This window comes from Echinops telfairi, unplaced genomic scaffold (assembly GCF_000313985.2).
Source record: "Echinops telfairi isolate 266 unplaced genomic scaffold, ASM31398v2 ScPeMD7_7401;HRSCAF=8416, whole genome shotgun sequence".
In the NCBI taxonomy this organism is placed as follows: domain Eukaryota; kingdom Metazoa; phylum Chordata; class Mammalia; order Afrosoricida; family Tenrecidae; genus Echinops; species Echinops telfairi.
Window position 1 is genome coordinate 4,948,903 of NW_022111301.1, and position 72,089 is coordinate 5,020,991.

The window sequence follows — 72,089 nt, forward strand, 5'->3', positions numbered from 1 at the left end:
CTAATTTGGGCTATTACACATTCTTTTTGAGGAAGAATCTAATGATTGAATCTCCAAAAGTGTGTCTTTTTGTTGTTGTTCTTTCTATTGTTGATTTCCAGATTTGTGGCACTGTGGTCAAAGAATGTGTTTTGAAAAACCTCTATGTGTTTAAGTTTTCTCAAGCTTTGCCATGTCCCAACATGTGGTCTATTTTCAAGTATGAGCTGTGTGGATTGGGGAAAAAATGTTTGTTGTTTCTTTGCTGTTGGTTGGAGAGTTCTGAAATGTCTATTAGGCCACGTTGTTCAATTATGTTGCTCAGCTTTTCAGTTTGTTTTTTTTTTTTAACTGAGTTTCTGACCTGATGATCTCTCTTTATTTGAAATCACCCCCTACAATTGTTGATCTGGTGATTTCTCTTTTCATCTGGTGGGGATGTATTTGGTTAATGAATTCTGAGGGTCTTTGGTTGGGTACATATATGTTTACTATGTTTATGGGTTCCGGTTCTACTGGTTCTTTGAGCATTATGTAATGCCCTTTCTTATCTGTAATTTTGTTATATACTCTGAGATCTTTTTTGTCAGAGATTAGAATTGCTATCCCTGCTTTTTTTAAATGACCAATAGCTGGGTAACTTTTTTTACATCCTTTAATTCTCAGTCTATTTTTTTCCATGAGTTTGATATGTCTTTGGAAGGTATCAGATTGTTGGATTTTTTTTTTGTCTAATCCATTCTGCTACTCTTTGCCTTTTAACAAGTGCATTTAAATTGTTAACACTGATTGTGATTAAATCTAAGTGGAGAATAATTTCTGTAATCTTGTACTATTTGTGCTTGATCTTTTTCTTCCTTCCCCTTTTATAGGGTACAGTGTGTGTTCGTGTCTTAGTTTCTTCATTGGACCTGTAATTTGGGGGGTACTTGTTTCATAGTGTGGGTTTCTGGGTTGCGTTATATCCTGAGGTGGTCTCATATTTGTGTGCTGAGATTGTCCTCTGCACATATAGAACTAGAAAGTAATTTTTGTAAAGTTTGTTTTGTTTTCACGAATTTTCTAAATGCTTCCTTGTTTGAGGAAACTTTAATTTATCCCTCAACTTTGATTTAGAGCTCTACTGGAAAAAGGATTCATACATTGCAAGTGTTGTCTTTCAACTTTTGGGAACATGTTGCTCCAGTTTCTTCTTTCCTTCTTGGTCTCTATGGAGAGGTCTGAGCTTATATTTTATCTGTTTATCTTTATATGTTACTGCTTTTTTCTCATTAAATGCTCTCATGATTCTCTCCTTTTCTTTGAAATTGGATAATTTGACTACTATATGTCTTGATGTGTTTGTTTGTTTCCTTTGGGGAGGTGGGCTTAATCTAATTGGTGTTTTCTCAGCTTCCTGAATGGTTATGGTGTACTCCTTTGTGATACTGGGGAAATTTTTTCCCAAGAATTTCCTTACTATTTTAACTGTAGACTTATTTATTTCTGCCTGCTCAGGGACTCCAATAATCTGAGTATGATTCAAACATCATTCTCAGGCTTTCATCATACTTTTCTGCTTTTTTGTTTGGCTATTTCCCTCATTTGCTGAATTCTGCTTAGTTATCTTTAAGATCACTGACTCGGTTTCCCCCTCTTCCGTTTTATTGGTGACACCATTCACCTTTTCCTTCATTTGTGTAACATCAGTCTTTAACTTTTGGATTTCCCATCGATATGAGAATTCTAGTACCTCTAGCTTTTCATCAGTTTTCAGGATCGATGCCCTAATTTCTTGTATATCCCTAAAAAGCATTCCCATGACTTCTTCCTCTGGCAGTTCAGTGGCTGCTTATTCTGTATAAACCATTGGCTTTGGTTCATCTTCAGTAACTGACTTTTGTTTCTCTAAACATTGTATGGTAGATGCTGGTGTTGGCTGTTGTTTGCATCACAGTTTCATTGGGCTGAAGGAGATATGTAGTTCGGGATTTATAGGGGGAGAGGATGGCTCTTTAGGTTAGGGGAGGATCAACTTAAGTGCTGGAAAAAGTATTGTGTGTTTATGAAGAGAAAGTCTTGGTTGGGTGAGTAGGGAAATTTGGGTATAGGTGCTCTGAAGTAGGTTTTAGGTGGTGGTATTAATTATAGGAAGCCTTCCCATTAAATATAGTGATTTTCAATGTGTTGGAGAAGAGCGTTATGGGAGATGTGATTTTACATAGTAAGTTAAAGGACAGTGTGTGTTACTGGGGTGGAGGGAACAGGTTCCAGATGTTATAGTGTTTGGAATAAGTGAGGGCTATCCTGAATCTGCCAGTGTACTTTGATCACCCTGTGTATTGTGTAGGGAGATTGAAGTCCTTCAGGTTTTTGCTTACAACAATGGATTTCAGCACAACTCAAAATTGTCTGTTCATTACATGTGGTCGAAGGGTTGATATGTGTGGGAGGGGGAAAAATGGCAACCTGACAGGACTCACCCGTCTGGAGCTCCTGCTGCCAGACCAGAAAATTGGGAGGTAAGGTGAAGGAAATGGGGAGGTGGAGTCCAGAAATTACAACTAGGGTACTAGGGTCTCTCCTGATCCCCATTTTTGTGTGTGATTTCCATTCACAAAGCAAGCCAAGAACACTTTAAAGCACTCTAGCTTTGGTGAGCCAGCGGGCACCGGCTGTGCCATTGCCGGGAGCAGCGATTTCTCCAGGCTGACGCCTTAAAAGGGGACAGAATCCCAGACACGAGGAGAACCCCACGCAGGAGCTCTCTGCGCTGTTGGCTGTCTTGAGCTCACTGCCTGGGGAGTGGCGGTGGTGGGTAGCCATCATTTAGAGTAGAAGAAAAAGCAGAGTTTTGCCTCAGGTAGATCGCAGTGTGAGAGAAAATAGGCGGATAGTCGGAATCCAGGGAGCAAAATTAATTCCAATTGGCTGAGAAGGGTTGATATGGGCTATTGTAGTCAATGCCCCAAGGAAAAGGGGCTTGTGATCCGAGGGTGATCTGCCGCAGCCCTGGTTTTGCAGCCTCCCTAGCCAGAAAGGGGCAAGCTGCTGAGACAGGTGGAAATACTGAGTTCCATTTCCTCTGGCAGAATCAGGAGTTTTGTATTTCATATCCTAAAAGAAAATAGGAACACATCTAACAACCTCCTGGAGCGCACTGCTCTGTGGGGTCCAGCCCTGCCTCTTTCTTTGTCAAGCTGGTTCCCTCTCCAACTAGCTGTGGCTTTCTGTCTGTAGAGCCCAGTGGTGGCACGTTTGCCATCAGGGCAGGGAGCTGGGCCTCAATTGGGGATTCTCCCCAAGGGGAACTCTAATCCTCCAACTGCAGCGAGTTTCTGAACCTAAAGCCTCCAGGAGTCTGTGTGGGTGTCTGTGGGATGCCCGATGGATTGAAGGTCTTGGTTCACCTCCCCCTGCTTGGGGCTGCCAAATGGGATTGGGGGGCGGGAGGAAAGAGGCCGTGAGTTGTTGCCCCACCAACATAGGAAGTAAATTCTTTGAGTGCTTTGAGAAAGGGATACATGTATGTTGAGCAGAGCTGTGCTCCCCATTGGAAAACTGACAAGAAAACCCCCGGGTGCTGCGAAACCAGGTTTTACATCCAAGCCCTTCAACTTGGCCTCTTCACCCATAAATCTGGTGATGACACAGTGAGCTCTTCATGCAGGTGATCCCACTACCAGTGGCTTTATCTAAGCACAGACAAAATAAAACCAATTAATAACAGCAAAAATTCTCATGAACAAAGAGGTGACATACCAAAACACAGTTTTACAGCAGTAACTAGGCATATGTGGTCAAATAGGGCAGTGTTTCTTTACAATAAAGCCATAATAAGTTATTGCTATGAACAGAGACTAAATTAAAGTCGTTCTTTGGGTAGAATCCCATTCTTCTAATTCATACAATATATATTTCTTTGCCCAACTTTTACTAAAGCAGCATCTTTTGTTTCTATACACAAGGGAATCTGCTGGCATTGCTTGTTTCCAATTTGAAAGCTCAGTATTTAGTTTACATTTATAGTGTGGCTGTCCTATAGCTCACATTAACTGAAAATCCCTTAGGTTATTTTTTGCTTCTAGAGAGACTGCTTGACTTACAGTGCTTTTCCACAGGCAAACATCTGCTTGGGAAACACCTGAAGGTACCTGCCTTAGGGAAGTAATGTACTTTTGAACAGAAACCCTAGGGGTAAATATGTGCATTTCCAAATAGATGTATGAGTAATTAGAAGGGACTAGGGTTATAAAAATGTAACATCTACTGTATGTTTTATTTGTTTATCTAAATGTAGACTTTGGATTATGTGGTAAAATGCTAGAAATAAACCTGCAAATAAGTAGAGAAATAACAATATTCACAGTTTGTGGGTTTGTGTATGTCACAGCCATATTTGTGTGTTTGAGTATAGCATAGTTTGTAGTTATTTAACATGAAGTATAAAAATTGATACCTACAAGTAAGCTGAATATTTGAGTAAATGTTTAGGAAATCTGAAAACAAATGAAGTGTTTGAAAAACAATTATGTTAGGTCAATATCATTCCATCATAGATACCTATAATTTAGAACTATTTTATGCATTCACAAATCTCAGTTATATATTTGGGAGTAAGAAAATAAATTATGGTAATGAGTATAGGAAATTCTGATTTATATAAATATTTTTAAATACTCCAAATTCAGCTCACACATTCAGAAAAGAACATGCTACTTCTCGAGTTTTGTAGTGAAGAGTTAATTTTAAAACAGAAAAAAATGAATAATTTTTTTTAAATAGAAAAAAAAAATCCAAATCAAGTATTATTTTATTATATGTTGGTTAAATACCTCACTAATTTTGAGATATTAGGAACATCACTAATTAGAGCAATTGAACTCAATTGTCATAAGAATACAATTATGATTAATTTCAATATACTTGGCATGAAATTAGTTTCCGTACAATAGATGGCTACATAGAACTCACAGGGAATACTCACCATTAAGACGGTTTATTGGGGGAGACTAACAGGTTTAAAAACGCTAAGGACACAGTTCTTTTGTCCCAGGAGCCTTTTCTCAGACCTGCTGCCACACACGCATGTCTCGTCCTCAGTCATGTGGTTCCTTGACTTTAGGTCATGGTCTTGATGTGGCTCCTCTGCTGGGTCTCATGGCCTCTGCTACAGCCTCTGGCACCTTTCTTGACTCCATTTCAGGAAGCTATCTCACACATGATCCTCGGATGACCCTTCTTTTTGATCATAAAACATGATCTGTCTTCCTGTTTCTAAGATGTCTTACTTATAAATCCCAAGGATTACAAAATTGACCAATCCCTCTAGTAGTATTTCACACATCTTTTACATGGCGCTGCTCATCTGTTTGAGGGGAGATATAAAGACATGGTTAATACAGCCCTAATCCAAAGATGTCACTTCAGCACACCACTCCATATCATTTTTCTTTTAAAAATAAAACTATACTATGGAAACATATGGAACAATTTACTTGTCAATGCTATATAACATCGTTATGTCTGTGTGCGAAATATAACATATTTCTGACTGCATTTTTATGTGACCAGACCTTCCAGTGGTTCACACTTCACAACAGACCTTTTCTTGCTGCAGATCATGTCTGGTGCTCTCAGAGCAGCATTGAGATGAGAGATTTTTATTTCGTTTTGATTTTTCTATAATCCAAAAATTTCTATAATCCAGTAACTCTTGTTCCTCACTAATCGCTCTGACTCCTGATTTAGTGTGTCAGCCATTTCAAAGTCACACATTAATTTTAATAAGTTCTTAAGTCAAAATTGTGCATCTTCATAGTATTGCATTAAGTTGGCACATAGTTAATGGGTACAGTCACACCATAACATGCTTTAAAGTCTGTTTAAGTATAATTTCATTGGAACTTTCAAAAAGTGTGTTTTTTTATTGCTTTTATGACAGACTCATTTTTTCCCCTAACTATTCTCCTCAATGGTTGGTTATATCATGTGGCCAACAATTGAGGAATAAGACATGTTTGAAATCTATTCTCCATTTTCAGTCTATGTTGCTTATGTACCCTTTTGGCACACGTGTATGCAAGAGCAGGTTATTTTTGTCTATGAACATTTTTTATAAAACTATATCCTTAATATTAGTAATGTAGACAAATAATATATCTATGATAGCATGATAACAAACAACACACACATAACTGTGTTATATAGCATTTAAAGTAGTTATATAAATAACTAGCACATGTCATCAAGCAAACATTTGCTCTCAGTAATGTTTCTTCTCTCGGAGCATTTCATTTCCCTTTGAATACATGAATGATTCTTTCCCTGAGGTTTAATTTTGGTTCCTGATTTCATCAGACACATTTCTCAAAAAAAAAAAAAATGAAATAAGGAATTCTTCCTTTTACATTTACCATCACACAAAATGAAACAACTCATACTACTGAATGTATCTACCTCTTAAATGTCATATAACTTACCTATCTTGTATCTCTGCTGTGCTGCTCTACTAGGGTCTGCTCACCATTCCCTTGCGTTCTGGCATAGACCTTCGGTCCCTTCTTTAGCATGCAGTCACATACCATGCAGGAGGGTAAAGTTTCTGAAACTGAAAACGTAAGCCTCTCACTCCCTAAAGTTTAATCCATAGTACTTCTTTATTGTATGCTCTATCTTTTAAAATATAAAGTATCAGGCTATCTGAATGAAAATATCAAAATAATTTTAAGTGCAGGATAATATTATTTTTATCAAAAAGATATGCTCTCACTATTGGAAGGCAGCTAGGACACAGGCAGACTCTCATGTTGAAAATATTCTAAAATGGGTTTCATTCACTGTGAATGAATCTATTTCACATCTCTCCTTATTCTTAAGGAGTAGCTATCAGGGTACATTCTAAAATTTTGGAGAGTTTACCAAGTATATTTCCCTTTAATATATTCTAATTTTCAAATTTGAATCCTTCAAAGTGGAATTTATGAAAATGCTACATATTTCCTCATCCTCTGAGCCAGTGCTTGTCTTTTGGCACTGGGAATTGCCTTGAAGGAAAAGCAGCCAAACACATCATATTCGTCATATCCATCTCTGCCATTTCGTACAGCCACGGTGCTCTCAAAGCTTAGCAAAATGGATATTTCTGTAATTTTCACAGCTTTCCTCATAATTGACCATGCAAATTGTGGTCCGAGGAAAATATTCTGCCCATTCATTGCCAGAAGCTCATCTCTCTTTTGTTTAATTTTATTTGTAGTTTATCATCCAGATTAGTTACTAAATGGATTATTGATTTTATGACCTAAGTTTTAAATTGTCTCTATTGTTTTAGCTTATTATTAACAATGAAGAGGTGATTTATAACACAGTATTAATTAAAGTGCAATTAAATAAAAGTGATTTATTTTACAAGTTTGCTTTAATTAAAACTGTAAACAGGCCCATATTTCTTAGTTCTTTAAAAGGAATTCTTGCAAGCCCTCCCCCTCTCCCCCACTTCCTATCTATTTACAGAATTATTATCATGGTTAATTGTGATACACATCTACCACCAAATCCAAAACATATGTTAACTCTAAATATATTCATTGTAAGGGGTGGCTGTTGTTTCTATTTGTAGGCACCATCCAATCAGTTCTGATTCATAGAGACACTATGCACAATAGAATGAAACAATGCCCCATCCTGTATCATCTTAGTAATCATTGTATTTGAACCCATTGCTGCAGTCATTATGTCTACTCTTCGTTTTCTCTGACATGCTATTTTGCCAATCTTGATTACCTTTTCCAGGGACGGGTCCCTCCTGATAACATGTTCCAAGTATGTGAGGCAGAGAATCACTATTCTGGCTTCTGAGGGAAATTCTGGCTTTTCTTTCCCAAAATATGTCTGTTCATTTTTCTGGAAGGATATAGTAGACTTAACATACTTTGCCAACAGATGTTAAGTATTATATTATTTTTAACGCATTATGTTTTTAAGTATAATGGAAACCACTTATTAAGAATAGAACTTGCTTGCAGACTGCATTAATTATTTAACTAAAATTCATGTTGTTTGTTGTTAGGTGCAATCGAGTTGGTTGTGACACCACCCCATCCTGCGCCATACACACAATTGTTTTTATATTTGAACCCATTGTTGCATTCATGGTTTCCATCTATCTTGTTGAGAATTTTCAACTTTTTGGTTGCCTCGCTCCTTTACCAAGCATGATGTCCTTTCCAGGGACTGGTCTCTCCTGGTAATGTGCCCAAAGTCTCACCATCTTTGCTTCCAAGGAACATTCAGGCTATATTTCTTCAAGGTGAATTTGTTTGTTCTTTTGGTAGTCCAAGGTACTTTCAATATTTTTCTCCAGCAAATGTAATAATTTTCAAGTGCAATGATTCTTCTTTGGGCTTCCTGACTCAATGTCTAGTGTTCACATATACATGAGGCTTGAGTCAGGTACAACTTAGTCCTCAAACCAAAATCCATATTTATGGCAAAATGGATGTAAATTCATCTTCATTGCTCTTGTTGCTGCTGTTAAGTCAGTTTTGATGCAGTACCACAGAACTAAACAATAAACTATCTCAAGCTCATTGCCATTGATTGATTCTCACTTATAGTAACCCTATGTCCTGTCTCTGAAACTATAAGTCTTCGCAGGAGAAGACAGCCTCATATGTATCCTTTGGAATAGCTGGTGAGTTTGATCTGCCACCTGGGACTAGCAGTCCAATGCTTATTTCGCAGTGTCATCAGAGCCCACTAAGCATCAAAGTAGTGGATCATAATGATCAGAGGTAGTCTTGGGACTTTGCTACCCTTTGTTGAATTGGGAGAAAACTAACTGACTATTAGAAGTGAACTTGTTAAATATTATATGTATAAAATTCTTAATCTGAAGAAATACTTTTTCCCCAAGCCCTTGATTAAAACATGGCCAAAATAATGGCTTTTAAATTTATTCAATAAATTAATGACAATTCACTTTGGGTACCATCTTTCTGGAAGTCAGTCAATAAGCAACAGAAATAGCATTAAATATGCATCTACAGCTAAAATTCAGGCATTCCTAAAACATTGAACTATTGCACCAACCCTTGGACTTAGTCCTTTTTCAAACCTAAGATAAGCACACCTGCCTCAATGAGCTCTCTTTTAATAAGGCAGTAACAGCCTCTCTCTGCAACTGTAGAAGCATTTGTTGCAATAGCTCATGGAGCTTTCAGGCAAAAAGATGTTTATGAGTCCCTTTAATAAGCTGTAGACTGCTAACCATAATGTCAGTGATTCAACATTTCAAAGATTGCATTTCTGAAATGATTTTGTTTCCTAAAATTATAATCATACGCTTATAATGCTTTATGTACATTAATTTGATTTGTCTGTATTAGAAAAACACTAATTGTATATACTCTTGACATTAAAATGTACTATTATGTACTTTCTTTATGTTTGCTTTTGAAAAACTTAACCTTGTTACAAAAAATACTTTTAAATTCACAGGAAAATTAAAGACAATATACAAGGTTCCCAGCTCCAGTTAGCTATTATTAAAATCTTGCATCAGTGGGGCACCTTTATTGCAAGTAATGAAATTATACTGATATATTAACTAAAGTCCACAATGTATTAGGATTTCCTTAGCTTTTACTTAATATTTAATATTCTGTGTCTGTTCAGGAATGTTATCCCAAATTTAAAATTCTATGTAGTTTTTATATTTCCTTAGTCACTCTTGGTTGTTATGGTTGATGCTAATAAACTTTTGTTTTATTATTTTTATAAACTTTTATTTCATGAGTTTGCCTAGGATTTATTTTCAGGTCTCTGTGGAATGTGTGAGATATTGCTCCATACATAATGGATGTAAGAATAACCTACAGGTTAAAACCTAAGATAGTCCAAAGGACTTATACAAATCCACATACATGATGATTAATTTACACAAAGGTCATATTTTCTCAGAATATTACCTGAATGGTCAAATCACATATACAAAGGGGACACTTTGTTTGAACTGTATTCTGAAATTGTCTAGGTTCATTGTATAGGCAATTGGGAAATGGAGAACTCACTAAGTGTGCATTTTTAAACTGTAGTGGTTTCTTTCCTGCATAACATGGCTTCATCTACATAACAATTGGAATCTACTTCTGCCAAAAGTCCTTCTTCCTCTATGCACTCTCTTTAAAACATTAAGGACTCCACTTAAATTGATATGTAACAAATATGCATTTGAAGCCCATAAAGTCAAATATATTTCCTATTAAAACGATCTATTTTAAAGAAATATATTATTTTAATAACTCTTTAAGAAATGAGGACCTAATGCCGGGGGTTTAAGTGGAGAGGAAATGTTTTGAGAATGATGAGGGCAATGAATGTACAAATGCACTTTACACAATTGATGTGTGTATGGATTGTGATAAGAGTTGTATGAGCCCCTAATAAAATGATTAAAAAAAAAAAAGAAATGCCAAAGAAAGCCATTAATTCTCATTTAAACATTTTGATACATATCAATCTTGAACCCTGGCTCTTCCTCTTATCTATAACATCCAGCGTTTTCTTTTCCCTTGTGGTTCTTTGCCTCGTTTGTATAAATGAATTATACTTTCTGCCCGATCTCAAAGGGAAATAGAAAAAAAAGGGAAATAGAAATCTCATAGCACACATTCTATTAAGATGCTGGACCTGATGCTGAATCTATACAAGTTGCATTTACACCTTGGTCCAAATCCAAGTAGAGGTCAATAATTAAAGATTTTCTGAAACCTCAGGGAGACAGAGAGATATTTGATTACAAATTAAAGATTTTGTTAAATGCCTATTTAATCAAATAGTTCACTTAGTTGTTATCATCTTAGCGGAAAAGTTGTTAAAGGGAGCTGAATTCAAAACCTAGGAGAAAATTAAAATAACTTCTCGTCATAATTCAAACAAACGTTCTTATAAAGTCATGCATTTACTATATAAGAATATTTTTCAGATTTTTTCCTTTAGTAGACTGGACAGAAATTTTGAATAGTAAATAAAATAAAGGTGAATCAATAATCAATTTTAAAACATGATCAGAGAATTTTTATGCAACATTCTGAGCTATAAAACAGCAGGGAAAAAAGTTAAAACATTTTTCAATTATGGTATTACTACCACAGCAAAAAGAAAAAAAATAGTAGTAAAATAAAGTAGTAAGAAAAAATTGTAATGAGGATTCAAACTATATATCTGAACATTTTCAAGAGCAAGAGAAAGGAGAAATCAAAACAAATTTTTAATCACATGCACACACCAAAATACAACTAAGCCCCACCCATTAAAAACAAGCAAAAAAAACAACAAAGAAACAAAAATTTTAAAACTGTGTTCTGTATTCTCTAAGAATTGTGAACTTATGAATAATTATTCATAATAGTATGCAAATGAATTATGATTGAGCCTTCTAGCAGTGTAGATCTGATATCCTGGAGGTGATAAAGGAATTTTCATCTCCTAGGTGATGAAAGAAGCCTACTGGTACTAAGAATGAGGCACTGGGGTGATAAGTATATATTTGCCTATTGAAATCCACCATCAGATCCTTGAGAGAACATGAAGCTGCCTGTAAAAACTTACAATCTTAGAAGTTTCACGGGGTTGCTGAAAATGAGGTGGAGTTGACTGGATGGCAGTGGGTTTATATGTGATAAAGGACACTTACCTGTACAGCAAGGAATTACTTGGCTGCTGACCCAAAGGTCAACATTCGGGATTCACTAGCTTCTTTGTGGGAGAAAGATGTCACTATCATCTTCTTATATATTTTTTATATTTCTTATATCTAGCTTCTATTGTGTTAAGGGATTAACTAAAACCTGCACTACAACTTTTCTGTCTTATTAATATAACAAAGTCAACCATTCCCAAATAGGATTATAACCACAGGCATAGGGATTAGTATTTGTAGCAAATGCCTCCTGGGACAACAATTCAATTCATAACCATGACCCTAAGTAAAATAGAAAGCATTATTGCCTAGTTCTGTCTTCTTTATGATCAAAGGTCTGATCAAACCTATTGTGGCTCTTGTGTAAATCCATCTCATGGAGGACTTCCTTGTTTCTTTGCACTCTCCCACACATGATGTCCTTTTCATCAATTTGTTGATCGCCATGAGGTGTTCAAAGTAAAGGGGCCATTCTTACTTCTAGGTAGTATTCTAATTGTATGTCTTCTAAGACTGATTTGTTTATACTTGTAGTAGTCCACAGTATATTCAATATGTTTCCCAGTAGTACAACTCCAATGATTCTATTACCTTAAAAAAATACTTTGAATTGTGAATTAGATGGTAGTCTACAGTTCAGAAAATCACTTTTCCAACAGTTTTATTGGCATATAATTCACATATTATACAATTGAATAGTACAATCACATTGAGAAGAGTTGTACAATCATCACCACAATCAGTTTGGGAACATTTTCTTCATTCTTGCTCTTATATTAGCTCTCTATTTCATCCAACCTGCCCTGCCATATCCCGAGGAACTATTAACCCAGTTATTGCCTCTATAGATATATCTGTCCTGAATTTAGTATGCAGAAAACATTAAAAAGCAAATAAACAAAAATGAACAAGAATAACAAAGTAAAAGACATAAAAACCTCAATCAAAAAGACAGCAAAAACATTAAAAACTGGAACAAATTTAAGTGGATCATAAGGAGAGCAAATGATAGGATATTAATTTTAACCTAACTGCATCTGCAACAATCCACACATTCCGCATGATAGCAAGACTAGTCACAATCCTATGGTTATGGTCAGAAGAGATTCACCAGTGACTTAATCCACATGTATTTCCCCTTCACCTTTTAATAAACCAACAAACAACAACACAAACTGAAACAGCTTTAAAATGGGTCAAAAAGAGCCCCTAATAAAATGATTTACTTAAATACATTTTTAAAAGTAGACACTAGTAGACATTTCCTGAGGTGCTTTATTCTAAACAAAGGTAATATTTTGCAGAATAATTTGATTTTATTAAAAGTAAATATCTTTGTAAATGAAAAATTAAATAAAATGAGTTAAACGGGAAATCAAATGTAATGTATTTTGACCTATGACTGTCATAATCAACTTTTCAATGCTGTTTGATAACATGTGAATAACATGGCTATTCACAACTATGAATGGGGGGATTCGCTTGAGGTTTAATCCATGTGTGGACCCTGCAAATGGATTTTGGGCTTCCACTGTCATCCACAGCCTTCTGCAAACCAGATATTCCCAATTTAAGCTCTGATCCCATCCTTTCCTTTAGATTTGGGTTATACTATTTACACTCCTTGGATCACACCGGATGGTGTGCATCTTCCATGTGGATTTTTTTGATGCCTCACTTAAATGGCTGCTTGTTTGAATACAAGTCTTTGAGACCCCAGATGCTATTCTTTCTGATGGCCAGTCACCATCTACTTTCCTCACCATGCTTTGATATAGTACTCATATCTTCAGTAATACCTTCATGAGGTTGAGTATCAAGCAGTGTCATGTCATAAGAATGAATTGCTTTTACACTGGGACTAGAATTAAGTGTGAGCACTAAATCTATTCATGTTATATACGTTTCTAGTTCACCTTAGAGACATCATTGTAATTTTGTGTTAGAGAACATTATCAATCATTCCCCTGAGGCACCACTTCCACTGCCATCACGTCAATGCTGACTCTATAGGGCAGTTACTCTATAGGGAAGTGTAGAACTTCTACCCTGTAGAGTTTCTGAGGCTGCATATCTTCACAGGAGTAGAAGGCCCCATCCTTCCCCCACAAGGCTGGCTGATGGTTCACACTGCTGACTCTGCACTTAGCTGCCCAATGTGTAACCATTACACATTGATTGTCTCATTAGTTTAACTAAAGGTACAGAATATAAAAGCCTCTTGTGGAAAGGAAATTATGAGTATAGGCCAGCTATGAACAGCTATACATGAGCTATTCAATTGCACAGATCAAATTTTTTTCTAAATTGCACCCACTTTTTTTTCTTCGTAGATACTGCATTATTTTATCATCTGAAGGTGTGTGGCAACCGAGCTTTCAACAAGGTCAGTGGTGACATTCTCTTTCTTTTTTTAAAATTTTATTTTACTGGGGGCCTCTTACAGCTCTTAACACAATCCATACATATATCCATATATCAAACACATTTGTACATATGTTGTCATCATTCTTTTCGAAACATTTTCTTTCTACTTGAGCCCTTGGTATCAGCTCCTCATTTTAGTGACTGGAGTTATTATGCAAAAAATGGGGGATACTGATAGGGAAAATCTTCCAATAATATTAATTCACAACAGCCGAACTATTCCTACGTTTCAGATAATCAATTTTATACCCAACAAGTTAAATATTTTATCAAGCATCCTGATATCTTGCTGTGGCCACACTTTGATTTCTCTTCTCCCTCATGCAGAATACAATCTTTCCCTTCATCCGAGAAAGCGCTTGTTAATTGCCTTTATCCAATTGATTCCTCTTTCTTCCTTTCCCGCCCTACTCATGGTAACCATCACAATCTGTTTCTTTCGGCATGAGAAAACATTATCTTGAGCCTTTTAGAATAATGGCCTCATACAGTATTTCCGCTCTAACACTGACTAAATTCACACTGCATGCTGTCATTGTTGTTGTTGTTAGGTACCATCCAGTGGGTTTCAACCTAAAGCAATTTTATGTACAACAGCAATAAACACTGCAAAGACTGGCACCATCTGCACAAGAGTTCCTATGCATAAACCCAGTGTGGCAGTCACTTATCAATTCATCTCATTTACGGCTTACTTTTAGCTGCCCCTCTACTTTACTAAGCATGATATACTTCTCCAGGTACTGTTCTCTCCTGACAACATGTCCAAAGTATGTAAGAGGAAGTCTTGCCATGCTTGCCTCTAAGGAGCACTCTGACTTTCTTCCAAGACAGACTTCCTTGTTCTTTTGGCACTCCATGGTCCTTTGAATATTCTTCATGAGGAACGCAATTCAAAGGTGTTGATTCTTCTTTGGTCTTCCTTAGTCACATGCATATAAGGCAATAGAAAATATGATGGCCTTTCTTAGTCCTCAAAGTAATATCCTTGCTCTCTAATGAGGTGCTGTGCATCAGAATTGATATTCTGACTCCTGTTTCCATAAGCGTTGATTGTGGCTCTAACAAGAACCAATCCTTGACAACGTCAACCTTGTCTCCATCTATCCTGGTGTTACCTATGGATCCAGTTGCGAAGTTGTTTGTCTTCTTTAAATTGTATTGTAATCCATACTCATGGGTGTGATCTTTGATCTGTATCAACAATTGTTTTAAGTCCTACTACTTTCGGGAAGGAAGATAGTGTCCTTTGAATTCCAGAGGTGGTTAATAAGCATTTTCCTATCCTGATGTCTTGATCTTCTTCATATAAATCAACTTTTCTGAGTATTTGCTCTGCATTGAGATCAAATAGGTATGCTGAGATGATGCAATCTTGCTACATACCTTTATTGATTTTAAACCACCAGAATGGCCTTGTTCTCATTGAACAGCTGCATCTTGATCTATGCACAGGTTCTGCATGAGCACAATGAAATGTTCTGGAATTCCTATTCTTGTCAAGGCTATCCATAGTTTGTTATGCTCTACATAGTTGAATGCCTTGGTATAGTCAATAAAAAGTAAATAGACATCTGTCAAGTATCCTCTGCTTTCTGCCAAGATCCATTTGACTTACACAGTGATATCCCTTGCTCCAACTCCTCTTCAAAAACTGGCCTGAACCACACTGTCAATGTATGGATGCAACCACTGTTGAATAATCTTCAGAAAAAGTTTAATTAGTTGACCAATGACTGTCTTCCAAGTTTCCTGGGGTAGAAGAGTAAGTCCTTCCAGTGCCTCATCAGCTTGTTGAACCATTTCAATGAATATTCCATCAATTCCTGAAACTTTAGGTTTGGCCAATGTTTTCAATGAGCTTGAACTTCTTCCCTCAGTGCCATTGGTTCTTGTTCACATAGTACCTCCTGAAAAGGTGAAAGATTGATTCATTTTTTGGTATAGTGACTGTGTATATATTCCTTTTCCCCCCTTGATATTTCCTGCACCATTCAGTGTTTTGCCCCTAGACTCTCTCAATATTTCAATTAAGGACTTGAATGTCTTCACTTTTAATATATGCTGAGTATATCCTTCCTTTTCAGCTTCTAACTCTAAGATTGTACATTTATTTACAATATTTTATTTTGTCTTATCAAGCTGCCCTTTCAATTCTTTTTTCCACCTTTTTGACTTCACCATTTCATCCATTTTCTTTAGCTACTGTAAGATTAAGAAAAAATTTCTAGAGTCTATTCTGACATTACTTTTTAAGTGATATTTCGCTTTCTTCATGAATGATATTCTTTTTGTCACCCAGAACCCATTAGTGTACAATGCAGCTAATGTCTTTGTAAGATGTTCTTGAAATTTGATGTTTACTTCAGAACATTAATATTGTTGAAAAGGGACAGGGGGCAGTCATGTTACAGGATATAAATTCTGTGACTCTGAAATATAAACTGTACTCCCCGATGGGAAGGTCATAAACTCTGAGAGAGGATTGTAATAAAGCAAATGTACTGACACCTTAGGAAAGATAGATTGTATTTTGTCATCCCTTTGGGTGAACCCATGTGTCCTCTGCAAGAGAAAGGTGAGACGGTTTGCTTCTATAAAGACTTACAGAAACCAGATGAAGAAAAGTCTGTTCTGTCCTGTAGGGTCACTATGAGTAAGAATCAACTAGATTGAGTCAATGTAGGTATGGTGCTTAATGCAGATTTCTTGAATGGCTAATGATTGAGAGCATTCATTTGTATGAATGTTGGCAACCTAAATGCCACATTTGATACAATGTCTTGAGACGTTGAAGTTTTCACACACACAAAATTACTTCCTGATGACTACCAAGGTGGCTAGTAAAGGAAGGGAAAATTGCAGACTGGAGAGTAGACAGATGCTAATGTGGATGAATCAGCATCTAAACCAAACACAGTGCCATCAAGTCAATGTGAGTCACACCTACCCTACTCACAGAGTAGAACTATCCCCATGGGTTTCTGAGACTTTAACTCTTTATGGGAGCAGAAAGCCCCATCTTTTTTCTCGTGGAGCTGTGGGTGGTTTCCAACTGTGGACCTTGAGGATCACAGCAGAGGTGTAACCACTACACCACCAGGGTTTCTTCATGTGGATGAAGGTGAAGGCAGTAAGAAGGTGGTCAACAAAAAGTGAGTAGCGTATGAGAAGACACTGAGAGTCAGGTAAGTGTTAAAGGCAACAGTTGTTCTTGCATTACTCACGATCCCTGAGCAGATGTGTGGATAAGCACACAGGGAGAATGGGTGTGGGAGAGAGAGTAGACCTAAACCCAGGATGTACATAGATTTGTCAGAGTTATTTGCATATCTAGGAGGTGAAATGATTGAATATTGGGCTGCTATTCCTAAAATCACTAATTAGAACCCACCAGATCTGCTGCAGGAAAAAGTTGAGACTTTCTATTTCTGGAAAACATTACAGCTTAGGCACCGCAAAGAGGGAGTTTGACCTTGTCCTAAGAGATTACTATGAGCTGAAATCAGCTCAGTGTCAATGATTTTGTTACTATTTCTTTTTTTGGTTTATTTATATATGTGAATTTATCTTAGCTAGAAATAGACCCATGTATGTAGTTGGGCATATAGAGTACAGTTATGAATTTTTTAAAACACAAACACATTGAAGGAATGAATTTCTCAGGACAATGGTTTTGGAGAACACCAAGGCCAAGTGGCATAACAGAGTACATAGAAATAATGTTCTACATCCTACTTTGTTAAGAAGTGACTGAGCTCTTGAAAGCTTGTGAATGGTCATTTAAATTGAAATTATTTGTCTCTTCCTACATGGAGGAGAGAAGAGTGATGAACACATGACCAGGGGACCAGACGAATTAGATGGTGCTTGGCTACCATTTAGAACTGCTGTGAAAGGGCATTGGAAATTTCTAAATAGTGTGGGACAAAAATGTGGAACAAAACTAAAGATCAAGCTTACTGGTAGTATGGAGATTTGTAGAACTCCAAAATACTAAGCCCCCTAGTTGATTTGCAGCTCTGGAAATTAACCCTTGGCTGAAAACCCTGTCAACAGAACAGTAGATAAGTTGGTAAGGGAAACTATAGCATCAGTAAGGCAGGTGCACCTTGAAACAATCAATCACTTGAGAAATAAATGGAAGAATTTAACTAAGGATATGAATTCAGAAGGATGAAGAGAGTTAGCAAAAGGGCATAAAAGAAACAAAGCATAGGGACGAAGTGGGATAAGTAATGATATAACATTATGGAGACTGAAATCATTGGCATAAAACAAAATGTGTAAGAATTGTTCAATGGAAAATTTTCTGCTCATGCAATTCACACAAAGAGGCTTTAAAACATAATACTGTGGAATGCTATTTCAAAATAGTCCCTATGATTATTGATTATTAGTGACTTTTTTGCTATTACACCACTTTAATTTTAGTATCAAATTATAATAAATTATGGACTGTTAGCATATAAATAAAGACTTATTATCTTAACTATGTGAAGATAAAGAATAACGCAAGAATTAATTATTTTGTTCAAATTATTATACTTATAATCAGATTAATAATTAAACACATTAATATTACTTATAAGAACTTACCCTAATGTTGCAGCTGCATTATTTGCTACAAATTATTAACAAATACCTGAGATTAAGCTTTTCAATTCAAAATAAAACAAATAAACATCACTAATAATGTTTGCTTCATTTTAATGACTTGTGGAATTTTATATAAATAATGTATTTATTTCTATCGTTGTATTCAGGCATTCTTTTAGAATTTTTTTCAGGATTTTGGAAAATAGAAAAGATAATCTGAGGGCTACACAGCACCGCTGAACTGAAGCTGGATTAGATAAAGGACTCGGTATTAGGATTGAAGAAATGCCTATTGCAGATCTTTAATATGGAGATGACACAGCTGAACTTGCTGAGAAGGACTTGGTGAACTTGAGGATAAAGATCAAAGTTTTCAGCTTTCAATATGAATTACAACCCAAAATGCAGAAAACCCCAATCTTCACAACTGGCCAACATACAACATCATGATAAATGGAAAAAAAGATTGAAGTTGTCGAAACTGTCGTATTGCTTGGCTCCACAATCAATGTTCAAGGAAGCAGCGGCCAAGAAGGAAAATGATTCATTGCATTGCAAAAAACCTTCTGCACAAGACCTCTTTAAAGTACTGAACATCAAGGAGGTTACTTTGAGGACTAAAGCACAACTGATGGCATTTTCAATCACCTGATAGTCTGTGAAAGTTAGACATTGAATACAGACAATCAAGAAGTATTGATGCATTTGAATTATGGTGCTGGTGAAGAATATTGAAAGTCTTTTAGACTGCCTAAAGAACAAACCAATCTGTCTTAGAAGAAATGCAGTTAGAATGCTTTTAAAGGACAAGGATGACGAAATATGATTCATGTATGATGGACATATTGTCAGGAGAGACTAGTCCCTGGAAAAGGACATTATCCTAGGTGTTATTGAAGGGAGGTAGCAAGGAGGAAGAACCTTGATCAATTGAATCGAATCAGTGGCTGCAACGATGGGCACGAATATAACACCGATTGCTGACAGTATAGGAGCAGGCATGGTTCCTTTCTGTTGTGCAGAGGGTAAGTATGAGTCGGAACAGACATGATAACACCTAACGAGTACCTTATAGGCTTTCACTTAAAATATTTTAACATTTTATTTTAAATATATGCATATATATATAACAACTATATATTGTCAGAACTACCAATAGTTTTTACAGAAAGTGATCGTATGATTTATACACACAAATGCAAATAAACACATACATAAAAATACACACATGCATACTTTTAAAAGTTCATGGAAAATGGAATTAAAGAGGATGTATTTTTTACGTGAGCTTTTTGAAATCCTTTGTGTACATTCTGTAGTGGTTCTCAGTTTTTTTATCTCCATAGCTCGCTATATTTGAAGGATTTTTAAATCTAAAAAATGATTGCATCCTTCAAGGACAGATATAAGGGCATTTGTATTACAAATTTAATTTTGAGTAATAGAATTATGTCAAAGGAAGTTTAGAATTATGTCAAAGGAAATAAAAATTAGACCTAATTTGAATTTAGAAAATGCAAACTCAAAGGATACTAAAACTTCTACCTATGCTTTTAAGAACCACTTAGCTGCTCTTTAGTTTATTCTCTTGATCCCTTAAATTAAAGGAATAATCGCTAAGAAGAAGATCAATGTACTACTCTCAAATACAGAGAATGTCTTATTTGATTAATCAAATACATTTGGCACAGTACATTCTAATATTCCTTATACCTGTACTTTATAAAGCTGTGTTCAAAGATGCTAGTAGAGTATATAACATAACCTAATATTTAGAACTAGTAATTGTACTTTTTAATTGTAAATTTATATATATATATGGAATAGAGGATAAATTGCATAAAATATTCTCAGCATATTTCTTTTGTGTGTATAGTTAATGATGATACAAAATTAAATATAAAAGGAGATCAAACTAAAGACCGAATTGTCAAATCAGAATTATATAAATTAGAGTTATTGCCTCACTAATTAGTTAAAGAATAAAGGCAATCCACACACTCAATCAAAGAAATTTATGGTCTCAGACTTTAAGGTTTACCTTTGACATCTTTTTTCTCATGAACAGGTGAATTCTATGAAATAGATAGTAAGAAGAAACTTCCAAGAAGGTGTGTGGATTTCCCCAACATATTGGGAATATGTTTAATATTAAATTTATTTTATCACTGTGAATTCAGCATGTTCCTTAGAGTTTTTACTGTTCCTTGCAGTTTTGGATAGCCCCAGAATCTATTATATGAAATATGCATAGTCCTGGTATTAGAAAACAAAAAGCAAGAACATGCGCAGCTAATTTAAAAATTAATTCAAGCCTTGATTTGCCGTATGGAAGGATTCTACGGACAAAATATTGAATGATACCAAAAGCACCAAGAAGATGGGAAGAATACATAGTAACTTTATTAAAAAGAATTAGTTGACATTCACCATTTCAGGAGGTACCACATGAACAAGAACCGTTGATAAAAGAAGAAAGAAGTTCAAGGTGCACTGGAGGCATTAGACACAAATTCTGTTTTAGAGACTGTGTGGACCATAATAAACTGAGCTTTACTTTGAGTAGAATGAAAATTCCTTTGTTCTCATTTTGAACTTGTACATACATCAAGAGGTAGTTGTGGGAACAGGGCTTAAATCAAGAAAAGTGACTGTCATGGTTGTATTCTCTCACAATACTAGTTCAATCTATAAGCAGTGCAAATCATCAGAGAATCTGGAATATATGGATAATGACATAAGCATTGGAGGAAGGTTTTATTTACAACCTAAGATAATTCAGATGACACAATATTGCTGGTTGAAAGTGCAGGGTAATTGGAACCCTGGCTGATGAAGATCCAGGATTGCATCCTTCAGTGTGGATTACAACTCAACATCAGTAAGACCAAAATCCTCACAACTAGACCACTAGGTAATATGAGAGATGGAGAAAAGTTTTAATTTGTCAAAATTTTTGACTTCCTTGTAGGTACAATCAACAATTATGAGAGCAGCATTCTAGAAACCAACAACACATTGCATTGGGTAAACCTGCTGCACAAGACTGCTTTAAAGTGTTAAACACAGGCAGCTCGAGGATTAAGGAGCACCTATCCAGGCCTTGATTTCAATTGCTCTATGTTCATGTGAAAATTGGCCCTTGAATAAAGAAGGCAAACTATTTGAATTGTTTAGTTATGGCATTTGTGAAGAAAACTCAAAGTAGTCTTATGGAGTGCCAAAAGATCAAACAAATTGGTCTTGGAAAAAGTACATCCTTAGAGGGAAGGATGGCAAGATTTTAGCTCATGATTTTGGACAGGTGAGAGCATGCCCCAGAGAAGGGTGTTGTGCTTGGTAAAGCGGAGGGGCAGAGGAAAGGAGGAAGACCCTTAACAAGATGGACTTACATAGTGGCTGAAGTAATTGGCTCAAATATAGGAATTATTGTGAAGATGGCACAGGACCTAGAAATGATTACACCTGTTTTGCCGGTAGATATGGATCAAAACTGATGTGCTGGAACCTGAGCACAACGACTCTAAGATGAAGAGCAAGGTTCAAGGTCTCTTCTGACATCCACTTTGATCTTTTTTTTTTTTTCTGTCTTCTGACATTCTTGATGTCCTTCCACAGCACATCGGGTCTTCTGACATTAGTGCTCAATACAGAAGATCTGTTCTAAAGATGGGCTCAAGATTTAGGTGGAGTATATTCCAGATTGCATGTGGGGCCAGTGGACACATCTTCATTTTCTTCATAGGAGAAGCGGATTGTCTGTTCCACAGTCAGTTTATGACCTCATTTTAGCTATTTATTGCTAAATCTAAGCTTTTACTGTCATGTCAAATATCTGATATATTGTTACAAGAGACCTGTCCCTGGAGAAGGACACTTTGTTTGGTACAATTTATGGGTGGTGAAAAAGAGGAAGACTCTCAATCCATGAGATGGATTGGAAAAAGTGACCGCAACAATGAGCTATGGCATATGAACAATCGTGTGGATGGCGCAGGATGGGGCATTGTTTGTACCTAGGGTCACTATGGGTAGGAGCTGGCTCAATGACACCTAACAACGACCACAAATTATAATCACTCCCAATTACCTCCTTATATCTTCAGATACTTTTTACTACTGCGCCTTACTTCCCAATATTATACTTTCAGTTTACTAGGGTTGCTGAACAAAATATCACAAAGTGGTTTGTTTTAAAATCAGAAATTAGTTGTCTAACCTTTCAGGAGTCTACAGATCCCAATTCCAGGTGCCAGCATAGCCATGCTTTCTATGCTATGGGGCAAGGACAGGAAAGATCCAGCCAGAAGGTTGGCTATATCAGGCTCTTGAAATCATCACTGACAGGTAATATCGCATGCTTTCCCAAAGAAAAGAGGTTCTAGCCATCTCATTGAAGGTGAGTTAATTAAATGTTTGGCCAAATATAGAAGGTTAATTTTTAAGTGGATAATTTTGCTGGTCCATGAATGATATTATAAATATCCAAAAGGCCATTGGAAGACAAAGATCCCCCATCCCTGTTCTAAGGGAAGTCCTTTCCTGTCATTTTTAACTTCCAGTAGCCTCAAGTACATATTGATCTGCCATGCTTGTACATGTATGATCGACTGGTGTATTTCCTACTGTGCCACTCTGTCGTCAGGATCTAATCTCCCACATTATACGACACAATTTAGACCACCTCTACTTTAATTTTTGTTTCCTTTTTAACTATGAATTATGTGGTGGTTTACAGAGCAGATCATCAAATGTATTGCTTTCAAGAATTTATATACATTTTGTTTCAAGTCCATTTGAATCCCCTCAAGGCGCCGTTGCTTCTGCCACTCCATCCTTGTGCTTCCTGTTTCCATCCCTCCTTTTTTCCAAACCCTGGGGTTGCCCTTTGGTGTTGACCTTTAGAACTTAAGTGGCTGACTACTCTAAGTTAAAGATGAGTTCATTTCCAGACCTGAAGGGGAGTAAGGGTCATTATCTAAGGGGTTTCCATCCAACGAATCAGCTTGCTTTCTTTTTCTATTTTGAGTTATTTTCTCCCATTTTCTGAGACCTTCTGGTGTGATTCCTTTCAGAGTGATTGATAGCGGTAGCTGGAAACCATCTAGTTCTAATAGTCTTAAGGTTGTGTAGACTGCTATTGGCAGGCTCCATTGGAATATAGTCTCCTATATGTCTCCATTTTCGTAACATTTTTATCTTGTCTTCTAGGAATCAACTTGATGGCCATGAGTTTGGATTTCTATGTTTGTTTGTTTGGGGCTACTGGAACACAGCGTCAGCAATTCGAACCCACCAGCTGCTCCTTAGCCACAAACAGAAGCTTTCTGCTCGTATAAATATTTACACTTTAGAAACCCAAAAAGGAACTTTTTTCTCTGAATTATGAGTTGCGATTGACTCAGTGGCAGTGAGTTTGTTTTGAGTTTTGATGATAGAAAAAATATTGTGCCTGTATCACCTCCAGTTTCAGTAGTTTGATCCTGTGTCATATTTTTAATTAAATTAAATGAATGAAGACAATTGACATACATGAAACTTTTCGGATTCATTCAACTGAATCGGCTCTAGGGGAGATGAGCCCTGGTGGGGTAGTGGTTATGCACTTGGCTGCATTCTGCATGGTCAGCTTTTCTTATCCACCAGCCACTCCTGGGGAGAAAGACAAGGCTTTCTACTTCTGTAAATAGTTACAGTCTAGGAAAACCACAGGAGAGTCGCTGTAAGTCAGCATCCACTGGATGGCAGTGCATTCAGTTGAGAGCTCTATAGGAATACTTTCTCTCCATCCATCCGGATGGAAAATCTCTCTTCTCGTCTGTTGTCTGGTGCCTTGGAGAATACCATGTGGCCTGACAGTCATATCATTTAACCATCTCTGCCAGCAGCAAGGCAGGGCATTGCCACATCCAGTCTTACAAAAGCCTGCTCCCCTATAATCCACTCTTAAATGCCAGGTTTACAGTTGAGTGCTCCCCTTTCCTTTAGAAAAGTCTCTGAGAACCTCTAGGTATTTTGGGTGAGGATGGAGCTAGGGAGACCTGGGGCCTTGACAAAGGGGCAGATGGAAAGCTGCGTTGTACTTTGTTCTGCTGCTTCTCTGGCTGTGTTATTTCCATGGCGTTAGTCAGCTTTGGTCAATGTGATTTTCAGACAGATTCTCAGACTGTTTTAACACAGACCATGACTTGACTCTGCTGACAGTTCATTATTAAAGGAATTCACTGGACTGGTGTGTTAGGTTGGGTCCCCTAGAGAAGCAACCAGCGATGCTTGTGTCTGCTGTCTTTAGAAAAAGATTTGTATCAAGAAATGACTTATTTTAGCTAAAAAACAATGAGTACACAAAGAAAATATTCTGAAATTGATTCTGGTGATGATTGCACAAATCTTATGATTAGGTGAGTAAATTGTATGATATGTGGAGTAAATGCCAATAAAACTTTTTTTAAATAAAAAAAAAATTGTTAAATCCAGTATGGTTCAAGCCAGGCTTCTCCTGACATGTGGAAGTTATGAACCAGAAGCAGGATGATAAAGTAGAGAGAGGAGGGGGCACAGGCTGATTGATACTGAGGTCCAGAGTCGACCAAATTCATCTACCATCGACAGTAGTCTGTTGAGGGCTACTGGGATTGGCAGGCAACCCAACAGGAGGAGATTGAGGGACTAGATGCAAGATCCAGCTTTAGCAGAAGGCAAAGGGCTAAATAAGATTCAACTCTGCTCACTCTTTCTCTTATACAAAAAGGCTTATGACACCATGGAGATATCATCTGGTTGCAACACAGTCTGCAGGTTTAGCTCCAGTTCTATCTTGCCCAGGAATGTCAAGTTGACATAGTAAACCCTAACCATCACAGCTCCTTTGTGTCTTGCAAGTATTGCTCGTGACATCTGACTGTTTTTCTTCATGCTGTCTATAGTTTTCAGCGTTGGGGTCTGACATTACTTACTCTAGGGGAACGAGTGCCCTGGGCCCGCACTGCTATGTAATGGAGTGATCTCAGCTCCTCATTACATCACTCCAACTAATATCTTCTATTAGTTCCAAGTTTAGTCTACAGTGAAATCCTTGTAAATGGTGTTCATAGTTATTTTCATGTTAACCTCTATTATATTCGCTACAGATTTTTTTTCCAAAATATTAAGGCTATCCTGATACCCTCGGCTAGTTTAATTTTATGTCAATAAGCAGGATCTTCAAGAAGACTAAGTAATATAACTTCTTTCTACTTCGGAACTCTCTCTTGTAGTTTTCCCCCCTTTGAATCATAATGGCACATTTTGCTTTGCATATGATGCTGTGCACACTTGAGAGCAAATGTTGACACATTCTTTAAATCTGCATGGGATAAAGCCCAGCATGCACTCCTACTTGTTCCACTGCCTTTGAGGAAGTTGTATTTCATAGCAACTCCAGAGTAGAGGGGGCTAGTGCTTCATGGGGCTTTCGAACCCATACATCCTTATGGAAGTGAGAGGGAGGAAACGTTAATGAGAATTTAATCACATTTTAAGTCTTTATTATTTCCTGCATCTGCAACTTTAACTAACCTCCTCCTTCTCAATTTAACTAAATGCCTCCTCTCCTTCCTCCTCTTCCTCTCCTGATTAACACTGGGGATGTACCCCCAGATGCTCAGGCTTCATGAGCTGGTGTTGTGAAAAAGTCGACATTTTAGTATCAATCTAAGCTTAAGATAATCTATCAGCTAAGAGAAAAACCAGATGCACTGACACAGGAAATATAGATTGCCCTTTCAGTGAGAAGTCCATAAACTGTAAGAAAAAAGGCCACTAAACAATGTACTGACACCCAAGAAAGTATAAAGTCCTGGCTCTGAGATGGCAAAGTAGTCGTAGAGAATATTTCACTATTCTTCTAGTTAATAAAGTATATACTGACTCTCAGTCCATTGCTGTGCCTGGCTGCTTTAGTTTTGTTTCAGAAGCAGACTGAAACTTTTCAAGCAGAGAAGCCGCTGGGTCAGAAACACATATTTTGCCTATAACCCAGTACTTAATACAATGCACCATCAGGATGTCATACACTTCCTCTACTTAGCTAATTCTTAGATACTCGTTGAATTTTATCCAATGTGTAATTTTGTCACAGAAGTTCTAGGCCACATAGTCAAATATGATGTGTGACTACCCCAAATTTAAAAGACATTAAGACTGTTGATGCTCTTCCAGCATGCACACTAAAAAGGAACAAAAATGTTTTCATTTCACATAATTAGGGCATCTAGGGAGAGCAGGGTATCTTCCAAATAGGTCCAAAAAATGTTTGAGAAACAAAGGGAAAAAATAGATTTTAAGGAAATGGATATAAGTGTGATCAAAGTGAAATAGCCTATAGTCATTTTTTTAACTTCCTATTGGAATCATGAGAGAAGATAATTGCATTTTCTTACAAGTTTCCTGTATTTGCGATTAAAAAGAAAGTGAGAAAATGGAGGCTTAAAAGCTGTCAGTTTATAAACATTAAGAAATGGAAGAAAATGTTCTCTGTCTTACATGATACCATGTTGTTCTTTTAACAATTTTGTCACCACTTTAATTGAATATTCCATTTTAATAGGCCTTTTTGTTATTATTGTTCACAAAGAGAATACTTTCTTACCTTTTCTATTGTGGAAAATTGCCCTCCTAGGCACCATACTGTTTGTGATATATTGTAAATTTTTAGGATGTATTATAAATTTTTATGATGTATTATAAATTCTGGAGGAAGTTCTCTCTGATGCTAATAAATACGATTTAGGTGAGATATATTCTGAGTCTTCACCTTACTACAGGATGTGAACAAAGTCACTACCCTTTGTTTCCTTGGGAATATGGTCTGCTGAAAGAAAAAAAGTCCATACCCCAATCAAAGCCATCCCTCTGTGTAAGAGGCATCTTAGAAACAAAGAGTATTCCTAGTCCATTAAGAAACACCAGCATAGAACACTTGCAATCTCTGTTGGAAGTGACCTCTGGCACCCAGGCCAGGAGTCTGTGAGGCAGAGTGGAAGGTGAACTTCCTGACACAGGGAGACCAGAAGGCAATGGAGCAAGCAGATAAAAGGCTGAGAGAGATTTGACTGCTGAGTGAGGAGAGGAAACGCTGTGGACCAAAGACGTCGATTTCTGATGCTTGCTGCGGAAGGTAGCCTACACCTTCCCTAAGATCTCCCTATAAATGTCAGTCTTGTTTGTGAGTTTTGTGCAGCCATTGCGTTGAAATATAGAACCTGTGATGGAGTGAAGTTTCTTAATGGCTCTTCTACCCAGGTTCGTTTATTCCTCCAAATGACTGTATAGGACGATGCAAATAGGGTGTGTGTAACACTAAAAGACGGATTGGTCACTTTCATCGTTACTCCCCAGCCACAAAGATGAGCCATCATTGAAGCAGGAGTAGAGAGAGAAAGCCCAGGACTTTTGGATGAGCACATTTCAGATCTCTGTCTGAAGTTGCAGAAGCCAAGGCTAAGGGCACTAGAGACTGTGGCATGGAGACTAAGGGATAACCCAAGTGGAGCAGCACCATTGAGAACCACAGGACAATGGACCATGTGGCTGAGAGACACAGGACCAGAGACTTGGCTGGTGGCTAAGAAGAGGTGTTGCTGTGGAACATTGACTGTATCCTTACTATTTGCTGATCCTGACTTGGGGTAACTTATTATTCTGTTATTGTGAGATTTTTGTTTGCTTGTGTTTTTTGGTATGTTTTCCTGTATATGAAATCTAGGATAGGTAAGTCTATAAAGAATGGATTAATGATTTCTTGTGGGAATGGCTTGAGGGAGGGGTGAGGGGGAAATGGGAGCTAATGACAATGAGTATAAGAAAGAAGAAACAGTTCTAAAATTGATTGTGGTAATGATTGTAAAATTCTTCTTAATATAACTGAACTATTAAATTGTATGATATGTCGATTATGTGCCAATAAAACTATTGTTTAAAAAGGTAGCATATGATCAAGAATCAATCATACTGAGGGTAGGAGTCCAAGATCCACTGAAGGCATTAGCCAAAAACAAAGATATAGCTATTTACCCATCTATAACTGTACTTGTATCTATGCTTTGATCTATATGGATTTTTAAATTTTGTGGAAAAGTATTATTTTTTATTTCATTTTTAGGATTGCTCTTCTTCTAGTAAAAGTGATGATTTTCCTGCTTGAATCCAGACATATATCCTGTCTCTATCTTGTCAATCAGACACTTACCTGACCATTTATTTTCCAGAGCAATAAAGCACTTCAGGAGCTATTTTTTCACTTCTAGATTATTGCTCTAGATGCCATCTTCCTCCTGGTTCATTGTCTGCATCAAATAATACAGTGACTCTGGTGATCTTTTCGTTTTATTTTGCTTTGTGTAATTTTGTACATTCCAAACCAAAGTCACTATCATCGAGTCCATTCTGACTTGTAGTGACCCCAAAGGGCAGGGTAGAATTGTCTCGGTGGGTTTCTGAGCCTGTAACTCTTTATGGTATAGAAAGCCTCATCTTTCTCCCATGTTGTACTTTAGGCATTTTTATATGGGCATATGTATCATACTGAGGGAAAAAGGCATCTTTGTCCAGAAAATGTTTTTCAAGTTGTATAGTTCCAGGTATGGAGTGATTGCTGAGCGAAGAAACATACCTCAGTTGAGAAGGCCTTCTATGAAGCTGTAGCCTAGCAGCATTGTTTTCTCATGATTTTCTATGTTGATTAAAGAGGAAAACGTGAAAGAAAAAGAAAATACCTTTCACCCATTTTCTAACCTAATTGATATAGTCCACTCTATTGTTCTGTGAAAATCAGCTAATGTTTGAGAGGGATGGTTCTGTTAATATGTAAAATGATATTTCTTCCATATAGGAAGAGAAGAATTCTGAAACTCTAACAACATCCTTTTTACCGTTGTGCAGACTGACGTATCTGGCAAGAGTAAGTAGCTTCCATGCCATTTAAAAACTATCATTCCAAAATATGTGGCCAGATTTCCATCACACTATACTTTCTGTCCCCCTTGGAGACGTGCTCATTGGGAATTAAAATGTATTCCACCATTTCTGCATAATAGTGGCACCTGCACCTTATAAATTAAGAAATAGAGTCAGAAAGAAGTTAATTGCCTTGCTCAGGGACACAGAGTAAATCAGTGTTAGAATCAGTAATAAATTGACTGCTTAGTCACAAATAACCACTTTTTTCCTATAAGAGCATAAAACAAATGTAAATTAAACTTTAGTCAGGCGGAATTTAAAAATAAAACCGATCTAAAACCCAATGTGTTTTGAAATTACTTAAGCTAGTAGAAACTTTCACAACAGAAACATAATCTTTGTTCCATGTTTTTCATTTTCGAAAATATAAGGCAGACAGTATTTTATTTATCTGGTGAAAAATTATAACATTTCCTGTTTGTTTGAGATGAACATGTCACTACAGACTCCCAAATTCATTTAAATTTTATCTCTCTCTTTTCTCTCACTACTCAAACCACTATTTAGGTTTGAGGAAAAAGGAATCTGAGTGAGATAGATGATAGATAGATAGATAGATAGATAGATAGATAGATAGATAGATTAGATCGATGATAGATAGATAGATAGATAGATAGATAGATAGATAGATTAGATAGATGATAGATAGATAGATAGATAGATAGATAGATAGATAGATAGATAGATAGATAGATAGCATATATCTCCACGTTTCTTTTTCTTTGTTTTTCCATATAATACTGGTGATAGTAAACATTTATCTTTGTAAGAGTGACTGAGTTTGTCAAGCACAATGTTCGCTAGTATTTTGGGCATGTTGTTAGGAAAAGACAGTCGTTGGAGAAAGAAATCATGTTAGGTGAAGTGGTGGGGCCATGAAGAAGAGGAAGGTCCTCAAGGAGATGGATTGGCACAGTGGCCGCAACAATGCGCTCCAGCACAGGAACAACTGGGAGGCTGGCACAAGATCAGGCAGTGTTTCCTTCTGCCGTGCATAAGGTTGCGTATGTGCGTGGGTCAGCATTGATCTGCTGGTACCTAACAACAACCACCTTGATGTGAAGCAGGTAACAAAGCAGATCTCTTCCAGGCATGGACCAGGTCGAAGTCATCCAAGTGTCTTGGGATAGCGAATGAAAGGTCTCACGCCCTCATGTCAGGTTACATGATGTCAGGAGCCTTTGTTTCTCACTAATGACTTCAGTGCAGCTTGGACCTCTGAATTCACTTCCATTGCTTCTGGATCACATGCTATCCTTTGAAATGTTTCAATGTCAATTAACCACTTATGATCAAGGACTAGTTTCAGAGTCTCTTTGGACATCATCGTTGACCTTTCTCTTTCTTCCCTGACTTTGTAATGCTCTTTTGCTTTCTTCATAAATGTTGTGCTTGATGTCATCCTACAGTATGTTAGGGCTTCTGTTATTAGTGTTCAATGAGACCAATCGGTTCTTGCGATGTTCTTTTAATTCAGGTGGAGCATGTAAAACAGTGGTTCTCAACCTTCCTAATGCCGTGACCCTTTAAATCAGTTCCTCATGTTGTAGTGACCCCCCAACCATAAAATTATTTTTGTTGCTATTTCATAACTATAATTTTGCTACTATTATGAACCATAAGGTAAATATCTGATATGCAGGATGTGTTTTCATTGTTACAAATTGAAAATAATGAAAAATAATTAAAGCATAGTGATTAATCACAAAACAATATGTAATTATAAATTGTGGAAGATTTGTGTTTTTCGATGGTCTTAGGTGACCCCTGTGAAAGGGTCATTCAATCTCCAAAGAGGTTGCAACCCACAGGTTGAGAACTTCTGATATAAAAGTTTGTATTTTGACTCTTGCAGACTTATTTTAATTTGCTTTAACTTCAACTTGAACTCGCATATACTTATTTGATAGTGTGTTCCACAATCTGCTCTTGTTCTCATGTTAATTGATGATATTGACCTTTTCCATCTCCTCTTTCCACAAAGGCAGCCAATTTGACTTCTGTGTATTTCATTTAGAGAAGTCCACAAACATAGTTGTTTGCTGTTGAAAAAAATTTGCTGTGAAGAAGTTGTCTTTCAAAAATCTTTTATGCAATCTGCATCTTCCTTTCTATCATCAAGACAACGTTTCCCAACTACTTTTCTTCCTCTTTGATTTCAACTTTCAAATTCCAGTTACCCACAATTATCAATGTATCTTGCTTGCATGTTTGATTAATTTCTGACTGAAGACCTTGGTAAAATTTTCATCTGTACCTTTAGCGGTTGGTATGGAACTATGAATAAGAAATATATTGACTATATTTCCTTATATGTAAATAGATATTATCCTACTACAGATAGCATTGTATTTTTATTTTATTTATTTGATATTGGGTGTTTTTAATGATGAAGTTGGTCTGCTAAGGTTTTCTATATCAATCTATGTTAATTTATATGGATAATGTGCTTCTCTTTGCCAACTTTTTCAACATTTAAAAATTTTTTGAGACATTTTTCCATAATTTTGTGTCATTATCTTTTTTTTATTTATGTTGGTTCTTTTGTGATTTCTCCCATTTTATTTCGTATTTGCAGTATTTTATTTTTCTCCTTTATCAAAATTGTTAAATGTACCATTATATCATCCATTTTGTGAATCCTTTCAAAGAATCAGCTTTCTGCTGTGTTGATTATTTTTCTATTTTCCAGTTAATCTCTTTTTCGTTCTAATCTTTATTATTCATTTTCTTCTGGTGACTTAGGTTTTTTTGGTTGTTTTTTATTTGTTTGTTTGGTTTTTGCTGATCTTGTTGTAATAGTTGTCAGTGTTCAGGTGTTTCTCCTGGGAGCCCTGATGGCACTGTGGTTATGTGTTCAGCTACATTTTGTAAAGTTAACAGCCGGACACCACCAGCTGCTTTGCAGGAGCGCCCTGGGGCTTTCCTAAACAGTTAACCTCAGAAACTCACTGGGACAGATCTACCCTGTCTTAAAGGGTCCCTATGAGTTGGCATTGACTCAATGCCAGTGGATTTGAGTTAGTTTTGTTTTTTTAATGTAAGCACTTATTGCTATAAGTTGCCCTTTGAGGACTGCTTTTGCTGTGTACCAAAGGTTTTGGTATGTTGTATGGGGTTTTTTTCATTCATTTTATTAGGGGCTCATACAACTCTTATCACAATCCATACACACATCAATTGTGTATAGCACATTTGTACATTCATTGCCCTCATCATTCTCAAAACATTTCCTCTCCACTTAAGCCCCCAGCATTAGGTCCTCATTTTTCCCCTCCCTCCACGCTCCCCCCTTCCTCATGAGCCCTTGATAGTTGATAAATTATTATTTTGTCATATCTTGCCCTGTCCAACGTCTCCCTTTACCCATTTTTCTGTTGTCCGTCCCCCAGGCTGGAGATCACATGTAGATCCTTGTAATCAGTTCCTGCTTTCCAACCCACTCTCCCGCTACCCTCCCAGTATCGCCACTCACACCACTGGTCCTGAAAGGATCATCCATCCTGGATTCCCTGTGTTTCCAGTTCCTATCTGTATCAGTGTATATCCTCTGGTATATTTTTAATTTGTTTCTAGGAATTCTTAAATTACACTCTTTAGTTCTTCAACTACCCTGTGTATTTTACATAAGGTGCTGTTCAATTTCCATGGAATTGATTTTTTTTGGAGGGGGTGGCTTTCATAAATTTATAACATTTTGAGTTGAAGAGATAAGTATTAGTATTTTGATGTTTTAAAATGTGTTCATCCTTGCTTTGTTTCCTAACATATGGTCTATTCTGGAGTACCTTCCATAGGTACTGGAAGAAAATGTTCATTGAGTTGTCCTTGTTCCTTATATGACTACAATGTCAAGTTTCTTAATTATGTGCTGAAGTAGTCTTAGTCTTTGCTGACATTTTCCAGTTGAGTTTTCTTTCCTTGAAGCTGGTGTATGATTTTATTTTACTATTATAGTATTATCCATTTTTGTCTCTTAATTTTGTAAGAGTTTTACTAAGATATTTTGAGGGTATTTTATTGGGCCTATAAATGTTTATTATGGCTGTCTTGTTTTTTTGTGGCTTTCCTCATTCTATGCCTTCTTTAACTCTCATGACAGTTTTTAGCTTGTAATTTACTTTATCAAAAATTAATATCACTGCTCATGTTTTCTGGGTTTTTTTTAGTAACTTAGCTTGATAGATATATTTTTCCATCCTTTGTTTTTTAGCCTATTTTCATTTGAGTCTGAGTTGTGTTTCTTGTAAACAGCTTATCAATGGGTCACAACTTCATGTCCATTCTCCTAGGCTCTGTTTCTTCATCAATGAATTTAATCAATTTACATCTAATGTTGCTTTTATTACTTATAGTTACAGTTTTATTGCTGTCATTTTGCTGTATTTTTATTGTGCTTTCTTTATTCATCATAATTTTCTGTGCTGGTTTCATTTTGTTTGTAGATTTTCTATTCAATTTTTCTTAATTTTTTGTTTAATCTTAATGTTTAGCAGGTTTTAATGTTTTTTCCCTCTCTCTTGATTTTGCTGAGATTTTATCCTTTTCTTTGAAGTTTCTTAGTTTTAAAATATATTTTTTTCCAAGTTTAAGGTAGTTGATTATCTTTTTGTGAACCACATGTTTTCTTCTGTATTTGATTCTTTAGTATCTCCTCTCTCCCCCATCTTACTTTATTGTTGTCTTCCTTGTGGAATGTTTCCCTCTTTTGAATATTGTGATTTTGTCTCATTTTGCACGTTATTTTAGTAGGATGATTTCTTGTTAACGGTGCCTTGTATGTTGATTTTAAATTCATGTCTTCTGTTGTTCACTCTCTGTCTAAGGAACTCCTTTTCGTATTTTTGTAAGACTGGTCTTATTTTTAAAATTTTGTGTTAGCTCATCTGAAAATGTCTTAATTTCTCTCTTCTACTTGAGTATAACTTTTCTAGACATAGTATTTGGGCTAGGCAGATTAATTCTTTCAAGATTTAGAATATAACCTTTGCCTTCTTTTATACATGGCTTCCACCGAAAAATTTGAGCTAATTCTTCTCGGTTCACCTGGGTAGACTATTCTTATCGGTTCACCTGGGTAGACTATTCTTTTTTTCCTGGGTTGCCTTTGATGTGTGATGGTGCTTTTCTTTTGGTTCAATTTTGTTTGAGGCTCTTTAGGCTTCCTGAATGATATTTTCTCTCCTCGTTGGGGGTGTTCTCTTGGACTATTGTTGGGGTGTTCTCTTGGACTATTTTGGGGGTGTTCTCTTGGACTATTTTGGGGGTGTTCTCTTGGACTATTTTCTCTGTGATTATTTTTTCTTCTCTCTGTTTTGGAAGGATTATAATGCACAAGCTGTTTCTTTTGATAATGTTTCATACAATTCTTATTTTTCCCAACTTTTTTTTATGCTGGGGTGGGGTGTTGTTTTCTATAGATTGGTCTTTTTTTTTTTTTTGGTCTTGAGAGTTGATCCTTTGAGATCCCTGTTTCATGCTTTCAGTTCTACTGTTTGATCTTTCAGAGTGTTATTGAGTTCTGATATCTTAGCGTTTGTTTCCTGGATTTCTATTTAGAATTGTTTGATTATTCCTAGGTTTTCATTTTTATACAAAATTGTTTTGTAGTGCTTCCTTATTTTTTCTACCTCCTCTTCTACTGTATTGTATCAGAAACCCAGTGGGGCATCTTTGTTGTCCTATAGAGTCCTTTTGAATTGAAAATTACTTAATGACCCTGATTTGGTTTGTTTTGGGGTTTTTTTTTAGTGGGGAGGTGTCATTCTTTTTTGGTCAATGTTCCAGTCTCAATGTTAGCTTCTGCTTTTTACAGATGTGTAGGTCAATGACAAATCCAGCTGTCATGAGATGACAATATTCAGAATGTTATGCGCTTCCATCTGAGCTGTCTTCACTGGATCTAAATATCAGAGCTCTCCCTAGAATCTCTTTAAATTAAGCAGCTCAGACTGCAGTTGACATATGGTATGTATCTTTTCAAAGCCCTGGGGCTGCAACTCTGGTGACACAATGGCTGCTAACCTCAAGATCAGCAGTTCAAAATCACTACCTTCCCCAAGAGAGAAAGATGAGGTGTTCTACTAACAAAAAGAGTAAACCCACAGAGGCAGTTCTACCCTGTCTTATGGGGTCTGTGAGTCAGAATTGGTGGCATCGCAGTGCGTGGTACTGAGTGGCTGCAAAGAGTTGATGAGCCTCAGACTCTCCACACTAAATTTCCCCAAGCTGGTTCAACCAAGCTCACCCTATCGGAAAAGGTGCCACTGTCCTAGGTGGCATTAGATCAAGTCTTGGGGCCCACATTATGTGTGATTTTAGAGGGCTCAGCCCACCTTCTCTCCTCTTCCAACATCATAGACCCAAATGTGGGGGGAGGGGACATGCAGGACCAGTAGGGAGTGCAGAACAAATTATCAGTTCACCTCTTCCCCTCTTCCAATGCTACAGGGACTAAAACAGTGATGGGGTGGGGTGGGGGGGTGGGGGTGGGGGTGTGGAGGGGTGGTGTGTGTGGGGGGTAGTCCTCAGACATGTCTTATCATGGACAGTCAAATATCTGCTATCTTTCTGGGGATTTTTCATGAGCTTTCTCCTCTGTATTGCCAAGCTGTTTCTCAATCAGACCTTTTTTTTCTTCAGGAAAGTACGGAATTAACTTTTGCTTATTTTCTGCATTCTTCCAAAATATTTTATAGAGTAGCTACATCTGAGTAGGTAGTCGTTTATTCTCTTTGTTTCTTCTTTTAGTCTTCTGTAACTCTCAGAATAAATGTAATTAAAAAAAATCTTCTCTCTAACTCAATGTGGTAGTTGCATCACCTGTTGTCGATTTGAGACTTAAGAATGAGGGGGTGGAGTTTAACCTGTCAATCAGGTCACAGCTTGATGACCTCATTTGGAGGCACTAAGGAGATAAATAGCTCACTGGAGGAGTGACACAGCCTCACTCCCTATGAGACATGCTTGCTGACAAGACATATGAAGCTACTTTAGAGCCCTGGAGCTGAAGGAGCCATGTGGAGACCCCTGCCAGCATTGAGATGCTTCCACTGCCACTGGATCCAAAAGACTTTCCACCCACTGACCTATCATCTTCCTGCATTCGGCATCATTGAATGTGTTGCATGAGCCTGAAGAGGAATTTATAAACTGGTGTTGGACATATGGGCTAATATTGGACATAAGGGCTTGATCTGAACTGGGCTGGATGCTTTCTCAATATTTAATTGCTCTTGTATATAAAGCCCTTTTTTATACACATATGAGTATCTCTATGAATTTGTTTCTTTAGTCTACCCAGACTAACAACACTCAATCTCAATTTTGTCTGTAATGGGAAAAATAAAATAAAAATTATTTTATTATCCCATTATATATTTATCCTTTAATAATTCATATTTTAATTAATTATGATTCTGGGAGAAACAAATAGTTATGACTCACATTTGTCAATTATTTATGTTTTAATTCTATATTTGTTAAAAGAGTATATGCAGATGGAGGCCCAAGCAGGGCTCTATATTTTTTTCTATTAAAGTTGACTCTCAAACACTTTTTTTTTTTTAACACTTTTTTAAGGTAAAAATACATGAACATGATTTACATTAGGCACCATTCATATTGCCATGAGTCTATTTACATAATTGGAATAAATTTACATAATTGAAATAAGATTTGATTGTGGACTTATCGTTTCTTGACAGATGTACTAAGATTCTCATTTTTATACTCAGAAGAGCGACTCACTGTTTAGTATGGAGTTGTTTCCAGAAAGGAAGAGAACAATTAGTCAGTTCCTAGGTGAGAATACCATACAAAATTCTCCACAGGACGAGCGGCTGCCCCATGCTGCTCTGTTCATAGCTTCTTCATGGTGTTTCTGAAAATGTTTATTATTTTCACAGCTATGCCAGGAGGTAGATTGCTGGACAAAGCTTCCTCATCAGTTACTGAGGCAGCTCCTTATGGGCAGATTCTATTCAGATATAAAGTTTATGAGTATGTGTACAAATAGATAGGAGCCCTGGTGGCTGCAATTGGGCTCTTAATCCCAAGATCAGCAATTCATGCCCACCGGTCTCTCCCTGATGAAGCTTTCTGCTCCAGTGCAAGCTCACCGCTGGTAACCCACACTAGCTGTTCTACGATGCACTAATGGGTCCTTATGGGTCAGAATTGACTCAATAGCAATGGGTTTGATATAATCAGATGAGAAGACAAGCTGGGCCTTTCTAAGGTAAAACATTTGCAAGGGCCATAATCATTTGTTAAATCGCTTATTTAATTTACTTTTTCTTACATAGTTTCCTTGTATTAACAGCCACATTAAAAGCATTTAACAATATGTGAAAATACAGCCTCTCGAAAGGGCATCCACCCTCTACTGCATCATCATTATATCATTTAATATAAAAAAGTATGCTTATCTCTTTTAAGAATTATCTTACACACCCTCTTGAATAAGCACTTACCTCCTCTGCATTCTTGGAATTAATAATCACAGTTCTAATTTAGGATCTTAAAAGATTCTTGTCATCATTCCTGCAGTTAGCTAAGGATTTATTCTTTCTCTCCTATAAGTGTTCTACAAAGAAAAACAAGAATGATTTTCCTGAAGTGGTATTTTGATCATATCAAGACATCCACTTCTCAGACCACTCCAAAGGTCCTTAATTGCCTCTTATGTGAAATTAAACTTTCAATAAATGGGGGAAATGTCTACTTGCCCCATTTATACCAAAATACATTTTTATCTGTTGTCATCTGTACCATTAACTCTATCTCAATAATTTTTTTTCATTTCTTAAACACTTTTTCTGTTTTCCTATGAGACTTAAAATATTCAATTCTCTACCATTCATTTTTTAAAATATTCCATGCTAAATTTCACTTATGAGAATTAAAGTAATAATTGTACATTTGAACTCAGTGTTTTTTAAAGCATGCCTCTGTTACAATAATATGCTGCTTGTCTTTGACAAAAAAAAATACCTTGAATTTTACATTTTTCCTTTTCCCCCTCATTTCAGCCACATATTACATAGTCACTATTTTGTTTAAGTACATGTAATTTTACTCACAAAAGTGTTTGCAGAGATAGTGTGCTTACCAACGGAATTCAGAAGTCTCTTTTCTAAATAGAGTAAATACCATGTTAACTTATTGAAGATTGTTGTTCAAGCCTTTTTGATGTTTACTGGATTACTTTTTATGGCATTACATGATTACTTTCAGTAATCTGCATATGTTTATAGAATATTAGAAAAGGTGCCAGTTTTCTATAGTGCTGGTCATACATCATTATTTAAAAGACCATTCAAAAATCCTTAATTCCATTTACTAAGTTATTGAATTTAATTTTATCCAAATTTTAATATTCTAAAATAATAATAATAAACAGTCTTCATCTTTTACTTCATGATGAAAGTTTATTAAATGGTGCAAAGAAAAATTATTCATTATCTCTGAATATTTGAGATGGTATGTAGTTGAATTTAAAATTGTCGATTGAAATAAGAGAGAAAATTGCAGTTCTTTTTCTACCTACATCCCAGAGAAGCCATAGAGAATAGACAATGTGAAAAGAAGGCAGTTGCCAAAGCAGGCGCATAATAACACTGTGTCAACTCTGAAACTTTAATCACATATATTGATCTATTATCTAATTACTTTCACTCTGAGTCACTATGGTCTACAGAGACATGGAATTGCAGGTTATTTTCCCCCAATTAATGGAATCACTGATAGTTTCCTTTTAACAGTACAGTAAGCAACGTGATATTTCTGATGCTATTAGCTAACATAGTTAGCATAAAAGTAAAATGGACACTATAACTATTTTGAAAAGAAAAATACCATCAAATAATTTAAATTCCTGTGAAAGACCTAGATTATTACTTATGGAAGGGCTCATGCAGGCTGTTGCATCAGAAATTTTGTATGCTAACCATTAAGGGGTCAATTATTTTATTTCTAATACAAAAATTATACTTGTTTCAAATCCTCAACGGACGATCTATCTTTCTTATCCATTGTTGTTGTTTTTGTCAGGTGCCCTCAATTCTAACTCAGAGCCACCTTATGCAGAAAAGAAGGGAATACTGCCGATGCCAGCCTCACAATTGTTCTTATATTTGAAAAAATGTAAGTCACCATATCAATACACTTGTTGATGATTTTCCTTTTTTCTTTCCCAGCTGCCCCAGTACTTTACAAATCATGATGTCCTTCCCAGCGACTGGTCTTTCCTGATAACTTGTCCACAGTACACGAGATGTTGTCTCACCAGACTAGATTCTGAGTAGCATTCCAGTTGGACATCTTCAAAGTCGGATTCCCTTGCTCTGTTCATGTACAGGCTCTGCATGAGCACAGTTGTGATTCACACAGTTGAATGTCCCGGCATTTTTGATAAAACACGGGTAAACATCTTTCTGATATTCTCTGCTTCCAGCCAAGATCTATCTGACAACAGCAATGATATTACTTATTCTACATTCTCTTTGGAACCACGCTGGACCTCTGGAAGCTCGCTTTAAATGTAATGATACAGTCTTTTTTGGATGATCTTCAGCAACATTTTACTTAGACATGGCATTAATGATATTGCTCTAAAACTGCATTATGTTGGATCACCTTTCTTTGGAATGGTTATAAATATAAATCTCTTGAAGTCAGTTGGCCAAATAGCTGTCTTCCAAATTTCCCATCATAGAAAATGAGTGCTTCCAGTGCTTCATCAACCCCTTAAAACATTTCAAATGGTGTTCCTAATGCTTTGTTTTTAACTAAGGCTATCAGTGCACCTTGAACTTCATTCATCAAAATCATTGGTTCTTGCCCATATGCTTCCTTCTGAAATGGTGGGATGCCAATGAGTTCTTTTTAGTACAATGACTCCATGGATATTTGATTCTTCCAGTTTCATTCAATAGTTTACCTATAGAGTCTGTCACTATGGCAATGTGAAACTGAGTTTTTTCTGTTCTTAGTCTAGGAGCTCTGCTGGAACCTGTCAACTCTGGGTGACCCTCCTGTTATTAGAAATGCTGGTGACATAGCTTAATCACAGTGATCACAAGGAGATGCCAGAAGGGACATCATTGTTGATGTCAGATAGATCTTGGCGGAAAGCAGAAAATACCCTTACGATGTTGCTTGTGTTTTACAGACTCTGCAAAGGCATTTGATTGTGTGGATCATAGCAAACTGTGGATATCCTTAAGAAGCTTTTGTATTTCTGAACAATTCATTGTACTCATACAGAACCTGCACATGGACCAAGAGGCAGATTGAAGAGAAGACGAGAATGCTGGAAAGTTTAAAAATCAGGAAAGATTTGTATCAGTGCTGTGCCCTTTCCCCATACTTACTCAATCTAAAAGATGGAAATGATCAGTCATATAAAATTTCAAGCAAATAACCCGAGAAACTGGACTCTAAGAAAAAGAATGCTCTGTTAGGCTAGTGGGATCATTACTAACGGTCTGTGACAGGTAGGTGACACAACTTTGGTTCCTGAAAGTGAGAAGGCCTTGAAGCACGAGCTGAAGGAGATCCAGAAATTCAGCTTTCAGAACATATTGCATTTCAGTGTGGAGAGACCCAAAATGATCACAACTGGACCAATCGACAAAAACATGACGAATTAAAAAAATAATGAAATTGTCAAGAGTTTTACTTCGTTTTGAGCCACAGTCAATGTTCCTGAAAGTAGCAGTCAAGAAAAAATATAAAATTTTGCATTGGGCAAATTTGCTGCACAAGACCCATTTAACGTGTTGATGAGCAGAAATATCATTTTGAAGACTAAGGTAACCCAACCCAAGTCATAGTATAGCAAATTGCCCCATAGGCACATGTAAGTTGGAAAAGGAATAAAGAATACCAAGGAAGAATTGAGTTAAAATGCTGGTGAATAATATTTAAAGTACCATGGACTGCCACAAGTACAAAGAATTCCATGAATGCTGAATACAGACCGAATGTTTCATAGAACCGACATATTTGGGGCATGTAGCCTTGGAAAATGAAATCATGCTTGGCTTAGTCAAGGCTTAGAGAAAAGAGGAAGACTGTCAAGGAGGTGGGTTGACACAGCATAATAGGCTCCACTGTAACAATTGAGAAGCCTGGACAGAAGTGGGGACACGTCACACTTTGTGACCAGGGTTGATCTGAGTCACAGTCAGCTTGAGGGCACTGACAACAACAAGAGTTGAGACAATGGAATTTTTATACAAATATTTCTCAAATACATCGTGAGAAGCACAGAGATCTACATTTACTTTATAACATATATATAAATTTTTATAAAAGAATTATAAAATATTAGAGCTGTGAAGTCATTTTAAAAAAAAGTTGGTGATACAACCTGATGGTATAAATCTTAGAATGACAACATAGGTAGTGCAGCATTAAAATGTTAATATCAAAACAATAATAATAAATGAAAAAATATTTAAGTGTATATTTATGATCTTAAGGAAGGTAATGCAACCCTAACTGAAAATATATTTGTTATAACTTAAAATGCAAGGTTTCATGGATTTGTTTTATTTGTAACTAAATAAAACAAAAGCTTAATGACAAAATTGAAAAAAATGTATGAAGATCAACATAATGTAAGAAACATTCTTTTGCAAAGAAAGAAAAAATATGCCGTAAGAACAAAAAAACGGAAGAAGAAAACAGATCTCTTAACATAAAGATTAAGTGCACATTTAGTGCAATTGCACAGCAAGTAACAGGAAATTCAAATGACCAGCATAAATAGGAAAAGATGTTAAAATTCACTGCTTATCAGGAAAATGAAAATTAAAGCAACAACAAAATATCATATTATACAGATCATACTGACAAAATTAAAATAAGTGATAACATCTATTGTCAGCAGGAATGCAGGCAAAATGTACTTTCCTACATTGCTAAAAACGATATGAATTGTTAAAAACATCGTGGAAAATGATCTGGCAACCTTTGCAAACATTAAAAGCACATACACACTTTGTTCCATCAATTCTATTTCTGAAAATCCATCCCTTTGTGTAAAAAAGAAAACTGTGTTTGTGCTTGAGAGTAGAAATTTAAAGATGCTTATTACTGCTTACTTGGCAACAGCAAAAAGCCCCCTTAGAATAATATAAATTATGGCTGTTCAGTACACATAAAAACAGGAAAAAGATGGAATTGAATCTATACCACTGTGCTTAGAAAAAATAAATCAAAATTTGGGTGCTGAATTCAAGAGAATGTGTATAATGGTTTGGAATTTTCTTTAAAAAAATCATTTTATTGGGGGCTCATACAACTCTTATCATAATCTATTCATCCCTCCACTGTGTCAAACACATTGTACATTTGTTGCCATCATCATTTTCAAAACATTTTCTTTCTACTTGAGCCCTCAGGTCAGCTCCTCATTTTTTCCCTCCCTCCGTCTCTCATGAGCCATTGATAATTTATAAATTATTATCCTTTTTTCATGTCTTACACAGACCGATGTCTCCCTTCACCCACTTTTCTGTTGTCCTTTTCCCCAGGGAGGGGTTATATGTAGATCATTGTGATGGGTTCCCTCTTTCTCCCTCCACCTTCTCCTTCCCCTCCTGATATCGTTACCCTCAATATTGGTCCTGAGGGGGTTTATCTGTCCTGGATTCCCTGTGTTTCCAGCTCTTATCTGTACACATGTACATCCTCTGGTCTATATATATGGCTACATACCCACACAAAATAGTTTAATTAAAATGCTAAAAGTGTATGGGGTGTATTAATGTGAACAACTGAAAGAAGGCAGTGGACTATAGGTGATACTAATCAATAAATTAAACTGTAGATAAAATTTGTATAGATTTTAAAAATTGAAGAAAATGGAAAAAATAATAAAACAAATTGATTTAGAGCAGGTGTGGTTAATTGGAAAGAAATATTTATTTTGGTACACAAATTGTCTGCTAGCAACAAACTGGCAGTAAATTCATAATAGAACAGCTTTCTTTCAGTGACAGGTTTTAGTTTGCACGGGGGACTGCAGTCCTTAAATAGAAAACAACTTGAGCAGAAGCTTAAGGCTTTGAACAAAGATTTAATGAAAATTCACAACAGCTTTTATAGTTAAATCTCAGTCTGTATCTGCATTATTCAGTTGCTATTTTCATGATCTCTTCTCTAACCACTATCTCCTAAGAAAAATACAGATGGATTTTAATATAAACATAATTAAATAAAGCTATTAAAAATCATAGCAAAAATAGGCTTAGCTGAGTTACGGGTTTTGATGACTTTATATTTAAATTGCACTTTTATGTAACCAAATTTTAGTTCATTACATATAATCATTTTTCATAATGCTTTTAACAGAAAAAGTTTGGTTTGATTTACCTAGGTAACTTTAGTACAGTATTTAGGAATTAGAAGACATTTCAATAACAAAAATAGCCTTTTACAAAACAATTATGTTTTTCATTACATTTTTAAAAGAAGACAGAAGGGACTAAAGCTATGGCCTTAACCTTCAGTAACTCTTAGCTATCTATAACAAAGAACATATTGAATATAATTTCAATCTATGTCAAAATTTCATTTTCTAAAGTTCCCATAGTACACTATGGGAATTAAAACAAGTAACATAGATTTAGAAATAAATAAGTAAATAATAGCAACATGACTTCTAACAAGATTCCTACTAAATTAAATATAACAGAATTATCACAAAATTTATATTGTCAACTAGGATTATAAGTAAAATAACACAAAAATCTAAATAAGCGATATTATACTGGAGTTCTAAGTTTAGATTTTCAGGGAAACCCATTCAGAAGTCATTATTAGCCAATATTGAAATGGCTTTTAGCAGAAAATGAAGGTGAGATCCTATTCAATAACTTTCCAGTAAGAAGTTTTATTAATTTGTTAATTAAAAGATTTAGTTGACAAAAATAAATTGATAAAACAAATACTTGATGCTGGGTATTTGGGCTAGCAGCAGCAGAACAATAAGAACATAAAACATGTAATTTTCCCATTAATATATCATCATGGAGATCCAAATAAGGCCTTGAGATTCTCCCCTTCAGAGAATGTTTCATTGCATTTATTTTATCTTATTGTATGTTCGATACCATTCCCCACTACACCTTCTTGTACATCCTTTATTGAACTATATTATTAAGCATTAAATTTGATATAGAGTGATTTGCTGGGGATGGCATTTTGGCTTGTTTTGTTCTTGGATGTCAAATCTCAAAGTGCAAAAATTCCTAATTTTCCAAAATTCTGTAATTAATATAAGATGTACGTTTTAATATGCCATGTATTATTTAGAATTACATATTTTACTTCTGTCAATATACAGTAAGACTTGAGGACAGTAATCTATGAAAATAAGTGAAATAGGCAAAACCAGATCTGGGAATATTTCTGCTGGCTTATGATAACAATAACAACTCAACATAAGCAAATGCTCTCAGAAGAAAAATAAAATAGAAATAATATTTTGAATGTATTTGACGTACATAACTATATATAGTTAGAAATGGTAAATATAGTCATAAATTATTTTCTTTTGTTTCACATTAAAGTTAATAAAAATACATGACTCATGAAGAGAGCTGGTAAAATAGGAAAATTTGAAGATAAAATAGTAAAAACCTGAAAAGAATACAAAAATTACTATAAACAGGAAATAATAACAAAATAGGAAGGGAACTAAAATAAAAAGTCACCACCAATATGAGTATCAGAGTTAGCAAAACACAAAAGTGATTTTGCCAAGAAGTTAGAAAATATATAAATATAAAAGTAAAATTAATTATGTGATAAACATAAACATATATGTAGAAAAGTTAAATTTTGCATGACAGAATAGAAGGGACAATTTCTAGAGAAAAGAAAAAGGGGAAGACAGTCAATAATGAAAGTTAAAGGAAAAACAAAGCACTAGAAAACAATAACAATTAAATTGCATATTAATCTATCACTAATCCTGACAAGATGTATTAATAACAAAAAATAATATTAAAACATGCAATCTTTGTACAAGAGGGAAAACAAAACAAACAAAAAGTCAATAAACAACAGAATAAAGAATTCTAACTCGAAAGCATGTCCCGTTTTCTGAGAAAATCCATAAGTAATATCAGTTTCAGTATAACATAATCTTCTAAAATTAGACTCATGATTATATACCCAAACATGCACTTGTTTTCTTTGTCCTGAGATGCATGCACTTTCACCACGACTGAAAGAATCGTGGCAGTGCTAAGATGGTGGTTGTCGTTGTTAGGTGTCACGGCGTTGGTCTGACCCATGGCAACCTTGTGCACAAGAGAGCAAAGCACTGCCTGGTCTTGTGCCACCCTCACAACTGTCCCCCTGGATGAAGTCAATGTGATTGCCGTCTATTCCATCTGGAGTGGTCCAGGAGTGTCGTCACCTTCTGTGTTGTAGAATAATGTATTTTCATGGAACAAGACGTAGGTCTTGCAAAATTCGAGCATGCCATCTCCAGCTTCGATTCTATCACCGAGCACATAATTTCCAACTACTGCTCCTTCCTCTTTGTTCCCAATAATTATCAAAGCATCTTGATTGCTTGTTGGATCAATTTCAGACTGAGTCCTTGGTAATATTCTTCAATTTTTTCAATCACTAGCTTTTGTGGTGCCATCTATTATACAGATACATAGATCTGTAAGTGTCCAATTTTGTACATCAGTACTTAATAGGGAAGATCAAAGAAAAAGTATACATTTGAATTATGACGTAATTCACATAAAATGATATGCAGTGGACTGTTAGAAAAAGGAGCTGAATGTGAGGAAAATGAAAATACCAATCTCATTTTATGATACTCTTACATTTTTTCTGCAGCAGATTTACCTAATGCAACTTTTTTTTAAATCTCTTGACTGTGGATACAAGTAAGGAAAATTCCCTGACAACATCAACCTATTCTCTATCATTTATCATGAGGCTAACTTTCAGTCCAGTTGTGAGGATTTTGGTGTTTTTACATTGAGTCATAATCCATACTGAAGAGGGAAATCCTTGATCTTTATCAGAAAGTGCATCCAATCCTCCCCACTTCCAACAAGTTAAATTTTATCACCTACATATCGCTGGTTGTTAATAAGTGTCCTTCTTCTCCGAATGCCACTTTTTCTCCACATAATCCAGCTTCTCTGATGACATGCTGCACATACAGACTGAATCAGTGTTATGGGAGGATACACCCTTGTCCCACACTTTTCTGGATTTTAAACCATGCAATGTGCCCTTGTCTGTTTTCACAACTGCCTCTAGACGCATTTATAAGTTCCACATAAACATAGTGAAGTTTCTGGAATTCTTGTTCTTCTCAATTTTATCCATAGTTTGTTATGAATCAGAACCAAATTGTTAGTACCTAAGAACCACAGGTCCACCACTGGTCTGTCAGTTTGTCATATGGCACTGGCTTGTGTGTTTCTGTGATGCTGGAAGCTGTATTTCAAATGCCAGAACAGTCACCCAAGGTGGACAGGTTTCAACAGAGCTTCCAGAATAATAACAAACTAAGAAGAAGGGTCAGCTGTCCATTTAAGAGGAAGAAGGCTCTAGAGACCTTATGCATAGTTTGAAATATTATCAAATACTGAAGGCCTAATAGAGGGAAGGGGCACCTAGTGGGATACATTTATGGAGGATGAGCCTCTGGAGTAAAAGGCTCTTGAAATGGACATGGAGAGGAGCTTCTCAGTGTTGAGTTGACCATGTTGATGAAGATCGAGAAAAGCCCGAGAGAGTGGAGCTTTGGGACCTTCATTTGTTGATAGGGCTCAACTCAAGATGAGAAGAAATAACTGCAAAAATCATAATCAAACCTTGAAATGTACTAAATATGAGTCTCAGAATACTAGAGGTCATCAGAACTTAAATGGATCACATAAAGATCAATATTCTAGGTGTTTGTAAATGGAATATAAAAATCAAAGGGCTTACTATGTTGTGGATGACACAATCAAGAGTATTGGAATTGTATTCTTAGTCAAAACGGACTTTGAAGAGCTATTTTGAAGTTCAACTGAGTATGCGATAGGATTGCATTTATCTGCCTTCAAGGAAATCCAATCAATTCAACTCTTATTCAAATGTACACATCAACCTAGAAAGCTAGTGATGAATTTTGCCAATGATTTCAGTCTGAAATTTACCTAACATGCAATCAAAATGCATTGATAAGTATTAGAGTTCGGAATTCAAAATTTGGATACAAAGAGGAAATATCAAAAGTTGGAAAACATGGATATCAGAATAGAAGCAAATCTAGAGATGGCATGATGTAATTATGCATGACCAATAATTTGTCCATAGAAAATATAGTTTTCAGCAACCCATATGGCAACTCTAACATGGAATTCTCCAGATGGCATTCACAGTAATCAAATGACCTACAACTGTGGGAAAAAGACGAGGGAGAAGCTAAATATCATCAGCTAAAACTAGGCCCATGGCTGACTATTGGACAGAAAATCAATTGATCATATGTGAGTTCAGGATGAAGCTGAAGAAACTTACTCTATATACTCGTGTATGAGCTGTTTTTCAGAACATTTTTAATGCAGTTTCTGTGGTAAAGGTGTGTATATGGTAATACAAGTCCACAAGTATCAGGATTCAACCTTGAGTCTATCCCACTCAGAATTTGAGGACATCGCAAGAATAGAGTGGAAGCATTGAACACTGATGACAGAAGATGGTGAACTGTGGTGTGACATCAAACATCATTCATGAAGAAGACAAAAGAGCAAGAAAATATCAAAGTGGCTGTCAGAAGAGACTGAAAATTGCTCTTATTCTTGGAGTAGCTAAGAAAGTGGAAGAAATGATGGAGTCAAAGAGCTAAACTGAAAATTCAAAAGGCATCTTGAGAAGATAAAGTAAAATATTATAATGAAATGTGCCTCATTTTGGTTAAAAACATGTTTAACCTTTCTGTTTAAACCAAAATGGAAGAGCATGCTCTGAATACCTTAAATTGAAAAAAAAAAACTAAAGAATAAATGTAAGCCTAGCATTCAATATTGAAAGATGCAATGGGCATAAGATTGAATGATACAAGAAGCATCAAATATAGATGAAAGTAATGCAAAATTATACTACCATAAAGACCTAGTCATTATTCAATGATTTGAGGAGGTAGCATATGACCCAAAGCCCATCTGTAGACAACTGGACATCCCCTTAGAGAAGGGTCGCAGGGAGGAGATGAGCCAGTCAAGGTGCAGTGTAGCAACAATGAAACATAAAACTTTCCTCTAGTTCCTAAATGCTTCCTCCTCTCACTATCATGATCCCAATTCTACCTTACAAATCTGGCTAGACCACAGGATGTGCACTGGTACATATAAGAACTGGAAACACAGGGGATTCGGGGCGGATGATCCCTTCAGGACCAATGATGAGAGTGGCACTACCAGGAGGGTGGAGGGAAGGTGGGGTAGAAAGGGGGAACCGGGTACAAGGATCTACATATAACTCCCTCCCTGGGGCATGGGCAACAGAAGAGTGGGTGAAGGGAGATGTCGGACAGTGGAAGACATGACAAAATAATAATAATTTATACATTATCAAGAGTTCATGGGGGAGGTGGGGCGGGGAAGAAGGGGAAAATGAGGAGCTGATACCAAGAGCTCAAGTAGAAAGCAAATGTTTTGAGAATGATGAGGGCAATAAATGTACAAATGTACTTGACACATGGTTGTATGTATGCATATGTGATAAGAGTTGTATGATCCCCCAATAAAATGATTTTAAAAAAATACCCCAATGTTAAAAAACCAAAATAAACAAGCTGATTGCCATTGAATCAAGTTTGACTTATAGAGACCGTATAGGACAGAGTAGAACTTGTCCTGTGAATTTCAGGCTCTAGCGCTTTTTACTCGAGTAGAAATCCTTGTCTTGAGTGGAGCTACCTGGTGGCTTTCAACTATGTACCTTTCAGTTATCAGCACAAAGAGTAACCACTACACCATGATGACTCTCAACTCAATGTAAAGAACAGCAAAATCTTCACAATTTGACCATTAGGTAACATCATAATTAATATAGAAAGGATGAAATTGTCAAGGATTTCATCTTGCTTGGATCCACAATCTAAGCTCATGGGAGAAGCAGTCAAACAATCAAAACAAACATTGCATTGGGTAAATCTGTTACCCAAGACCACTCTCAAGTGATAAAAAAGAAGGACGTTCCTTTGAGGACTAAGGGCTGCCTGACCCAAGCCAGGATTTTTTCACTTGCCTCCTATGCATATGAAAGTTGAACATTTAATTATGTCAGAAGTTGGAAGAAGAATGAATTTATTTGAATTGTCGTGCTTGAAAAGAATGTTGAATGTACCATGGATGGCCAAAAGAATAAAGAAACCTGTTTGGAAGAAGTATGGCGAGAATGCTCCTTAGAATCCAGGACAGCGAGATGTTTTTTCTGTACTTTGAACATGTGATTTAAGAGAGACCAGTCCGTGGAGCTGGTATAGTAGAGGGGCAGTGAAAATGAGGGAGGCCCTTAAGGAGCTGGATCGACCCAGTGGCTGCAGCAGTCAGGGGAAGGTGCAACACCAGGCAGTGTTTCATTCTGTTATGCATAGATCATATAGTTGTGAGTGGGAGCCAGATGGCAGCCAACAACAAGAACACAAGCAATTCATGCTAGTCTAAAATATTAAAATCAACATAAAATCACCTCTAATGCACTTGCACGTTTAGGTCTTCACCATTAAATCCAAGTATAGTCTCACAAAACACACACACACACACACATGAGTCATAAATGAAATCCTGTTACCTTCCTGTTTTCTTTTCCCTTCATGCTTGAATCATGTGAACTTCTTCAATACTCTGCTACTTCACATATGCTAATCTTCTTTTTCAATACTCTAAATCCACTCCAGCGCCGTTGTTTACGTCGTCTGCCAGTCAGGTTAATGTGTCTAGAAGGCAGTCACTGATGCACTGTTTCTTTCATATCCAAGGACTTTCAAATTTCCCCATCAGCACACACCTTTGAGTCCATCAGTGGACTAAAGTTTCCCAGCTACAAAGGCCAGTGACTCTTTTGTGTCGTGCATTATTTAATCTCTTTGGCAATTTGAGCATCCTTTAATATATTGGGCATTCAATAGGTACTGAACATAGTTATTTTTCAAGTTATATAATTTCCAGTGTCAGTTTTCTTATCACATTATTTTTCCCCCCAAATTGTCAGGCTTTTGTTCAAAACCACTTTCTCTGACTATCTCTACACTCTCAGGCTCTCAGGAGTTAGCATGGTCTCTTACACAGATTGAAAAGACATTTGAATTGATTCATAATGATTGTTGAAATCAAGTGTGTATCTTATTATCTGCTGATATTTACCCCTTCTTCCTTCTTCATATATACAAAAGCTGTTATGAAACAGTGTCTGTGATTACTATCTTCCTCTAGGCTTTGTATCACTTCCTTTTTAAAAATGCTTCCTTTTATTCTTTATTTATTGTATAAAACTTTAAAAAATCAATTTCATAGTGACATAATGCGAATATCATACAATTCAATAATTCAATCATATCAAGAAGAGTTGTGGAAACATCACCAAAATCAGTTTTAGAACATTTTCTTTTTTATTCGTGTGCTCCTTGTGATTAGCTCTCTATATCTCTGCAGTCTCCCCTGCCATACTCTGAAGGAAGCTTGAATCCAGTTACTGTCTCTATCGATCGACACATCCTGCATTTTATATGCCACAAATATACACGTTTCCAAAAGGAAGAGTCAGAAAAATAACAATAACAAAATATAATAGGGAAAATCCAAGTTGAAAATAAAATATTAAGAACGAGAGACCATAGTCTGCTTTTCAATGCATTCTGTATAATCACAAGGCTATTCACAACCCTGATCTATGTTCAGGGGGAATTCACTGGAAGTTTCATCCACATATATTTCTACTTAAGTTTTTTTAATTGCTAAAACTTTCAAATGTGTAAAACGGGAATGTTACAGATGTTAACATCAGATGTTGCATTTTAACCATTCAAATCAAATGTTGCATTTAATCTACTATAATCATCTTTACAAGGATATCACTTCTTTTCACATTTCCTCAGAGTTGGATTTTCTTTCTTTTCTCCCTTTTCAACATTATTCTAAACCTCTCTCCTATTCAGCAGTATGGCATAATCTTACATGCCATTTTAGAACATCTTTTTCTCATACTTTAGAATTTTGTATATGGTATATTTACTGCTTGCTAAGCTTAGTATTTATTTAATATATTGAATAGAAACATGTTAACATATTTCCAATACACATGTAAAATATCCCATAGAACATAGTCTACAGTAGAACAAGATTCATTCACAAACTTATAAACATGAACCCTGCCTTTATTTTTGTTGCAATAGGATTTGCATCAATCAATTGGTACTGCTTACAAAATATACTCCATTGTAGGCAAGATCATCAAACAAATAACATTCCAGATTTGGGTATTATATTTTACCTTTGGTCAGATAATTTATTTAGGATTTCCCAGAAATATCCCAGTACAAGATATAGCCAATGTCTATCTGACAAAAGTTCTTCCATGTAATAGTACAAATAGCAATTCAATGGAAAGACAGCAATCAGTTATTGTATTACTATATTTGTAGTCTATAGTTCACAGTATAAATCTCACGTGTAATTTTATATTAGGGAAAGAACCTTTTAAACATTACAAGCCATGAATTATAAAACAGCTCCCATACGTTAAAAACAAAATGAAATATAACTACCTTTGTGTTACATTAACAAACTTGTCAAAAATCAGGACCACTGAAAGCATGAAGAATTTTAATCAGGAAGCAAGGTTCGTCAAGGGAATGATTAAGAAGGGAATGTTACCAATATTGAAGCAAAGCTTGAAAATATGAAATAAATATGTTACATAGTTTTATGTTCAATTACTGGTGGTGGAATTTAGCAGAATATAATAACGCATATTATATTCAGTTCTTAAAGAAGGGCAGCATGCATGGGAAAGTAGCAGATGTGAAAAGAAGAGAAAACCCTCAATAAGATGGTTTGCAAGGGCTGCGGCACTTTGCTGATACAAAGCAACTGTAGGCACATGGGAAATCCAGGCAGTGATTCCTTGTCATATACATAGGCTCACTTTGATGAGAACCAACTCGAAGGCAGTAAACAACATCATTTCCCCATGTCATGTGAATCAAAAAATACGAGCATATCTATTTCTGTAAGAAGACCCCCATGCTTATATTGTATAAATCTCAGTGGAAGACCACCCTGTTTGACCATGTTATAATTGATATCCTAAGAGATATTGCAACCATCAGGACAACTTTCAGCTTGGGGCTGTTATCCTTGTCTGCCCTGCTGAATGCTCAGCTTGCACTGTGGTGGGGTAGCTGGAGGGGAGCATGTCGTAGAGAAACCTTATTATTGTTTTTAGAAAACACTGGTAGAAAAGATTCCAGATATTTGTTTAGAAATGTCTTATATTCACACATCTAAATTTTAAAGAGAGTACTATAAATAGCCATAGTATACCATGGACCAAAACTTGCAAGTATCTATCTATCTCAAATTATATCATGTACATAAGGTTGGGGATATTATAGTTTTATGATTCCATTTCTAATTTTTTTACCCACCCACAAACTCTGAAGAATTCATTGCTACTGATTGATGGAACATATTATTATTAGGAGTTCTGAAGGGGGAAAAAAGACTGAAAAGGATGTCAAATGATTCATCATCACATTATAAGCCTACTGTCTATCACTTAACTTCAAGGACACTATTTTTATATCTTAACATTTGAAATTTTGAAAAGAGAGCTAAAATTTTGTTCCCAAGTGTTTAAAAGCATTTAAAGAATGAATTGTCACGTACTATCATCAAATTATTTAAGACCATTTCAATATGCTCATCAATATTTACTGAGCATATATGATGTGCCTATTTTTATCTAGGAATCATTGTGATCCCTAATAAGCAAAAGACTAAGACTTGGAGATGTTATCGATTAATATGGCCCATCTAGCCATAATTCCTTATGAGACATATTGTAAATTCTAGTTTCTATGTCTGTGGTTATAATCTCACTTTTGAGGGAGTCCTCTGTTTTGCTATTGATAGAAATAAAATGGGCAGTGAAAAAGAACAATGAACCGGAATTGTGGATATAATTTAATGGAATAGTTTACATGAGTGGATAACAGGGTTGTGAGCACATATGAAACAAAAGGTTAGCTTCATAAACACAAATCAGTGATTACTTACAGGGTGAATAATATGTGTAGCTTCCAAGATACAGTAAAGAGGCATACTCTCTGCTCTCAAGTTGATAACAACTCATAGCAACCCTGTAGAACACGGAAGAATTGCTCCTTTGAGTTTCTGGGACTGTATCTGTTTGCAGGAGTAGAAGGACCAATCTTTCTCCTGAGGAGTGGCTGATGGTTTCAAACTTCGAACCTTATGGATTGTAGCCCAATATGTAACCTCTGAAAACGTAGTGAAAACCATCTTAAATAATTCATGTGTTTTAATATTTGGTAAGTTCTCATATTCCAGTAGGGTACATGGTTTTTTGTTTTTTTTTTGAGTAGACAATAAATATTTATTGGGTGCCAGCTCATGTGTGCACGACTTCTGCACAGCCCTGTGCCCATGTTTTATAAAAGTATACCATATGGTAATTAACAAAGGATGAGAATCAAAAGGCAAACTTCCAGAAAAGAAACAAATGTGTCATAGATTAATGACATTATTCAGAAAATGTTTAGTGTAAGTCACCTTGATGGCAAATAACAATAACAACAAAGTTAATCAAGCATCTTCCATTTCTTTCTGAACAAAGAATCTATGAGAGGGGAGTATATTGGAAAGAATGCACTACTATCAGGATTGGAAGGACACTCATTAGTGGCCTCTGAGGGATATACAACACAACTTTGCTGGCCAGAAGTGAACAGGACTAGAAATGAACTTGCTACTTAACATTAAACATTCTGGTCTACAGGACCAATATTTAATACAAAAATATTAAAATTTCTCACACCTGAACCAATAAGCAATATCAAGAAAACTGGAAAAAGACTAAAGTTTCAGTAACTTCTTTTTATTTGGATCCACAGTCAGCACACATGGACACAGCGGTCAAGAAATCAAGCCTGGTCACACTCAAGGAAATGTGCTGTAAAATGCTTTGCTAAAGTTTTTAAAGCGTAAATATGTCCCTTTGAGGACTAAATGTGCCAGATTCCAGCCATGGTGTTTTCATTGGCTCATGCACATGTGAAAGCTAGTTAATTAATAAGAAAAATCAAAGAAAGGTTGATGTCTTTGAATCGCAAGTTTGCTGAAAAATATACCAGGGGTTGTTAGAAGAATGAACAGAACTGTTTTGCCAGAAGTACAACCAGAATGCTCCTTGAAAGCAAGGATGGTGAGACTGTCTCTCAAATACATTGTACATTTATCAGTGGGGACAAATGGCTGGAGAGAGCATTATGCTTGGTCCCAGAGAAGGTCCATGCAAAGGAAGCCCTCCATCGCCTATTTAAAGTGTCTGCTACACTGAGCTCAAACACAGCGATTGTTGGGGGCGTGGTATAAGACTGTGCAGCTTATCTGTGGCATATAGGGAAACTCTTAAGTTAAAAATCAACTCACTGGCACCAATCAATAATGAGAACAGCAACAATGCTAAAGTATTTCCATTTTTTCTTAAATACATTTGAGATTTGGATATTTGCTCAAAATAAGTGATTAATGAAGATGAAGTTTTACAATTGCTCCTATCTTTTGAGTCTCTCTCTCTCTCTCTCTTTCTCTCACTGCCATCAAGTCAATGCTGACTCACAGCGAACCCCTGTGGATTCCAACTCTGTACTGTTTACAGGAGTAGAAAGTCCAATCTTTCTCTTGTGGAGCTGCTGATGGTTGGGAACTACTGACTATGCAGAATGCAGCCCAACGTGGAACTACTAAACCACCAAGGCTCCAGGTATCTTCTGTGCATTCTCCTTGCTGTAGTTGCATAATTTCATATCAATGTGATACATAGTTGAAGAGGAAGGGTCTAGCCTGTCAGTCAGGTCACAGCCTGCTGATGCCTCCTTTGGGCATGGTCTTCTCTTGAGGATTCTGAGAATTTCCTCTTTCTCCCTGGAGGCAGGCCGCACTTGCTCTGCTTCACTTTCTTGATGTTGAGGCTCTCAGAGAGCTGGAGACCTGCACCAGCAATGAGATGTTTTCTCCACCATTGGATCCTCAAGATTTTTCACCCAACGGCCTGTGATCTTCTTGCATTTGGCATCATTGCTTTTGATTGCATGATTCTGAAGAGGGCTTTATGGACTAATATCAAACTTTTGAAGTAGTATCAGACTTAAGGACTTGATTGGACTAGGCTGGAATTTTGCTCGATATATAATTCCTTTTTGATATAAAGACTTCTCTTACACATACAGAGTGTTCCAGGATTTGTTTCTCTAGTCAACCCAGTCTCACACGCTCTTCAAAGACTCTTTATGCAAATTCTTAGGTATAGTTACTGTTGTTACATGCCACCGACTCATAATCAGAATATGCCCAACAGAACGAAGCACTGCACAGTCCTGGATAATCGTCACCATTGGTATTATGACTGAGCCATTGTGGCAGCCAATCAGTCAATCCATCTCCTTGAGGGTCTTCCTTTTTTCACTACTGCTGTCCTTTATCAGCCATAATGTCCTTCTCCAGGGAGTGGAGCCTACTGTCAATATGCCCACAGTTCGTAAGACAAAGTCTTGTTATTCTTGCCTCTAAGGAACACACTGATCCTATTTCTTTCAAGATAGATTTGTTTGTCTTTTTAAGCAGTCCAGGGGACTTTCCATATTCTTTTCCAGCACCATCATTCAAATATATCCATTCTTCGTCTGTCTTCCTTATTCAATGTTCAATTGAAAATACTGTGGTTTTGGTCAAGTGCACCTTGCCCTTAAAGTAACGCACTGGCTTCCAAAACTCTAAAGAAGTTTTGTAAAGCAGATTTTTTTTTTTTTGTCATCTGCACTTTGCAGGTCGTAATAAGCCTTCCTCCAATCCTGATGACATGTTCTTTTTATAATCCAGTTTCTCTGATTATTTGCTCAGCATGTAATTTGAATAGGTTTGGTGAGAGGAGACAACCATACTTTTCTGGATTTTAAGCTATGCAGTATTTACTTGTTCTGTTCTCACAGCTAAGCTTGATTTATGTGCAAGTTTCACATGAGCACAATAAACTGTTTTGCAATTCTTATTCTTCTCAAGGTTAGTAGAATATGTTGGATAGTCAATAAAGCACAAGTAAAGATCTTTCTGTCATTCTATGCTTTGATCCAAGGTACATCAAACATCCACAATTATATACTTTGTTCCACATCTTCTGGATCTGGCCTGCACTTCTGACAGCTCCCTGTCAATGTACTGCTGCCATCATTTTTGGGTGATTGTGAGGGTTAGATGATTTTATGTCAACTTCATGTATGAAAGTGCAGGGGTAGAATTCCACCTGTCAGTAAGGTCATAGTCTGATGATGCCTCCTGGTAGGTGTGGCCTTCTAATGAGGAGGATCCTGGGAGCCTTCTTCTATCTCTACCCCTTCACCTTCCTACTGGTTGAGACCTGGTCACTGGCCCTGAGAGCTGACAGTGCCCTGCCCTATTTCCAACGACCTCTTCCCACTCAGGTCTGTGATCTTTCTGCATTTTTCATCATTTCCTGTGGCCATGTGGCTCTGAAGAGGAGCTTATGGACTAGTTTTAGACTTATGAACTTAACTTGGATTGGGCTAGGATGCTTTGTTTATAATCACTTCTTGATATAATACCTTTTCTTATTCATGTATATAAGTGTCACTGGATTTGTTTCTCCAGTCACCAGGCCTAACATAACAATCTTCAGCAAATATTTACTTGCATGTGATATTAATGACATGGTTCTATAGTTTGAGCATTCTATTAGGTCACCTTTCTTTGGAAATGGGTGCAAATACAGACATCTTCCAGTCAGTTGGCCAATTAACTGCCTTCCAAATATCCTGCCATAGAAGAATGAGTGCTTCCAGTGCTTCATCAGGATGTTGAAACATTTTGATTGGTATTTCATCAATTCCTAGAGCCCTGTTTCTTGCTAAAATTTTCAGTGTTGGTCCCTGATTATATGCTACCTCCTAAAATGGCTAAATGCCCATCAGATCTTTTCAGTACAATGGTTCCGTGATCTTCCCAACTTCTTTTGATGCTTCCTGCACCATTAGATACTTACCCACAGAAATTTTCAATATGTTGAACTTGAGGCTTGAATATTTTCTTTAGGTCTTTAAGTTTAAGTTAAGCTGAGCAGGTTCTTCCTTTTGGCTTTTCTAATCCTAGGTCTTTGCACATGTCATTATAATATTTCACTTTGTTTTCTTGAGCTCCCATTTGAAATTGTTCAACCCTTGGACTTCATCATTTCTCCCATTTGCGTTAGCTACTCAGTGACTAAGAACATGTTTCAGAGTCTCTCCTGAAGTTCATTTTGATCTTTTCTTGCATCCGTGTCTTTTGATGATCTGTGCTTTTGTCATGAATGATGTTCTTGGTGTCCTTGCACAGTTCATTACGTCTTCAGTCGTTAGTGTTCAGTACAGCAAATCTATTCTTGAAAGATTGGTAGGCTTAAGATCATATTTTGGCTTGTACAGTGGTGGCTTGCGTGCTGCTATGCTGATGGAGGCCAAGTGAATGGTGTCTCAAAGGCCAGCAGAGTCACCCAGAGTGATCTTGTTTCAGAAGAGCTTCCAGACTAAGACCAGATAATGATGAAGGAATTGTCTTCCCACTTAGGAAGCAGGAGCCATTGAAAACGTATGCATAGCTGCAAAATACTTTCAGATACTGAAGACCCGTTAAGTGGATGTAGAACATTGTGAAAGACAGTGTTGGAGGAGGGCCCTGTGACTGAGGAGGAACAGCGTTCTCAGAATAGATTACAGTTGCATGAGTTGGGTGAAACCAGTGGTGGGATTAAGCCTGTTCACGCTGGTTTGGCAGAATTGATGACTAATTTTTGTTGAGTTCAGTAAATTGGTTGTTAAAATGGTACTTGAAACCAGGTTCTCTCTTAATTGGGTAGAAATCACAAATTTACTTTTCTTACTCTTTAAAATAGTCATCTGTTAAATGGCGTATTCTAAGCTTTGATCATAATGGTCATCCTGTCCATAGGGATAAACAATTAGATGGAACTATGCCTGTATTAGTTATTTATTCATTTCATAAAACTTGTTATGCTTTTGAAGATATAGGACATTTTTATTTCTTTGTGCTTGCTTCTTCAGTAAACAAACATAGAATGTAAAGAGAAAAAATTTCAAATAACCAAAAGGTGACATGTTTTCATTGGTTTCAGCTTTGTGTTACACCCCAAATTCGCACAAGATATTACGAACGAATTATTCAATTCCTGAACGTGTTCAAAGACCTAAAATATTGTCAGAACAATATCTGTTAAGTTCAGTAAAAGTGGAAAGGGTCTTTTCAAAGGTGAACATAATATTTTCAGTGAAGAGAAGTCATCTAGCTGTTTCTGATATAGCAAACAAAATGACTATTATCTAATTGGCCTACCTTTAAAGGAATGGAGTCCTACTTCTACAGTGAAAAAAAAAGATAAAATGATTAACGATGCCTTAATCACAAAGCCAATAATGATGCTAGGAGAAGTAAAGAGTATTTCAAGTGAAGATGTCAACCAGGGAGCTATATGGGGTTTCAGGAAGATGGTGCTGACATAGGATCGCTGCTTAGAACTCCCCTTGCAGGCCCAGAGATCGACAAGAGAGGAGACCAATTCTGGGAATTTAGATGTGGGAACTAGACTCAGCAAGATTATTCTAGACTTTTCTCTCTGATTTTCACCCATGGAGAACACAATAGATCTCACTGCTATCTCCCCTCTCCCCTACCAGAGTCATTGAGGCAGTGAGTGCTAGCTTTCTCCCTTCTCCCCTAATTCTGCGACCCATCAGCACAGAAGAATATCCGAAGCTAGAAGGCAGCTCCACAACCCCATGTCCTCTCAGACCACTGGGAACCTTGGAGCTTGCAGCAGCCTGTGAAACAGGACTTGTATAGCTTCACTCACTTACAAGTCCCACTTCTCTCCTCCTTGTAATGGCACAACTCCCCAGCTAACTCGAAAGGGATCTGGCCCTGGTAGGACAGGAACACTATGTGAACCCTCTTCAGGATCCAGGAGTATACTAGATGTGTTCCTGTTTTCTTTTGAGCAAGAAAACCGCAACATTATTTTGCCCGCCTGAAGATCTGGAATCCAGCAGTCCCAGGCTTCTGGGCAGCTCCCGCTAAGCATCTGGCTAAGCATCTGGCAGGCACTGGGACTCACTGTCCTTAGCAGGACCACATCATGATTGGAAGTTCCCCCTCCACCACCACCTTAGGCCCACACTCCAATAGCCTATTTCCACCCTGGGACCACATGCAAAGAGCAGACAGTGTTAAATTGTACAGAAATTCACACTAATAGGGCCTTCTGCTATAAACACAATAACAGAAGCTCTATAACCCCTATATATAATATGCAGGGTTGATAAGCAATTCTGGTAGATCTCTAAATATACCCCTCACCTACTCCAGCCACCATTACCTCTATACCCTGCCTACCCCACCTCAGTAGCACACAGTAAACTCTCTGATCAACTACCAAGTCACAACACATCTCTTATAACCCTCTTGACCAACTCAACAAAAAGTGCAACACCTGACATGAAGGCTTCCATGATTAATGTCACCATTTAAAACCTACTCCTGAGCACCTGTACCGTATTCCTCCGAGGAGTAAACCTCATGTGGAGCACTCCATAGGTGAGCCTGGAGAGGGTGTAAATAGTGAACAGACCCAGCACACTATCCCTGAGGAACAGCTGGGTGCAGCTCCTGATTTTAGGCCTTTTAAAATTAAATTTTAGTGCCCATTTCTCCATCATTGAAAATCAGTCATTTTTCAAGTCTAATCTCCATTCCTTTAACCTACTATAGAGCACTACCTGACCATCCCTTCTTTTAACCTACTATTCCTTTCTCTTTCCCTCCCCTAACAGTTCCTCCCCCACTATGCAATCATTGCCCTAACACCCAATCTAACACTCACCCCCAGATATTTACTACAAACTACCCATAACCCCTCTACTGCAATACTAAACAGAATTAACCACTCCCACCTCCTTAACATCCCTAATAGCAACACCATGATGTCAAGGAAGATATAGGTGGACACACACACACACACACACAATCAAGAGAAACAGGAAAAATTAATGGAATACCAAACAGACAAAAACATCTTGCCTTAATTTGAACAGTTTGTGGATTTACTAGAAAAAGGATTTAAAAGAATGATGAGTGCATGTGTGCAAAGTTGAAGGAAGAGTCTGAGAGAAAAAGGTGAAACAATAGAAAAGCTAATAACCTCACTATATGCTATAGAAGTAAAACTCCAAACAGAAACACAAATATCAAACACTACAATAGCATAATTAAACAATGCTATAAAGAAATAACACGATGCTATAAATGAACAGAGATACAGAATTGAAGAGATGGAAAGCTGAATTAGTGATATGGAAACAGTTTTATAGATTTCAACTTAAAAGTAGAACAAATAAAAACCACAAAAAAGACTGAGAAAAGATTGAGAATAATGTGGGGCACAAGTAAGAGGAACAACCTGTGTCATATATGAACTCCAGAAGAGTTCAAGAGTTCTTGGAAGAGATCTTAGGCAGGAAGCCATGGGTATAATAAACATGTATGCACACAATGAAAGACCCTCCAAATACATCAATCAAATCCTCACAGAATTGAAAAAGGATACAGACACATCAACAATAACAAGAGACTTTAACACACCATCTCACGGAAAGACAGGACATCCAGAAAAAAACTCAAATAAGACACAAAAAATATCAATAACACAGTGAACAAAAATGACCTTGTAGATATATACAGAATGTTCCATCCAACAAAAAGTCATTGTGCAATCTTCTCCAACACATATGGAACATTCTCAAGAACAGACCACACATTAGGCCACAGATCATACTTCAACAAATTTAAAAAATTGAAGTTCTACAATCAAACTTTTCAGACCACAAGCTATAAAACTAGAAGTCAACAATAAAATGAGCAGAAATGTAAAGACAAACACACGGAGACTGAACAATATAATACTCAAAAATGACTGGATAATAAGGGAAAAAAAGGAGGAAAATGTTTTTAAATCTTTGAGGCAAATGAAAAAGATAACATTATAACACAGCATATCAAAATCTTTGGGAGACAGTGAAAGCAGTAACCAGAGATCAATTTGTAGGTATCAACACACACAAAAAGAGAATAAATTTAAAATCAAGACACTAATACAACACTTCCAAAAACTGGAACAAAGATAACATAATCCTTCAAATAAAGGAATGAAATCATAAGGATCAAAGTAGAAATAAACAATATTGGGGGGAAATGGAAAAAATCAATAAGAGCAGAAGCTGGTTCTTTGAAAACATTAAAATATCGACAAACCACTGGCAAACTTAACACAAGGGGGGAAAAGGGCAAGATGCAAATACCCAGAAAAAAGCTGAAAACGGTGACATTATAGCAGATCCAAATGAAATAAAAAGAGTAACACAAAACTACAAAAAACTGTATTCAGCAAATTCAACAATCTAGAAGAAATGCAAAGATAACTAGAAACACATCACCCAATCAAATTAATGCAGACAGATATTGAAAAACTCAACAGACCCATAACAGAGGTAGAAATAGAACAAGTCATTAAGAAATTACCAACCAAGAAAAGCCCATGTCCAGATGGTTTCACAGAGGAATCTATCAAATATGCAATGAAGACCTGACGTCAATATTGCACAATTGTTGTATGGAAACTAGTGGGACAATGGACCAGTTTATGTTCCTGGGTAGACTCTATGAACACATGTCTACCTAACCCCGGTGAACCATGCCATCGGATTAAAGAGCATGGTGACCCTGGATGTTGACTGTACAGGCAACATGCCATAATTCAGGGGCTACCTCTGAAAGATGTAACATAGAGATTGGGCTGAATGAACTGAGGCCTAACTCAAAGTTTGCCCCACCCTTGGACTGGGTCCACAGATGGGGGAGCATGTAGGGATCTGCCCTTGGAAGAACTGAGCCAGGAAGTTTCCCCATGGCACCAAACCCCACACTTAGGATAAACAGAGCTCAATAGAACAGAGATAGAACTGCGCAGGACAATGACTCATGCACTGCGGCTCAAGGGGTATCTATACTTGAATAAACTCCTCATGTCTACAGTGTCCAGAGTGCTGTGTCAGTGGATCAAATGTGATACTTTGTCAGTTAACCTCCCTCTGGACCCAACCTGAATTTGTTCTAGATGCAAAGATTTCTTGCTTGTTCCACAACCAAAATTTCTTCCCTGACTTTTAAAATATTGATGGTGGTCTTTTCCTTCTGACTCATTGCATTTTTACCTTCATATTACTGTTGTTTTAGCCCCTCCGCTTTATTTCATTTTTGTTCATTATCGTTTCTGTTGGGTTTACCAGTCTGTGAAGCACATAGGAAGTGGATACATAGAAATAATAAGTGACACAAACGTTTGTAGGGGATTTAGAGGTAAGGGTAGGGCCATGGGGAGGGGGAGGGGATTTTAGGAGTAAACACTGAAGGCAGGAGGCGGAGGGAGCAGTAGAACTGAATGTGATTACAAAACTAAGTGTAAAGGCAATTTACTCATGGGGAGGGGAAATGTTCTAAAATTGATTTTGATGACTGTATAATTCTTCTTGATATGATTGAACAACTTCATTGTATGATATGTAGATTGTGTGACGATAAAACTGTAAAAAAAAACAAAAAAACCAAGAAGAATAAAAGCAACAGAAGAGGCAAACCACACAATCGAACACAACTCTACCTCCTAGGTATTTACAGAGCATCCAAACAATGGTCAAAAAAAGCAAACACAAAACCACATTCTTCTCAAATGCATATGGCTCTTATTCTAAAATGGACCTCATGCTGGGCAAGAAAATTGAGAAAATTCAAACACATAGAGATCATTCAAAATATGTTCCCTGACCACAGTGTGATTAAACTGGAAATCAACAATAGAAAGAATGAAAAAAGCAAAGACAAACAATTGGAGACTCAACAAAACTCTATACACAAAAAAATGGGTAGTGGTCCAAATAAGAGATTAAATTAGGACATTCCTAAACACTGATGAGAACAACATACTCATATCTATGGGATACAGCAACAGCAGTTATCACAGATCACTTTATGGCAATCAATATACAAATGAAAAAGGTGGAAAGAATCATGTTTAACACATTAACACAACACCTCCAAAGACTAGACATCAGTCAACAGCATAAACCTTCTAACAGCAAAACAAAAGAAATCATAGCAATTAGGGCAGAAATAAATGAACTGGAAAACAGAACATCAATGGAAAATACCAACAAAGCAAAAAGTGGGTTCCTTGAAAGGTTCAACAAATTCGAGAAACCACTAGCAAAATTAACAAAGGAAAAGACAAAGCAGAGGACAATATATAGAAGTAGGGATGAAACAGGGGGAGTCACAATAGATCCGAGTGAAATAAAAAGACTAATAGTGCATTATTATGAAAGACTGAATTCTAACAAATTCAATAATCTGGATGATATAGACAAATATCTAGAAAAACACTCACTTTACAAATTAATGCATATGGACATTAATGACTTGAATAAAACCCATAGCAAAAGAAGAAATATTCAAGGCCATCAAGAACTCAACTGAAAGAAGCCAAAGTCCAGATGGCTTCACAGTAGAATTCTAACAAGTATTTAGAGAAGAAAAGACATGAATCCTACATAAAGTCTTCCAGAATATAGAAAGGGGCAACAAAGTCCCAAATTCATTCCATGAAGCCAGCAAAACACTGATACCAGAGCCAGGGAAATACCCCACTAGGTCAGAGAACTACAGACCAATGTCCCTTATGGAAACGGATGCAAAAATCCTCAACAAAATCATAGTCAATAGAGCTAAACAACATATATAAATAAAATAAAATAATGCATCAAGACCAAGTGGGACTCACCAGGGATGCAGGGATGGTTCAACATCAGAAAAACAATGAACATAATCTACCACATTAACAAGAAAAAAGATAAGAAATATATGATCATATCAATGGATGCAGAAAAAGCATTTGACAATATCCAATACCCATTCCTAAAAATGGGTCTCAAGAAGATAGGATTATACGGGAAAAACCTCAACACAATAAAGGCCATATATGAAACCAATAGCCAAGATTACAATCAATGAAAAAAAGCTGAACACATTTCTGCTGAATAAGTTAACCCAACAAGGATGTCCTTTATTCCCACTCTTATTTAACATTGTGTTGGAAGTCTTAACCAGTATCATAAGGCAACAAACAAGAAATAAAGGGAGTAAAATTAGGCAAAGAAGAAGTAAAACTTTCGCTATTCGCAGGTGATATGGTTTTACATATTGAGAATCCTAAGTTGTCCACAATAGGATTGCTGAAAACAATAGAGGAGTTTAGTAGAGTATCAGGATATAAGATTAACAAACAGAAATCAATTAGGATCCTAGATACCAGCAATGGAAAAACTGAAAAAGATATCAAGGAAACGATACCATTCACAATAGCCACACAGACGCTGAAACACTTAAGAGTAAACCTAAGCAACAAAAAAAAGAAAAGACCTGTGTAAAAAAACCTTACAGAACATTATTACAAGAAACCAAAGGGATTTACACAGATGGAAGAATATCCTGTGTTAATGGATTGGAAGACTCATTGTGAAAATGTCAATACTACCTACAGCAATCTAAAATTTGAGTGCAATCTCGATCCAAGTGTTAGCATCATTCTTTAAAGAAATTGAAACACTAATTACTAACTTCACATGGAAAGGGAAGAAGCCAAGAATAGGCAAAGAACTCCTCAAGAAGAACAATGTAGGTGGTCTTGCCCTACCTGACCTCAAAACCTTCTATATAGGTACAGTTATCAGAATTGGGACTGGGACTACTATAATGAGAGATATTCGATCCAATTGATCATGTGTCATTTTGCAAAACAAATCCAGGGAGACTCATAAGTGTATAAGAAAGAGCTTTATATACAAGAGCAATTGAATATTGAGAAAATGTCCCAGCCCAGTCCAGATCAAGCCCATCAATCCAATATTAGTTCATATATCTGATACCAAACTATAATGTCCTCTCCAGACTCACAAACCACATGAAATGATGCCGAATGTAGGAAGATCACAGGCCAGTTGATGGGAAGTCTTGTGGATCCAGTGACATTGTAAGCATCTGAGTGCTGGCAGGGCTTCTCCAGTTCACAGAGCACAGGGTCTATCAGCGTAGTGTCATGTGCCTTGTCAGTAGAGCGTCTCTTGGGGAGTGAGTAGAAAGACAGGGTGGGTCTCTTGTCTCCAGGGAGAAATACAGGACTTCCCTGAATCCTCAGGAGAAGGCTATGCCCACAGAGAGGTCTCATTGGCTATATGCTGATTGACATAGACTTTACCCCTTCACTCTTAATCCTCAAATTACATACCTACCACAGATCAGGACACCAGATTATGTAACTACCACAGATCAGGACAGAAAATAACAGAATTAAAATCATTTTCATGCAGACAACTAATTTTTGCCAAAGGCTCAAAAAATATGAAATGGGAAGCAGATGCCCTCTTAAATAAATGGTGTTGGGAAAACTGGATATCCACCTGCAGAAGAAGGAAACAAGACCCGTTTCTCACCTGATGCACAATAACAAACTCAGGGTGGATCAAAGACCTAAATGTAAAAAACAAAGCTATCAGGAGCATCTATGAAAAAATTGGGACAAAGCTAGGAGACCCAGTGCAGGGAATAAATGGGCTTTCAGAAATAACAAAGGAAACACACTCTATGCAAGATACAATACATGAGTGAGACTTATTAAAAATAAACCACTTGTGTACATCCAAAGACTTCATTAAAAGAGTAAGAAGAGAGCCCACAAATTTCAAAAGATGTTTATTAATGACATAACAGACAAAGGACTAATTCCTAAAATCTACAGTATATTACGAGTCTACAACAAGAAAAAAACTAATAACCCTCTGAAGAGGTGGACAAAAGACCTAAACAGATGACTCACAAAGGATGACACATTAGGGCTGATAAACACATGAGGAATTATCCCCGTTCTCATCTGAGAAATGCAAGTCAACATAACCATGTGGTGGCATCTGACACCCATGACTGCAGCCCAAAACAAAGCAAAACTGAGAACAACAAATGTTGGAGGGGTGGTGAGATGGGAACTCTCATCCACTCCTGGTAGGCTTGTAAATACATACAACCACTGTGGGAAGCAATATGTTGAAATACCATATGACCCAGCAATACAATTATTGAAAAAAGAAAAAAAAAACTGTCATGAACAGACCTATGTTCCCCTATATTCATTGAAGCCCAGTTGCATAGTTCACAATCGCAAGAAGTTGGAAATTGCCTATATTCCCATCAGTAGAAGATTGGATAAAACAAATCTCTGGTATATGCACAGAACAGAATACTACCCACCCCTAAAAAATATCGATGGCACTATGAAAAATTTCAAGATGTGGAAGGATCTGGAAGATATTATGCTGAGTGAAATTAATCAATCACAAAAGGACAAATACTGTATGAATCGACTGCTGTAGGATCAAGCATCACAAGAGGCACAAGCTCAGGCTTGTAGAGCATCTGGCCTGCTGGCTTGGGTGCCCAGACAGCCTGGTTAGAGAGCCCGCCTGGCGCCAATGAACCAGTCACTCTCTGCTCTGGGTAAGTATTTTGAAGGTCACTTTGCTGGAGGGTGCTTCCTGACAGCTGGGATCAAATGGTCAAGGGGTGGAAGGGGATACTGTCTATTGAGTGGCCACCATGTAAAGCTATGATGAGGTCCCCCAGAACAGGTTGACAGTCCAATCAGAGGGAGGAGGGATACAGATGGGTAAACAAGTCAGTAGAGGGGAGAAGGAGCAAACATGCCTGGGGGAACACAATATATATGTGTTGATGGAAAAAGCAGGAGGATTGACCCCCAGTTGGGGGAAAGAATGACTAAAAATGCTATTGGGGGCACTAGGAGGTGTCTCTGCTGGTATGCACTTAATGGGCCACGTTGACCTGGGCTTCTGGGTGCATCACGGGGACCCAGGCTACGTGCCGTGGAATGCTAAGACATTGAATCCTGGGTATTCAAGGCACACCACATGCTCCAGAGGCTGCATCAGTGAGATCCAATATAGAAATTCCCCTGGGTGAACTGCAGCCTACCTCAGATCCACTTGGAACCTGAGGACTGAAGTTAGAAAATACATGGTGGCTTAGGAAGTTGCAGACAGATACCCAGGATTGTTGAACTGTTGGTAGGCAGATAAACATGATCTTGCTACATCAATGTTCTATATGCTGTATTAAGGAAAATCTGTCACTGACATTCTCAGTGATTATTATTGTAAAATTTCCCTGACCATTAACCCTCATTGTTTGTGTAAATAGCCAGCCATACAAGCATTGATTTGTACATGTGAATTATTCAGGTACTGTGATATGGAGCTGCCCAACTTCCCTCAGTCAACAGTGCTTAAAAAATTCAGTATCGGGCAAATCAAAGACAATATCAATGGAAAATGGTTATGCCCTGGGGATGATCAATAAGACTCTCTACCATGAATTAAAAAGGAAGTTTTGAAAAGGAGCCAAACAAACAAAGAAACAAATGAACAAAAAAAACATAAATCCAGGAATGAGGGTGGGCTTACACTAAATCCCAGCTCCAACTTATGAAAAATTATTTCTTATATCATGACCCTGCTCAATACTAGCCCTCAGCAAGGAAACACAAAAAGGTATGGGTGCTATAGCAAAATTTAGTGAAGAAATTAGATGGTGCCTACCTATCTGATAAAATAGCATCTTGGGTCTTAAGGCTTGTCTCCAAACAAGCAGCCATCTGTGAGACGTCAACTAAGTCCACGTGGAAGAAGCACCCCATCATCAGTCACTGAAGGACTGTGAAGCATACAATCCAAAATTGAAGTAAGGAATTAATATCGAAGCCTAAAGTCTGAGAAACTGATTTGCAAAAGGCTATGGATGACAATGAGAACCCAAGATATATTTGTGGGACCTACATAGGAACTAAGTCTGCAGTGAGCTCCCTCTATAAATAATTGAGAGATGGAGAAAAAGTGGTTATAAACAGGGTGCATTGGAGAGATGAATATAGAAGATCAAAGGGATAAACCTGACTTGAACAGTTCAAACCTTGTCAGTTGATCCTCCCTCTGATGCACACTGGACCTGATATTGTGTTCAAAATTTTCTGTATTTTTGTTTTATTTTCTGTTATTTCATTTTAGGGGTTATCGCATATGTGTTATGTCATTGGGGTCACCCTCTTGAAGTTGTGTTATATGTTTTTCTGGTGTTCGGTATATGAAACCCAGGATTGATAGACCTATATGGACAACAAGTAGAATAAGGGTTTTGGTAAGGGGGTGAGGTTGTACTGTGGTAGGGGTGGGCGTAAAAGTGAGACAATGTTAAGGAGTCCAGGAAGTAAAGAATGCTGGGAAACTTACTGTGGTAAACAATACTGCTTGACGTGATTGAACTAAAGAATGATATGGTATATGTATTAACTCCCACTTAAAAATAATACAATACATTTATTTTTAAAAGGAAGCAATATGGACTATCTAAAATTAAGATTTATTATTTTACCAGATATTGTTTAATATTTTTATTAGCATTTTAACCCTTTCTTATAGGAATTTGGATTAGTGTATCTCTTTTATTGTTCTAATTTAAATATTAACTGTATTAATTAGTAAACTACCTTTCACTATGTTATTCTTTTGTACTTAAAATAGTCACTCGAGTAGTGAAGCAGTCGTCAAATTATTTGAGTCCCACCACTGGGTAAAACCTGTGGTCAGTGGAGCCTTTGTGATTTTAATTTGCTGAAGGGACATAACTCAAGGCTTTTCAAGGGGAAACAGCTGCAACAAACTACTAACAATCTACTGACAATCTACTAATAATTACTTGGATTGTGTTGAGGATGAATCTGAAAAAATTGCAAGTCATTTTTTTCTTGGCTTCAACTTGAATTTACATAAGAGAAATTGATGGTCTTTTCCATAGGTAGGCTATGGACTTGTTTCAGCAGCTCTTATTGAGCTTCCCCATCATCTCTTTCCAGAGATGTAGTCAATTTGATTTACGTGTATTCCATGTGAATAAGGACCATTTGTGCTGGTGGAAAAAGGTCTTTGTTATGAACAAATCGCTGGTTTTGCAAACTTCTGTTATTTGATGTCCAACTTTGTTTCTATCATCAAGGTCATATTTTCTAACAACTGTTCTTCCACCTTTACATTCCAATTGCATAATAATCTATGCATCTTTATTTCAAGTTTGGTTAATTTCAGACTTAAGATTCTGGTAGAATTCTTTAATTTCTGCATTATGACATTTAGTGTTTGGTGTATAAATTTGAATAATAGTTGCATTAATTGAATTTCCTTGCATGGAAATAGAAATTATCCCATCACAGACAGGATTGTTTTTCAAGATAGGTCTTGGAATGTCCTTTTTGATGATGAAATTAATGCCCTATCATTTCTTTTGAATTTTTTATTCCTAGCATAGTAAACAGTATGATTTTCTCATGCAAAATGACCAATGTTGTCCCTTTCAGCTTGCTAATGCCTTAAACTTAGATCTTTTTCATTTTTTACAACTTCCAGTTTTCATGGAATCATACTTTGCACATTCTAAGTTATAATTATCAATTACTGCATGCAGCGATTTTTTTTTTCTCAGTTTTAGCCATGCTCCATCAGTGAATGGACGCCCTGGGAACTTTACTTCTGCAGACTTTATGTCATCCACCTCATTATGGAAAAAAACCTGGAGAAAGCGGTTTTCCCTCATTTTGTATGTCTACAGACTTGAGGGACTCAGCTACTGGCACCTCTCTGACAATAATTGTTTTCAGTATCTGACCAGGTTTGGTTGATATCCAGACGTTCTTCGGTGGCTAACTTCTCAGAAGGATATTAAAAACTATTAAGAAATATAGCATCGTGGTTCTTAAAGGCTTGAAGTTAAACAAGTGGCCATCTAGCAGAGAAGTAACAAGCCCACATGGAAGAAGCACACCAGCTTGTGCAGTCATGAGGTGTCCTTGGGAACAGGTTATAGGCATCAGAATACCCACAACAAACAAACTAACTAACAAAAAACCATATTGTTGAGGATGAAGAGGGTCAGAGCAGAGATCCAAAGCCCATCTTTAGACAATGGGACACCCCCGACAGAGGGCCATAGAGAAGGGATGAGTCAACCAGGGCTCAGTAAAGCACAGATGAAACACACAATGTTCCTTTGGTTCCTTGAGGCTTTATCACCATGAATCATGATCCCAATGCTGCCTCTCACTTTGGACTAGACCACAGCATGTACAAAGGTTCAGATAAGAGATAAGAGCTCACGACACATGGAATCCAGGAACAGGAATGGGGAGAGCGATCCCAAAAGGGTAGGGGGAAGTAGGGGAGAGGTGGGGAGGAAGGGGGAACCAATCACAATGATCGACACTTAACCACACACCCCTTCCGAGGGGATTGACAACAGAAACCGTAGGGGAAGGGTTACAGAGGTCGGTGTAAGATATGAAAATAATAATAATTTGTAATTTATCAAGGGGTCATGGGGCGGGGTGAGGGAAAAAAAGAAGCTGATACCAAAGGCTCAATAGAAAGTAAATGTCTAGCAAAGAATGTTGTTAGTATATATATAAAATAAATATGCTTGATACAATTAATATATGGATTGTTATGAGAGTTGTAAGAGCCCCCAATCAAATGATCTTTTAATTAAAAAAATGGTTGCAGGAGAAAAAGTAAAATGCTATGTCTTTTTGTTTATGTGCTTTCTTGGAGAGAACAGTGTACCAGCATTAAGCCTATAAGCTAGTCATTTGGGACAATTAAAAACGTGCATTTGGAAGATAATATCTGTTAAATCAAATACATAGCATTAAATATTACTGAGTCTATTGTAGTGCTCTTAGATCATGGCAACTTTTAATATTTTTTCTATGTATAAAAATGTTTGTGATTTAATATAGATAATAAAATAACTGAAGGAAATGGACATCTTTCTAT